This window comes from Eulemur rufifrons, chromosome 7, assembly GCF_041146395.1.
Source record: "Eulemur rufifrons isolate Redbay chromosome 7, OSU_ERuf_1, whole genome shotgun sequence".
In the NCBI taxonomy this organism is placed as follows: Eukaryota; Metazoa; Chordata; class Mammalia; order Primates; family Lemuridae; genus Eulemur; species Eulemur rufifrons.
In genome coordinates this window covers 240,155,081-240,227,169 of record NC_090989.1, presented here as the reverse complement: position 1 = coordinate 240,227,169, position 72,089 = coordinate 240,155,081, and the positions used below count along the sequence as shown (strand labels likewise).

At 45.0% G+C, this 72,089-nt stretch overlaps 1 protein-coding gene across 1 annotated transcript; it reads right to left on the bottom strand.

Annotated features, from left to right (window-relative positions):
• Nucleotides 1–31,180: 31,180 nt before the first annotated feature.
• On the bottom strand, nt 31,181–65,753 carry ACER2 (alkaline ceramidase 2). The gene is made up of 6 exons (XM_069474237.1): nt 65,646–65,753; nt 56,030–56,144; nt 55,152–55,293; nt 45,322–45,459; nt 35,575–35,712; nt 31,181–31,386 (listed from the first exon to the last, which is right to left on the bottom strand). Exons 1-6 carry the CDS (start codon nt 65,751–65,753, stop codon nt 31,200–31,202), a joined length of 828 nt encoding a protein of 275 aa, XP_069330338.1. The 3' UTR covers nt 31,181–31,199.
• Nucleotides 65,754–72,089: the final 6,336 nt, after the last annotated feature.

Genomic DNA, 72,089 nt, shown 5'->3' with positions numbered 1-72,089 from the left:
CTGAGTTAAGGAAATCTAATTAATCCACAGACTCGGTTATTCAGATTTAAAGAGGCCTGGCGTCCTGAATGTTGGCAGCCAGGAATGGCGGCTGTGAGGTGCCCTGGGCCACCATCTAATGGACTGAATGAGGACAGTGAAGGCAAACAGAATCATTTCCACAGCTCATACTTTATTCCCTTGACAGACTTTAGAGACACCCTATCCTGCCTCTTCTAATCACTGTTGTTCTCAGTGTTAAGAGAACATATGAAACGGCTACATCATTAAGTTTGACCCATAGTGATGAACTTAGCAGGGATAACAGAGATCTAGCATTACACAGGGCTGGGCAGAACAGTCTTCCAAGATGGCAGTCCGGAGCGGCAAGCCTTCTGAAGACAGAGAAGAAAGATAACAGGGCATGTCATCCAGCTAGCGTGGTTGGCATCTGTCACTTGGCCATTCAGCACCCACTTGGATAAAAATCCCAGCCCAAGGGGCTGTTAATAGATCCCAGACCAGGTGAAAGATCCCAATTAAGGGACCAATTGAATAAACCTTTGTCTCTTCTTAACAGCAAACAGGATCCACTATGCCATTCCATTCCAAGCCTTGTCATATGCCTTTTGAGTTACCTAAGATTCTAGACCCTTTTCAATAGAATAAGCAAATCAGCCACAGCTGAGGTGGAGAAAAGCCTTATCAGTGGGTTCTGAAAAACCAGGGCCTCACTCAAAACCCTGAGCCAGCAGTAGGGTGTGAAGAAACAGAGCATGTTGCTGCAAAGTGTGAGGACTAAGACGAGCCCCAAAGCCACCAAGAGAGTCAGGAGAAACACTGAAAGGTGGGTATTAGGGCCCATGCAACGCAGAGCAACATAAAAGGATATGAGACTTAACAGCAGAGGGAGGAAGAAAAATAAAAGGCAGCCCAAAACAAGAACAGGGTTTTCTTTCAAGAACAATGAGTCACAAACCCAGTCTGTGCTCTGCATGGTCCTTGCAGAGGACATGCACGTCTTTGAAAGACAGAGCCTGCCATATGCTTGATTGGTATCCGCCAAGGAGCCCAGCACATTTCTGGGCACATAGTAGACTCTTATTAGGCAGCTTGAAGTCATTGTGCTGTATGGTGACTTTTCTAAGCCATTGCTTATCACACTGTCATGTGCATATAAATCGCCTGCATGATTTGTTAAAAATGTGTTAAATTTTGAATCACCATTTCAGTAGATCTGGAATGAGACCTGAGATTCTGCATTTCTAACAAGTTCCCAAGGGAGGCCAATGTGTTGGTCCATGGACCACACTTTGAGTAATGAGCCTTTATTTTTCTCTGTTGGTCACAAGCTACTCGGTTGGTTAAGAATCACACTCGGGAAGTCAAGGACACCAGTTTGATCTCTGTCAGTGGGGTCACTCTGTTCTATGGCTACAAACTGAACCCACAACTTCCGCCAGTTATCAGGGGTCTTTGCCACACACACACACACACACACACACACTCGCACATGCGCGGTCAGGGCAAATACAATGGGAAGAGATCACCATGCCCATCTGAAGGCTGGTGTGTTATACCTGAGCTGCGGCAGGACAGCCCAGCCCTGAACAATAGCCGTGTTCCTCAGTAGCCCTGACTCTGTCCTCTCTCCCTCCCCAGTGTCTTGGGAACCCTATCCTCTGGATGTTGATTTTAGAATTTCTTTCAGACAAATTTACTCAGAAGCAGGATTGCAAACAAGTCTCGTCTCTCATGCTGACTGGAGAGCCAAAGTGGCTGCCTACAGAGCCGTCTTGAAAAGGACTCAAACCAGGTTTTGGCTCTGCTAGAATAACTGTCCTAATGGATTTGTGATGCTTACGGTGGGGAAAGTGGTCGAAAGCTAGCATGGGGCAGACTCCAAGCAGGTGTGAAGATCCTACAGGGAAGCCTGTCTTGCCTCCTCTCAGATGCCAGGATAGGGGAGGCTGGTGGGCAAGCGCAGGGAATTCGCACAGCACACCTCAGCCGCGCTCAGCATGACGTTCCTCCGCGGGGGGAGGGGGCACTCACTGACGTGCTGCTGCGTCCTGCACACTGGCTTGGGCTACAGGGTCAGGCCCCAGGCTCCTGACTCCAGGCCACTGCACTTCTGTTGCAAAAGAGCCCTAAAAAAAACAATGAACACATTAATGTGACTGGTCAATGATTAGCCTTTACGTTCATCACTATTCAGTGTACCACGGGATGAAACACTATTCTTACTTGAGCTATAAAAATGGGAAAGGCTTTGGTTTGCTACAGAACAAAGGAATTAAAGGTCTTTAAATACTACTATTCGTAATGACTGGCTGGTGCAGTGGCTCACGCCTGTAATCCTAGCACTCTAGGAGGCCGAGGAGGGAGGATCGCTTGAGCTCAGGAGTTTAAGACCAGCCTGAGAAAGAGCAAGACCCCACCTCTACTAAAAATAGAAAAATTAGCAGGGCATTGTAGCACACACCTGTAGTCCCAGCTACTCAGGAGGCTGAGGCAGGAGGATCACTTGAGCCCAGGAGTTTGAAGTTGCAGTGAGCTACGATGATGCCACTGCACTCTACCTGGGGCTGCAGAGTGAGACTCTGTCTCATAAATAAATAAATAAATAAAATGAGGACATTTCAGAACTGCACCTTTTTTTACAACAGCAATATCTGTGCTATTAAGGAACAGAGGAGAGATTGGGTACCTCCTGTTCTGAAGTGTGAGGCACATGCCTATACTTCTCTAAAAGACTTTCTCTTCCTCATTGTCCCTTTTGTATACTATTTGAATTTTTCTCATGTGCACATGCTATTTTCATAATTGGAAAATAACATCCTACCTCTGCCACTTAACAACTGTGGTAGATTGCAAAAGTGGACCCAATCCTCACCCCTCCCTGTCTGCACACCCCTTTGCAATATGCCTTTGTAGTTCTTTCCATCAAGCGGTGGAGTCTATTTCACCATCCCTTGCATCTGGGCAGGCTTTGTGACTTGCTCTGGCCAATAGATTGTGTGGAAGTGATGCGGTACCAGTTCCAAGTCTAGGAGTCAAAGGGCTTTGCACCTGTCTGCCCTTCCTCTTGGAACCCTGCCAAGCTGCCATGTGGACAAGCCGTGGCCAGCCTGGGGGAGGATGAGAGACCATGTGGCCAGTTGTGCCCTCCTCCCCACAATCCAGCTGACAGAAAGACAATGTTTAGAATTGTGAGCTAAATAAATGGTGGCGGTTTTAAGCCACTAATTTGGGGATTGTTTGTAACATAGCAAAATCTCACTGGTATTCCAGTTCCATCTTGAGAAGAATCCGTTTCCTCTTTTGAAAGATGGGGATAACTACCCAATGATATAAGGTTTTTTGCAAAAGTTTAAATGAGATAATATGTAACACACTCAAATAGTAGTTCCTCTCCCCTTCCCCAATGCCAATGATAGAATATGAATCTTAAAGGACAGATGGTCTCACAAAAGCACAGGGAAGGCATCACCCTCTTCCTGAATGGAAAGTTGATGACTTCACCCAGTGGCACAGGCCTGGGGCTGGAAGAGCAAAATCATGGGTGGGTGGAATTGTGGGTATGTACTTGGAACACTGAGTAAGGTCTTCTGAGCTGGCCCCTGCAGAAAGGAATCTGTAGGCCCAGTGAGAGGACATGCAAATCTACACACTGAGGACCACTTCCAGATAGACCCAGACATGGAGAGAAAGCACTGAAACCTTCCTAGCAGGACCACTCTAGAGGTCAGCTGAAGGCAAGGAAGGGGTCAGAAGATCCCTAATGGAGATTCTCACTTCAGCAGAATGTGCCACAGCTCTGGTGGCTACCATAGCCCCTCACCCATCAGGCTGTGTGGGACAGAGACGCTGGGGGGGTCTCTCCCCTCTGGAGGTAGCAGAACAGTCTTCAGGGACTATCCATGGTCATAAACTCATATGACTCCCTCAGGACTGCCAACCTCATGGGATTTTATGCAGTGGCCACAGGAGATCCAGCCTCCAGCTTCTCAGGCTATTCTGAGGAGTGGCTTTAAGCTGCTCTGCTCCCATGGATGGTTCAAAGAGGAAGAATTCTCTTGCTTTGAGGGACCCTGGGGAACAGCTCCATGGGGTCCTAAAACAACAGAGCCAGTTAAGCAAGACAAAGGAAAAGAAGTCTTGAAGAAAGAAGCCTTGAGAGCTAATCGTTCGCCCACTGCAGGGTGCTCAGGGGTCCTGAGACTGAGAGGACACCAGCCAGCTTGCTCATCAGAGAGGATGGTTGAGGCTGCCAGTCACTGCCCGGCACCTGCCTTAGTCTGTGTTCTGTGGCTCTAACAAAATACCACAGACTGGGTAATTTATAAGGAAAACAATGTTTTATTGTAGTTCTGGAGTCCATGAAGTGCAAGGCTGAGGGGCGGCATCTGGCGAGGGCCTTCTTGCTGCATCATAACATGGCGAGAGGCCAAAAGCATGTCAGCTCAGGTCTCTCTTTTTCTTCTTAAAAAGCCACCAGTCCCATCATGGGGGCCCCACCCTGATGACCTTATCTCATCCTAATTACCTCCCAAAGACCCCACCTCCAAATGTCAACAACATGAATTTGGGGATTAAGTTTCTGACACATGAAATTTGGGGGACGCATTCAAACCACAGCAGCAGCCCTCTGTTCTTCAGGTTCTGCATCAGGCACTCCATCCTGTGAGGGAGGCCACTGGAAAAGCAGGGGAGACATGTGGGAAGGGCAAGCCAAGCAAAGGGAACAGTGTGAGGAAGGGCACAGAGATCCGAGGACCTGGAATGATTCAGTAGTTTAGAGTGGCTGGCGCTTACCAGCATGTGGGCGATGGCCCTGGCAAGCAATAGGGCATGAAGGGGATGGGGAGACCAGGTTGTCCTAAAGAACCTGAATTATTTGATCTTTTTGCTTTCAATTGGAGAGGAGGAATTTGGCACAGAGAATAGCACACAATAAATGCTCCATCATTGTTGAATGGATGAATTCAAGAAGAAATAAATCTGAGCCTTCAATTTCAGCAGTCTATTAAATTTGGGGATTTTTCATATTCTCACTCAATTTTTAATTATACTAATAAAAGCAGCTATTATTCATTGAGTGCTTATTATAAGTACCATCTCACTGTCTCTCATATTTGGCTGAACACTGGAATTATCTAAGGAGATTTTTAAAATATTAGTGGCTGGCTCACACACCCATAAATTTTAATTTAATTGATGTGGGTGCTTCTGGCATTTGGACTTTTGAAAATCCTCTGACAATTCTAATGTACAAGCCAAGTCTGAGACCCATTGCCCTATGTCATTTAATCTTCACAAGATCCCCATAAGGTAGACAATAGCATTATCTCAGCTGTGGGAATCAGAAAGGAAATCTTAAAGGTATTAAATAACTTTCCCAAAGTCACACAGTTTAGTAGGTAGGAAATTCAGGATACAAAGCTGGTGTAGATTTGCCCAGAGATGTAGAAAAATAACTGGAAACCTTCATGCTCACCTTTCGTCTTTTTTCCAAAAGTTCTCAATGCTTAGAACAAAGGACTTCTTTTTAGATGAATCTTAGAACATTGAATGATCCTCTGCACTTGTGAAAGAGAGAGAGAGAGATTGAGGGGATATTTATGAGTCAAGGTGGAGTTTATCAACTTGTCAGGCTTGCTTAAAGTATTAGAGTTGAGACTTAAGCAGGTTTATCACAGAGGAAGAGGGATCGGGCTGTTCTGTGTCCCCAGAGTCGGAGGTGACAGGGGAGAGCAATGGCCCCCATGTTCCTGGACCAGGAGAGCAAAACAGGGATAAAGAGGAAGACGGTGGTGATTCAGCTGAGGAAGGGTAGAAGACTGAATGCTGACAAGCTCTTCTCATTCTCCTGCCAGTGCAAGCAGCTGGCTGTGCTTTTAATAATTCTTTGTCTTCTCCAAAAGGACAAAACACATTCTACATAAAGACGCTTCTGTTAGCAGCTGCAGTGGTGGTTTCAAAGGCAGGGTGGGTAAAATAGGAAAGACAAAATTTTCATAATTTTTTCCCTCAAATTTTTTGGGCTACTGTGGCAAGAAAAGGAAATGTATTACTAAATCAAGTGGTAGCTGGGTCTCCGTGGATGGGCACAGCATTAAACAGGGTGACCACTCACCACTGCGGATGCAGCCTCCAGGGGACAAAGGGCCTGGGGGTTCCAGTGTTGCCTAAGACCTAAGTCTACCCAACAGTTCTTCTTACAGATTAATCCTTACTCATACACCTCTTTTGGTTTTAAGGAACAGAATCCAGCTTGATCTAGAGGCAGCAAAAATTTATTAAAATGGTACAGGAGTATCTTACCTCATGTGACCCAAAAGGCAATCATGGAGCTGGACTTCAGGAAGGAACTGGAAAGTTGTCGAGACTCTTCCTGCTTTCCCGATCCCTGCTCCTGTCTTCTCTCACTCTGCAGATCCCACCTGGCCTGCACTGCTGCCGTCCAGGGGCCTGGAAACACCAACACAGCCGGTCGCCACGCAGGCCCTGGCCAGCGGCCTCAGGCCCACCTTCCCGGGTCGGGGTTGCTGATAGGCCCAACTCGGATCAGGGTAAATTCCTGGTCCACTTAGTGGGGCATGGGGGGTGTAAACAGTAAAACGGCAACTGAGGTTGCAAGCAGCAGTGTGGAAGGGGAACAGTCAAGAGAGAGGAGCCTTTTCAAGTGTTAAAAGATACTCCAAAAAGTGCTCAGAATGGGTGTCCAAGTAGTTCCTGACTGTCCCGTCTCCGTAAATGCTGCTCCATCCCTCCAGCCTCCTTGGTGTGCTCAGGTGAGGAAGGTCTCCCCATCAGCCAACACGCTTGAAATTGCTTTTCTGCAAGTCCGAGGTGAGCCACGAGCTTCCCTGCTTGGTGGCCAGAGCAGACTCGGGTGTTGGCAGTGATGCCAATCAGGCATACTTGAGGCTCTTAAAACAGAGTGTGGCTCACTGCCCCACAGCGAGCCATGACAGTCACCCGAGATGCTACCACAGCCTTCCTGGGAGGTTCCAAAAGAAGGAATTCAGAGGTCAATCTAGGTGTTGACAAAGCAGGCCTCCAAGCAGATGGCAGAATCCCCGTCATTGTTCATTACTGGCACCGGCTCAGTGGTACCTGTTTGGGACAAACAGCCGAGGACGCTTTCTCCAGCCCTGTCAGAGTGGGAGATGACAGGGGACGCTCTCCGGGCCAAAAGCAGAGAAACTATCTCAACCCACAGACCCCAAGGAAACAACATGGACACCATCCCTGAAAACATCTCCCCAAACGGTTGCCTTTTTCTTTTTAATGCCTCCCTCAGGCAGAAAGAAAGTTCTAGTTAGGTCCAAGTTTTGATGTTAGGATGCAAGGACTCCTGGAGCCTCCCAAACTCTTCCTCCTCAGAGATGCTCCACAAGCTGAAGTGCCCAGCAAGCTGAGCAGGGTCTGCAAAAGTCCCATTCCTAGTGGCCCAAATATCTGCCCTTTTCTTAGAAAACAATTGCGGCTATATATTTGTAGGAGAAAAGGTGACAATTACCTGTGGAATGGCAGGTTGTGGTCAGTGGTCAGCTCTCCTCCCATCTAAATCGGGCAACAAGGAAGAGTAAAACAATGGTTCCCAAGCTTGACATGCATCAAAACCACCCACAGGGTTGTTCAAGCCCAGATTGCGGGGTCTTATTTCTAGAGCTCTTGATTCAGGAGACTCTCAGTGGGGCTCAATAATTTTCACTTTACTGAGTTTGCAAATAATGTTGATGCTACTGGTCCAGGGACCACACTTTGAGAACCACTGGAGCAGTAAATAGTGCTAGTTGGTTTCATTTTTTAAAGCATGAAATATTGGCCATTTGCAGGTAAGCAAGGCTAGAGGGGCTTTGTGCCAAGATTTCTTCATCCTCTATTGCTATAGTTTGGATGTTTGTCCCTACAAACCTCATGTTGAAATTTGATCCCCAATGTTGGAGGAGGGGCCTAATGGGAGGTGTTTGGGTCATGGGGGGGATCCTCCTGAATGGCCTGGTGCCATCCTTGCAGTAATGAGTGAGCTCTCTGTTAGTTCCCTCAAAGCTGGTTGTTAAAAGGGCCTGGGATCTCTCCTCCATTTCTCTCGCTTCCACTCTCACCGTGTGATCTCTGCAGACACCAGCTCCCCTTGGCCCTCTGCCGTGGGTGAAAGCAGCCTGAGGCCCTCACCAGAAGCAGATGCTGGTGTCATTCTTCTTATGCAGCCTGTAGAACTGAGAGCCAAATAAACCCCTTTTCTTCATAAATTACCCAGCCTCGGCTATGGCAGCACGAAACAAACTAAGACACAGGTCTTTGGATATGTCCCCCCCTTAGATCTGCAGTCCCCAACCCCTGGACCTTGAACCGGTACCAGTCCGTGGCCAGTTAGAGACTGGGCCGCAGAGCTCCACCACCCAATCCCTGCATTCGTGGAAAAATTGTCTTTCATGAAACTTAGGAACCCGGGGGACCACACAATAGGAGGTGAGTGGCGGGTGAGCAAGCATATTTACAGCCACTGCCCATCGCTTGCATCATCACCTGAGCTCAGACTCCCTTCCCCTCGCCCCCCAGCCCATCCGTGCCCCCCGCCCACCCCACCCCCGTCCATGGAAAAACTGTCTTCCATGAAACTAGCCCTGGTGCCAAAAAGGCTGGGGACCGCTGCCTTAGATATAGGTAGCCTTTTGGTCCGGGCACGGTGGCTCACGCCTGTAATCCTAGCACTCTGGGAGGCCGAGGTGGGAGAATCGCTCGAAGTCAGGAGTTCGAGACCAGCCTGAGCAAGAGTGAGACCCTGTCTCTACTAAAAATAGAAAGAAATTATATGGACAACTAAAAATATAGAAAAATACAGAAAAAATTAGCCAGGCATGGTGGCGCATGTCTATAGTCCCAGCTACTCGGGAGGCTGAGGCAGGAGGATTGCTTGAGCCCAGGAGTTTGAGGTTGCTGACACCACGGCACTCTAGCTGGGTAACAGAGTGAGACTCTGTCTTAAAAAGAAAAAAAAAAAAAGGTAGCCCTTTGGATTTTTATCCCTTCAACCTGATTCTGAAGGCCAATTTAACCTCATTTTACCTTGATAAAAACAAAAAATAGTGGGCTTACAAATCCATAAGAAAAAGACAAATGGCCCAATAGAAAAATGTGCAAAAGATATGTGTAGGCCTCTCACAGAAGAGGAAATAGGAACGGTTAATTAACTTCTGAATAGAGATTCAATCTCATTGGTAATAAAAAAGATGTAAATTAAACCCACAATGAAATTACATTTCATATCAACCACAATGGCTAAAAGTACAAGATAAGACACTACTTCATGAAAGTGTAGAAAACAGGTACTTTCATGTGCTGCTGATGGGTGGAAATGGGCACAATATCCCTAGAAAACAATTTGACATTTCTGAGTAAGGGAGAAGATGTACGTATATTATCCCCTGGCAATCTGACTCTTAGGTAAATAACAGAGAAACTCTGGCTCAGAGCAGCACAGCTCACAGTAACAAAGTTGCAATGCCCATTGACAGAAGAATGTAGGAGATGTGATATATTTACCAAATGGATGATTAGTCGGCAGGAAAACTAGATGAACTGCAGCTGTACACGTCAACAGGACAAATCTGTGGCGGGGAAGTAAGTCACAAAAGGAACATATTACATGATTCCATTTACACTAGAAAAATCTAAGAATAGATTATTTAGAAATACACACAGGATACCTCTGAAGGAGAGAGAAGGTAGACTTGGAGAGGAGCACACGGGGTAGGGTGATCAGCTGTCCAGGTTTCCCGAGACTAAGGGATTCCTGGGACATGAGCATTTCAGTGCTAAAACTGGGACCCTTTTGAGAAACTGGGAGAAGGTAGTCACTTAATGTACGGACTGAAAGATACTAGTAATGTTTTAGTTCTTTACCGCTGGGATGTGAGAATGTGGTATTATTTTTATTTTTGTTTTGTCTTTTCAAGTGTATGTATATGTCACATAAACTTGTGTGTGTGTGATATATTTTATAATTTGTAAAAATGTTCAAAATTTTGGGAAAAAAAACATAAGAAGACATACCATGACAGGTGATAAAAGTATAAACTGGTGCAACTTTTCTGGAGGGCAATTTATTTCAAAAGCCTTAAAAATGTGCATAGCCTTTAATCCAGAAAGTTAACTTACAGGAATCAATTTTTCTTTGGAAAACATCAGAGATGTGAACAGAAATGAATATGTAAGGATATTCATTATTACAATAGTTATAATATCAAAAAAATTAGAGACAAATATTTTGCAAAAGGAAAGTTTTAAATGAAGGTGCACTTATGTGGCTCATAACTCTAGAAGCATTTGAATCACATTTTAGAAGATTATTTGATAATATGGGAAGATGTTCAAAACATGTTTTTTAAAAAAGGACTGTGAGTTCAATACAATACATTTCTAAAATTAACAAAAAAGAAAAGAACTGTGGTTGTTGCCATAATGCAATCTTCAGAGACAAGAAAAAGACTACTCTTTTGTTTAGGAAAACATTTCAGTGGCTCATTTTCATTACAAAAGGTAGAGACACCTGGCAATGGTGGAGAAGAAAACCCTGGCAGGCAAAGAAAATTTCTCTGTGTAAAAAAGCAACATGAATTTGTCTCCCAAACCAATGATGGCCAACAGACCTGGGAAAAGGAACAGAGGAAAGCTGAGAGAAGGGTCTCACCTGAGGGGAAAGATGGCCGTGAGGAATTCCCCATAGTGGAGAAAAGAGACGTCGAATACTCTCCATCATCCCCACACCTGGAGGGGAGTGCTCACACCACGATGGCCTTGCACTGCTGTCACTCTGGGGAATGAAGGAAGAAGTACCTTGTCCTCACGTGGGGGGGGGGGGGTTGGGGGGTGCAGGGAGAAGACAGGACAGCAGGAGGCCAGAGAGCTAGCAGGGACACGGGGGACAGGGCAAGACAGGATTGCAGGCAGAGAGCAGAAGACTCAATACCTCCCAGAGGTCCTCGGTAACAGAATCCATTTATCCTGGTGTCTCAGCTCACTGGGAATTTAACCATGATGCTATCTTTTCCCCAGGAACTCTCCCTACTACCCTCTACTGAATACCCCCACTTTCCTGCAGACAGGGGGGTCATGATGTCGTCTTGACCCTATTCTGCAATTTTCAATCACATTAATCATTGAAATGATCTCACGTGGGTATTTAACAACTCAATCCTATTCACGTGAAACCTTCAGCCTCCTAGCCCGAAACTCTCCCTTCCTCGCCCCACCAATCCTGTACTGGCAACAGCTCTCACACTTCCTGTGCTCCTCTGAAAAATCACGGGGACGGTAAAGAGACCAGTGGTTGCGGGGTTAGGGGGAGAGAAGGATGAACAGGTGGAGCACAGAGGATTTTAGGGCAGTGAAACTACTTTCCATGATACTACAATCTAATGGTGGATACACGTTGTCACACGGTGGTGGTGTACAGTCTGTGGTGTACAGTCTGACCAATTAAGTCAAAATCTCCTGGGGTTGAGTAAAAGCATCAGTATTCATCACTACTTTCTTTTAAAACCTCCTCCGATGTTTCTAATATGCAGCTAGCATGGAGAACTACCGGACTAGAATAAAAATAAAAGTTCCAACGGACTGAGGTCTTGCTGTGCTGAGCCTTATTCCAGGCAGTCATTCATTTGTAGTTCCCAACGTGACGAAGTGGGCACGATTCTCTCCATTTTCCAGATGTGAAAACTGGAAAACTGCGTGGAGGCCTAAGTAGTCCAAGGAGACTTCCTGAGAGCCACCGTGGGGACTGGAGACAAGCTGGGAGGGCCCCAGAGAGGGGGAGAACAGCAGGTGGGCCTCAGTGGGCCAGAGGAGCCAGAGGAGCACGGCCAGGTGATGAGGAGACCCAAAGCAGTCAAGCTGTCCCAGGGATGATGTCACCCTGAGGAGGGGGCAGCCTCCACATGCGCCCCTATGTGGCAGCCATGTGGCAGCTGGGAACAGGGGTAAAGAAGTTGTGCTATTTTTAAATACAGCTGCAATGGAAGAATTTCAGTAGGTAGAACACCATCGCCATGACCCGAGTCTGGCTCAGATGGCAGAGCTGACACCTCTCCTGTGCAGAACGGTTCTGGGAAACTTGAAGGTCAGCAAGAGCTAACGGGTATCATGGACCATTTGCAGAGAGAAACTCTTAGCCCCCTCACGACTTTCAAATCTGTCCACCGCCTCTGTCCACTGAAAAGAGGTAGAACCAATGACCAACCCCAGCAGTGAGCATCCCTAGATGGCCTTGAGATACAATTTCTCTCCAAAATAAAAAATAAACTCACAACCAGGGCTTCTTGGAGTAATGGCTGAGTCCAGGTCTGGGCAGGAAATATGTAAAAGGAGCTGGGACCGGCTTGTCTTACCACATAGCAAAGAAGCTGTTAAAAGTGACTAGGGTCGTGTCAGAAAGATTCTAGACACAACAATTTGAATGCACCTGTTACAGGTTGCATTGTGCCCCCTAAAATGTGTATGTTTAATTCTTAACTCCCAGTACTTCAGATTGTGACCTTATTTGGAAATAGGGTCATTGCAGATGGAACTAGTTAACAGAGGTCGTACTGGAATAGGGTGGAGCCCTAATGCAGCATGACTGGTGTCCTTACAAAAGGGGGAAATTTGGGAACAGGTATGCACACAGAGTGAGCACCATGTGAAGGTAAAGGCAATAACCAGGGTTCTGCTTCAACGCCCCCAGGAGTTGGCCAAAGATGGCCAAACATGGCCAAAGTTGGCCAAAGATGGCCAGCACAGCTCCAAAAGGTCAGAGGGAGGCATGGAAGAGTCTTCCTTACAGCAGTCAGAAGAAACTAACCCTGCTGACACCTTGGTCTTAGACTTCTGGCCCCAGAACTGTAAGAAGATGAGTGCACACCTGTTATTTAAGCCACCCAGTTTGTGGCACTTGTTACGGCAGCCCTGGGAAACTAATATAGCACCCGAGATTTGTGGCCCTGGATCTACACACTCTGTCTAATCCCCTCTCTTTGAGCGTGTGCAGGACTTGTGGACATGATGGGTGGCACTCCTGTCATTGTTACATTATGTGGCAGAAGGGATTCTGCAGACATAATTAAGGTCTCTCATCAGTTATCTTTGAGTTAACCAAGAGGGAAATTGTCCCAGGCAGGCCTGACCTAGTCCATGGTCCCATAAGCCCTTGAAAAGGATGGGGCCCTTCCCCAAGAGAGATATTTGAAGCAGGAGAGCATGAGAACCTCCAGAGAAAGCCACGTGGCAAGGATCTGAGGGTGGTCTCTGGGAACCAAGAGCAGTCCCCGGCTGACAGCCAGCAAGAAAACAGGACCCTCAGTCCTACAACCACAAGGAACTGAACTCTACCAGCAACCTGAATGATCCTGGCAGGGAACGCAGAGCTCCAGGGCAGAAAGCAGCCTGGCCGACAGCTGACTTCAGTCTTGTGAGGCCTGAACAGAGAAGCCAGCTTCGCCATGCCTGGACTTCTGACCTACAGAACTGGAAGGTAATAAATAGGTATTGGTTTAAACTGCTAAGCTTATGGAAATTTGTTATGCTGAAGTATAAAACTAATACATAGGCCAAGCTCGAAGCTGTGAGAATAATAATAAAGTATATTTAAATGACCTAATGCAATAGTGTGAGTGGGGTTTTTGTAATTAAAATCATTAATCATAAATGGGGGGGGGGAAGAAGTTAACAGTAGCAGAGCAGGCTAGATTTCCAAAGTGCACTAGGGGAAAGAAAGTTTCCAAATATGCTAAAAATAATTCCACGAATTGCTATCCATTGGTAAGAAGCACTCAGTTGAAAAGAGGTCTTATGTATCTGAAGAAGCATAATGAACCCACCCCCTCGCCTTTCAGACTCCAGATACACGTGTGGCTTAATAGAGACTATGGATAAGGATGAGGAGGAGGGAACTATGTTCTTCTTCCCACTCTTACCCACCCAGAAGCAATTAGTGACAGAGAACAAAAAAAGCCACATACCTTCTCGTTCTAAGACTCGAGAAACTGCAAACCGGTGAGGAAGGGAAGTGCCCTGGGACATGTTGGCACCACGGGAATAATTTGACGAAGGCAGGCAGTCCCCTGGAAGTGGGAAACCCTGGCTGACTGACCGACCGACTTCCAGGCGAAGTATTCTTCCTCTCCTTAGGTGTCTGTTATCCAGTTGGGAAGCTGGATAACAAAGCAGCACTGATTGAGCACCTACTAGATACTTTAGTACTGGCTGGGTACTGTACTAGATACCTTTACTCAGCAATTTCAGTTATCTTCATGGCTATATTAGGGTTTTCCAGAGAAATAGAACCAGTAGAATGTGTATGTGCAGAGAAAGAGATTTATTAGAAGGAATTGGTGCGCACAGTGATGGAAGCTAGCAAGTCCACACTCCGCAGGGCGGGCTGGCAGCCTGGAAACCCTGGAAGAGCCGGTGCTGCAGGTCCGGTCAAGGCCAGGAGACTGGAGACCCAGGAAAGCCCACATGCCAGTTCGCGTCCTACGGCCATTTGCAGTCGAACCAGATGCAGTCTGAGGGCTGGCTGCTGGACAATTCTCTCCTGCTCAGGGGGGGCCAGTCTTTGCCATATTTAGGCCTTCAGCAGATTGGATGAGGCCTGTCCACATTACGGAGGACAATCTACTTTACTCAGAGTTCACCAATTTAAACCTCAATCTCATCCAAAAACACCCTCTCACAAAAACATCCAGAATAATGTTTGACCAAATATCTGGAATTCCCGTGGTCCAGCCCAGTTGACACATCAAATTAACCATCACCCCCTCTGAAGGTAGATATTGCCCTGATTTTGCACATGAGGAGACCGAGGCTCCGAGGAAGGCAGGGACATACCCAAGTACGTGGCTGACAGGCTACAATCAAACCCCGGCCTTTCAGACTCCAGAAAGTTGGGTGAGATACGTATCCTTGAGTCTCACCTGCAAAGATAATCTAGTTCTCCCTGCTTGTATTAATAACCCTCAAACTAGCATTCAGTCAGCTAGCGAATATGCCCTGAGCCCCTACTATGCCCTGCTGTCAGGAAGTAAAATCTCACCTCGAGTCAAAAGTAAAAGGTTACAAAAATGTGTAGCAGGTCTTTTTTTCTTTAACCCAAATTTTATACTTATCAAAACAGCTTCATTGTTCTTTATAACAAGGAATTGTTATAAACTTGAATTCACATAACAAATTAAAACAAACAAAGTAACCCATTTTATATCTGCTTTACATACTGGGGTTCAACAGAAAAATTTAATTTGGGGGGAAAAAGCTGTATTTCAAAACAGTTTTAAAAACCACTGTTGAGAAGGAACAAGTACTGGGGCAGAGGGGAGGCTGGGGCGTTGGGTCCCTCCCCCGAGTCACATCAGAGCAGGCAGCAGAGCGGGGACCAGGACCGGGTCTGTGCACGTCTCCTGCTTCCAGGCCACTTCCCCTTCTCAGGTGACCCGGGGTGACCATGGGGAAGTTTAGGCACTCAGACTTTGGGACGAGCACCGACACCAAACAATTCCCTTGCATAAGGGGGATGCCTGCGGAGGCGGGTGTCCCGAAGGCCACTGCTGTCAGCAGTGTGTAGCAAGGAATTATTCCCGTAGGACAGTGACACGGGGAATACAGAAAAGTCACACGGCCAATGTCTCCGAGGCAGCCTGCTGTCCCATGCACAGTCCCCACACAGCAACCCTTGATCTGGTGCCTCTAGTACGGTCGTGAGTCTCAGTTTCACTCCCTCGGGAAGACGACTTCTTCCTCCACCCCTGCCCCCAGGTTTGCCCCCAAACCTGCGCCGGGTGCAGCCCGCCGCCTGCCTGTTGGCGGGCTGCGCGGCCACGGGTGACACCTAGCGGCCAAGGCGGCAGGAGCGGCGAGAGCCAGAATTCCTGGTTTTCTCGGGAAAGTAATTAATTAACTGACCTTTGGACAGAGGAAGCACCAAGGAGCCTGTGAGATTTCCCAGGAGGGAGACGCCCTGGGCGAGAGAAGAAAGAGAGGCGGATAAGGGCTCCTGGCGCCCTTATCTGATCAAGGGGCACCCGTGTTAACAAGCGCAGATAGGCTCTCAAAAAGGGCCAAGTGAAGACTTCAAGGTCACACCCGTGTCTGAAGCCCCCTTTGCCTCTCCCTCCTCTCAGCCCTCGCTCTGGCTGCTGCCCTGGCCACGTCCACTGCGCTCTGTAGCCACAGGTATGTGCTGATCTAAATTAAACTAGTTAAAACTTCATTACTCCTGGGCTGAAGCCATGCTCCCGCCTCAGGCTCCTGAGTAGCAGGGCTGACAGGCGTGAGCCAGGGCAACTCCATTCTGCAGTCGCACCGGCCAGGTTCCAGTGCTCAACAGCCGCACAGATTATACAGCATTCCCATCACATGGCAGGTTAGAAGGGAAAATGCTGGCCTACGGGCTAGGAATTTTTTGTTCAGGTGTCTTAAATGTTTTCTTTTATCAAAGTTTTCTTTGGAAAGAAGAAAAGGCGGAAAACTGGGTAGAACCATCATCTTGTTATACTCCATTAGCAGGGAAGCACAGACTGACAAAGCAGGAATGGACACTTTTTTGGCTGGAACTGGGTTTTTTCCAGATGCCGCCTTCCCCGGCCTCCCTCCCAAGAACATGAGCCACGTAGGCATTTGTGTCTGGGGCTGCGTTTGGCACTGGAGGTTAAGACAAGGCGTTCTCTTCCTTCTTGCTTTCTCTTCAAGAGAAATATCATTTTCCTCAAACTTAACACATTGACTGCCATGTGAGTTGTATTTAACTCAGGCTAGTTTTGAGCCCGGGGCCTCGTGAAGCAAAACCCTGCAGTTGGTTCTTGAAAATCTTACTTGTTGATGTTCTTATCATTACAATTAATACTGACAATTTAATTCTAAAAATGTGGATCGCATTGCATATAACTCATGCACAGAAAACAATAAAAAAATAAATTAGAAAGGATCATTTTGTTTTAATCAAACACCATGGCCCCAGGGAAAAATTTTTTTTTCTAGTGTGGCAGTCAATGTGTTAAACTTCAGACAAAGAGGATGTTTGGTGAGAATGTGTGGGATTCTCTGGTTTGGGCTGAGGGAAGGCTCTTTGGGACACACACTAGCCAGATTCTAAAGCAAAAAGAAGTCCTGAACCAGGGGCACGTTGGGCTGGCCACCAAGATTCAATCATCCCATGGGGTCTCCTGGTACTTCATTCATTCCTTCATTCAGCCACATGCCTGGGATGTTCCAGGCACTGTTCTAGGCTACAGGGAAACAGCTGTGAGCTGAACAAGGACCTTCCCTCGTGGCACTTACATGCATGGATGGGACCCACGATATAAACAATGGTGTCACATCGGTATGGTGGATCCAGGCCAGCCATATAATGACAATAACAACAGCTGCCTTGTTTTGAATTCCGTGATCTCACCCCTACTCTGTACCATCCGCTGCTCTCTCTGCTGCCAGGGGATTATCCGTCATCCTCACAGCAACCACGTCAGGTCTCAGATATCGTTATTCGCATCTTCCAAATGTTCAAACACAGGGAAGTAAAGCAAGTGGCTCAAAATCACACCACCGGTGCAGGAGGAGCCAGTGTTCCAACCCTGGTCTCATGAATGCCACGTGGCAGGGGGAAAGCAACACTTTCAAACATTCAGTGATTCTAGAATGCTAGGAAGGACCGAGCTCTGCATATAGAAGAATGAACAAGACATAGACTCTTTCCCAGTGGTAAAGAGAGATACAGTGTGATGTACCCCATGGTAGGAAAATAGAAGTTGTCATGGAAACACAGAGGAAGGGCACATAAACCAGCCTCCAGGGATATGACATGGGTGTTATCAGGGAAGACTTCCTGGAGGAGGTGATTTGTGAACGATGTCCTGAAGGACAAGCAGAAGTATGGATGTTGAAAAAGTGAGGAGGGGAGGAAGGTATGCTGGGCAAAGGGAATAGAAGCGCCCAGGCCCAGAGGGACAAGGGTATTCAGTGTGGGTGACGTTCAGTTTGGAAGAATGAGAAAAGGGAGCTTAGAGAGGGGCTCAATGATGCATTTTACAAACCTGCTCAAAGTGTTCACTTGACTCGTGGTGTTTTGGGCAATCATCCTGCACAGGAGAACATGGCCAAAAATGCTTCTTGGTGTCTACACCAGCAAGGTCACTTGTCACCAGCTTGAGAGGCCATCCACTGAAGAGCCCCATGAATATCCAGCCCACACTTTCACACACAGCCCTTTGTGGTTGACAAAGCAATTCCACATCACACCCAGACTCTGAAGCTGTTAAATGGCAGAGCCAGCCCCCTGCAAGCTCAAGTCAGGACTCCAGACTCTGTTCCACAGCGCTTGCCAAACACAGTGGTTGCTTGGCTCATAATTTTGGGAAAAACTAAAAGCAAGAGAGTTCCTGTTGGGGATGTCTTCAAAAGGGACTGAGGATGCCATCTGGACTCCAGGGGGAGGCAGGGAAAGTCTAGAATCCAAAATTTCCCCAGCTTACATTTATCCCAGTGTTCTTCCAGGTTAGGGAGGTTTCATCACCCATCTGTGGTTCTCAGGGGGGCACAGCCTGTTGGGCTTATCAGAATTCCCTGCAAGGCTGTTTCAAACTCTACAGAGCGTGTCGCTGAGACTCTGTGCCCCCACCTCGCCCCGAGGCCTTGCCCCTCCTTAAAGGATGCTGGTCTCCGGGGGCCTCTGTGACTGATGGGCACGCAGCGTCCCAGGGTGTGCTAGGTGGGGAACGCACAGAAAGCCACTGCTCAATCGTGACACAGGCACAACAGCAGTGCCTATCTCACACTGTAGTGAAGACTCAGCGAACCAGTGCTTGAAAAGGACTTCACAGGCATCTGTGCCTGATGCCTGGCACACACACAGATATTGGCTCCTTTTAAGGGAAAGATCAGGCCGGGCGCGGTGGCTCACACCTGTAATCCTAGCACTCTGGGAGGCAGAGGAGGGAGGATCGCTTGAGCTCAGGAGTTTGAGACCAGCCTGAGCAAGAGCGAGACCATCTCTACTAAAAATAGAAAAAATTAGCTGGGCGTCATTATGTGCGCCTGTAGTCCCAGCTACTCGGGAGGCTGAGGCAGGAGGATCCCTTGAGCCCAGCAGGTGAGGCTGCAGTGAGCTACGATGATGCCACTGCACTCTACTCAGGGCAACAGAGTGAGACTCTTTCTCAAAAAAAAAAAAAAAAAAAAAAAAAGGAAAATATCAACAGATTTGACTACTTAAAACTTTCAACATCTACATGTTAAATAACAATAATAACCAGAATTTAAAAACAAGAAACTGGGGAGGGGGAGAATTGCAGTAAATACTGTATTCAAAGGGCCAGCTTCCTTGCTAAAAGTTCCCACAACTCAGTAACAAAAATATTAAAACCCCACAGTTGACCATTATAGAAGAAACAGGTAGTCAACAACCTGTTCGCTGAATGTTTTTGTATGACCTCATCTTGTCCTCACATAACCCAATGAATGACACTATTATTGACCCCAATGATGAGCGGTGACCATGGCAATGGGAACGATATTTATACTTTACAGCACAGTCAGTAATGCACAATTTTGGTGCATTAAGGTTTTGATCTTCATTTCTTGATCCATGGTGTAATTCCTTCCCTAGTGGCTTAGGTGGCTAGAGGAAGCTGACATTTTCAATCGTGCAGCGCCAGCAAAATGAAATTTCACACATTCCCGTTGTTTTTGATGATGTCTACTGACCTCTGGCTAATACCACGCAATATGTAGCCCAGAACTGCAAAAAGGAAGAGTCTTGAGGTCACCCAACTGTGAATGAACGTGCTTTCCTTCACTGGGAAATCGAGCCACAGGGGACCCGGGACCACGAAGGGCTTGCCGTCTCCCTTTGCCCTTATCTAGAGAACCTGTTTCCTAGCTCAGCCTCTTAGCGTGTACACTGTTGCTCCTGGACAGAATTTGGGGAACCAGTCCCTTCTGTGGTTTTCAAACTACGCTCCTTAGAGCCCCTGGGAGTCAGCCAAAGGCAGTTTGGGGTGGAACCACAAAGCTCCTGTTTTATATTTTGGCTTCCTGGCTCCAGAGCTTTCTCCACTGTCCTGGCTGCCCCCTGCACTCTCCCCACATCCGGAGTGTGAGATTTGCTTGGCTGGTTTGGCCCCAGCTTCGAATAATCAAGATGCTCACCCGCGTACTGAGCCTCCTGACTCCCAGGCAGGTACTAAGGGTGTGAGCAGGTAGGATGTCCAGTCACTGGGCAAAGGGGACTGTTTCCTGAGGGCGAGATCTATGAATAGATCAGGGTTAGGCTACACTGCTGAGCGCTCTCTCTCTCTCTCTCTCTCTCACACACACACACACACACACACACGCACACGACATACTCCCCTGTCACCGCTTTCTCAGCAGCTGTGGTGGATCTTGGTGTTTGGGGACTGAGACCCTCAAGGGGACAGCCAAACTGAAACCTGGAGTTGAGCCACTCAGAGGCAGAGTCCGGTTTTGTAGGGCCTAAAACATACACACTTTCGCGATATGTCTTAAAAAAAAAATATATAGGACGAGGCTTTGGAGTGGCCCCCTGCAAGTGACGGGCCCTGAAGCGTTAGCGTCATCAGCCTTAGGGTAAATCCATCCTCTGGGACAGAGCTTTCCCCTCGGGGTGCGTTTCTGCAGCCTGGGGTCAGTGGGGTCAGCTTGACTGGAAACGTCCCTGGCCGGGAGCTGCAGGCACGTGACGACCCCTCCTGCCCGCTTCTGCCTGCGGGGCCAGGTCTCGCTCAGGCCGGGCAGTGCTGCCCCCTGGTGGTCGGCCAGAGGGCTCCAGACACTGTGCTCACCCAGCTCGGCGCCCCGCATCCCTGTATTTCTGCCACCAGTTTTGGACCCAAAAAGTGCATCGCTGCTCTTTGTACAGTCCCAACCAGCAGGAGTGGTTGGGACTCCCTGACATGACTGAGCCAGCACAATCGCAGTATGTCTTGCAGATTGGAGCTCCCTTTCCCATACTGTTTTGTTTTGTTTTGTTTTGGAGACAGGATCTTGCTCTGTCATCCTGGCTGGAATGCAGTGGCACGGTCATAGCTCACTGCAGCCTCGAGCTCCTGGCCTCAAGCCTCCCAAATTGCTGGGATTACAAGCACATGCCCGGCTGCCTTAAGGCTTTTATTCTCGATTTCCTTCCTGCCTGGAATGTTCTTCCTTCCTTCCTTCCTTTCCTTATTTAATTTTTTGTACAGCTGGGCAGGGGCAGCAGGGAGGTAATGAGGAGCATCTCACTATGTTGCCCAGACTGGTCTCAAACTCCTGGCCCCAAGCAGTCCTCCTGCCCTGGCATCCCAAAGTGCTGGGATTACAAGCAAGAGACACCGTGCCCAGCCCTCTTTCTGATATTTTTAACTCCTGAGAACACCTCCTGCACAACAGTACACACACACACACACACACACACACACGATTGTCTGTCCTTCTGACAGATCCAACTGGGTGCAGTCGATGACGGTGCTATCCTCTGCTGAACACCATCCTGTGCCCCACAGATCTTTTACCTGGCCTTGTCCTCCTGGCCCTTCAGGTCACAGTTTGGACATCACACTCCAATCCAGGAAGACTTCCTTGCCCCAGCAAGGTATTCCCACCACACCCTGAATGTCTCATGCTCCATGAATTGATCGATTGATAAATGGATGCTTGGATTCCATCTCCAAAGCACTGATTGACAGCTCAGGCCCTGGGCTAGTCTCTGGGAATACAAAGATGAGGTTATGGGATGGGGGTGAGGGGGTATGTGGCTGGAGGGCTTTATCCCGCCAGATGCCCTAGTGTCTGGGGAGAGAAGGGAGTTTCTGCCGCGTGAACCCCAGGCAAGCTCCCTAAAGCCCGTCTATCCTAACGCAGCCCACAAACCTCCCTCCTTAGTGCTGCCGCCCTCACTGTGTTTTGCAGGGTATTTTTCCACAGCTCGTTGTAGACAGGGGCATCCACTCCCCAGCTCAGATGAGGAGCATGATACGGTGTTACTGGAAACTCCAAAAGGGACCGTGGGAGAGAAAGCAGCAGCCCTGGTGTGCACGGGCCAGCGTGTACGTGAGTGTGTGTGTGCTCACACGGGCACCCTGAGGAGTCTATCTGTTCTGTGACACTAAATCAACTCTGGGGCCTTTGGCTGAAATTAGGGAGGGGATTTCTCATTCCTGCCAGATGCAGGAAGCCGCTATGGGATAGTAAAATGGTCAAACAGTGTCTGCCCACAAAATTCACATCTGCGCAGAACCTCAGAATGTCACCTTATTTAAAAATGACGTTTTCCAGTCATAATTCGTTAAGATGAGGTCCTCCTGGATTAGAGTGGACCCTAAATCCAATGACTGGTGTCTTTATAAAATAAAAGAGAGGGAGATTTAGACACAGGGACACAGAGAAACTCAGGAAAGAGCCATGTGACAAAGGAGGCAGAGATTAGAGTGATGCATCTACACAGCAAGGGACAAGGACTGCCAGCAGCCACAGGAAGCTGGGAGACACATATGGAACAGATTCTCCCCCAGAGCTTCTGGAAGGAACCAACCTTGCTGGCACCCGGGCTATGGACTTCTGGCCTCCTGAACTGTGAGAGAATAAATTCTGATGTTTCAAGCAACTAAGTTTTGGGGAGATTTGTTATGCAGCGATGAATAACTGAAACAGGCCTGGGGCCATGTGCAAGATCCTGTAGAACACCACCAGGTTCTGAAAGAGTCACATGAGGGGACAAGAAGGAAAAGCTCACAAGGAAGACTGGACAGCAAGGCCAGGCCAGCGCTTGACGGAGACTCTAAGTCACCAAAGATGGAGGCACCTTTCTAGGATAAGAGAGAAATGGATGGATCTGAGACACTGGAGACGTGGAATTAGAAGATTAATTTACTGTTAGATTGGATGTGGACAACTGCGGGAGGCAGGGACTTCCCAGCAACGGAATGGAAAGTGGCACCACTCCCTGAGAAGGTGGGCAGGGCGCAGGTTTAAGAGAGATATAAGCAAAGGCCAATGTGCCTGTTGGACGTCCAAATACCCAAACAGAGACGGCCGGGAAGTGATTAGACTTGTAGATCTATCACTGAGGAAAGAGAGATAGCTCGACTTTGGAGCCAGAAGAGGAAGAAGTCCGGTATGGACATAAACCCCCACCCTGGGAAGGTTCAGGAAACGGGCTGGTTCCTCGCCATGGCCACAGACAACACTGGCAGGCAGGGCTGTTTAGTGGCAGGTCATCTTGACAACTGGCTGCCATTTACTGAGCATCTACTATATGCCAACTGCTACTCTGTACAGTTGTTCCTTGGAATGGGCAGGGGATCGGTTTCAGCACCTCCCTCGGATACCAAAATCCAAAGATGCTCAAGTCTCTGATGTAAAATGGCACAGTGTTTGCATGAAACCTACATACATCCTCCTGTATACTTTAAATCCTCTCTAGATTATTTATAATACCTAATACAATGTAAATGCCATGCAAATAGTTATTATACGGCATTGTTTAGGCAATGACAAGAAAAAAAGCTTGCTACATGTTCAGTACGGGTGCAATATGTTTTTAAATATTTTCTTCTTTTTACTTAGCAGCTGCTTCCACGTGGCATTGAATATTTTCAACCCAAGGGGTGGTTGCCTTCGTGAGTGTGGACCCCATGGGTAGAGGTGGCCAACTCTCTAATTATTTGTACTAATAGAACAGTTTTGAATCTGATAATCCTAATCTGGTTCTCACCTATATGAAAACCTTTACCTCCTTTGCCATTTTGAAAAAAAATAAATCCTTTGTGGATTGTGGAAAGAGAACTAAACCTAAAAGTTAAAAGCCTTGGGTTTAAATCCTGGCTCTGCCACTTAACAGCTGTGGTCAAAATACATGTCTGAGCTGTAGTTGTATGATACCCAAAACAGAAATAATAACAGTGCGGCTCTCAATGTAGCTGTGAGGAGTAAGACAATTTATGTGAAAGATAACTTATGTGATAGGCTCCCAAATAAAGTCCACTTGTAAGAAAATAATAATATTCCGGGGGAATCTACCAATTCTTTCTTTCACTGGACTGAGATGACATATCATTCAATGTGGCTTATGGACTATCAGTTAAAGCTTAACTGATTTGGGATTCTTAAATCCCAAATTCTCCCTGGTCAAACCCCCTCCTCTCCCGCCAGCCTCCACAGTGCTGTTGACTCTTCTCTAATGCAGGAATATCTGAAGTCAGCGGCCTCCTTCGCCCCTCCGCACAGCTGTAAGCTGTCCCTCCCATCACTAGAGCCCTCTGAAGCCAGCATAACAGGCAATACCATGCAGGCACTTGCTAAGTGTTGATTTAAACTGGATTCAGTCGTAAAGAAATTTGGGTTGTAATGGCATTTGACTTATATAAATGGAGCTGCTAATCACAAAAGTTAAATTTAGCTCCTGTGAATTAAAAACATCCTCTAGCCACACACAGTGGCATGTGCCTGTAGTCCCAGCTACACAGGAGGCAGAGGTGGGAGGACGGCTTGAGCCCAGGAGTCTGAGGTTGCATGAGCTGTGATTGGGCCACTGCACTCCAGCCTGGGAGACAGAGCAAGACCCTGTCTCTAAAAACAACAACAAAAACAACAACAAACTTCCTAAAAAGAAAACAACACCACAGTAAAAATAACACAAATAAAAAACAATAGTTTAGCAAAGATTTACAGAGCATTTACAATGCATTAGGTATCATAACTAATTGGGAGACGATTTAAAGTATATGGGAGGATGTGCATAGGTAATATGTAAATACCACGCTATTTTACATACAGGACTTAAGCACCCCAGATTTTGGTATTTGGGGGACGGTCCTGGAACCAGTCAATCCTCTGAGGATACTGAGGAATGACTGTATTTATCACATTGGGCAGATTCTAAAAATTCTAAATCAAACACCTAGGTGATGAAGAATGAGTTTCTGAGAGATGAGCAGAGAGGAAAAGGAAGGCAGAGAGACGCTTGAAAAAAATCCAGCGAAACATATCGAGGCCCAGACAGAGGCTTGCAGGAGTTTTGAGCCAATTATAGTAAGTTCTGGGGACGATGTAACCGGAAAGGGCTTCGCTTGCACGACAGCAACACCCCAAACGACCATAAGATGGCAGCATTACTCCAGGAGTCTGTCAGCCCCGCCCACCCCAGTAGCTAATGGCTTTCTTTGTCCACAGGAATTCCTCTCCATTGAGTATCATCAAAGCCATTGTATGTTTTCTGTCACCTCATGCTCCTGGCCTTATCTTCAGCCACTTTCCCATCACCAGCCCTGATATAAAAACAAACTCTACTAAGTCTATTGCTATTTGTTACATTTTTAAAATAGTATTATGATCACTGCGCTCAATTGCAAAAACAGCTGAATCAAATGTTCTGCTTTAATGAGAAGTATAAAATAAATGAACAGAAACCCATGTGAGGTTGATCTTTTCCATTTCGTGAGGTAATACTCGCAGAGAAGACTTCCCAGGTAAATGAGGTGTCACCAGCCTGGAGATGGTCAGAGACAGAAGTGCCACAGGAGACAAAGACAGCTCCTGGAGCTGGGAAGGGGGGCTGCCAGCCCCCTTCAAATGCTGCAGGAAAGGAGGCTGAGCCCCACCCCAGAGAGTGGAGAACAAAAACCCAAATACTTTATTTTTAAACTTTTTATTATGGAAAAATCCAACAATACACAAGCAGACAGAATAGTATGACAAACCCCACACCGTCTCAGGACTGTCTGAAACTGTACACCAGGAAAGAGGCTGCGAGGAAGATGTAAGTTCCCAGTTTGTTACAGAAGTTGCCAGCACCTTGGGTCTGCCTCTCTCCAGCCCTTTAAAGCACAGTCCTTGAAGGTCAAGCCTTTTCACATAAAGCCCTTAAAAGAGAAGTAAGGGAGAGGCCGGGTGGCAAGCCCCGGTCTTCATGGGCACCCACTCCTGTCCAGACTCAAGAAAAGAGGATGCTCACAGGGAGGGGTGGGCCGTCCAGACTGTGGGAGACAGATGCACATACACTCACACCCAGCCCCCCAAAAGCAGAGCCCTTCACTTCCCCGGCCACTGTTCCTGACCACTGCCTCAAAAAGTTTCAATCCTAAGGAATGAGTGTCAATTTCAGCACCAGAAGGGATTTGAATCCTTGCTCAGTCTCCCATCAGACAGAGGTTCTTTACCTGGGTAAGCTGCTAGAGATGTCTGAACTCCCCCAAAATTAGATACGGGTTGAGGGGCCCTTATCCAAAATGCTTGGGACCAGAAGCAGTGCTTTAAATTTCAGATTTTTTTTCAGACTTTAGAGTATTTGTGTTATACCAGCTGAGCATGCCTAATCTGAAATCCGAAATGCTCCGATGAGTATCTCCTTTGAACGTGATATTGGCGCTCAGAAAGTTTTGGAATTTTGAGTATCTCAGATTTTGGATTTTCAGATTAGGGATATTCAACCTGTACGTGGACATTTTCCTAGAGAGAAGACCTGTCAAAGTCTCTGGGGCCACCCCTTGTCCAGCTTACCATGGCCAAAAAAAAAAGTCTAAAGAAACTCACTGTAATGATACTGATAGTGCTTACCCAGTCTTTCTTCTCTGATGGTCATATTCTTTTGAATCCTTTAATTTAAAAAATGTCACAGGAAATTTTGTAAAAAATGTATCTTGCTAAAGTAATTTATGATTTTGAAATGTCACAAGATCTTCTTTCCAGTCATTGGCTAAAATCCAGCACAAATGAACTGTCTTATATATTTGAGACTTTATATCTATTGACATAACAGAACTTTTAATAAAAATAAAGGGTGTTTAGGTATTTTATGCTGGAAATATTTAGATGTATTAACTTCGCAGCTCTCAGAAGAAACCAACAAACTACACTTAAGTATTTTAAACATATTTAATAACAACGGTACCCAAATTAACGAATGAATGAACTTAGGCAAACATGCTTTGCTCTATAGTCCATTAAATACGTTTTCACTGCTGATACTTCAGAAATCATTTTGGAAACAGACACGAACATATACATATTCATTCACAGAAAATGCCATTTACAGTTTTAATATCAAATAGTCATTATAGTCAGTTCACAAAAAGAGCATAAAGTGCAAAAGCTCCATTTCAAAAGGCCTTAAATCACTCCCAAGGCAATGGAGATAGAATTTTACCACAGCCAGTGGGCACACCACCCTTATACAGCACACCCCATATAAGGTAGAAAACAAGGTATATATCTGAAAATACAACATTTGCTCTGGTTACATATTGTGGTTATAAAATAGTCTTAAATACGGTTTATCATATAGGGAAAGATACGATTCAAACAATTAGTCCCTTAAAGTAGGGGCCATTTTTTTAAGCCTGCAGAAGAATGATGTCTATAAAATCCATTGAGAATCCCAATCCGGTCCAAGACTTTGACCAGAGGGAACAACAGCACCCAGGCAAAGCCTCGGCTATAAAAGGTTTCAAGTTCATTTGGGGGAAAAGGAAAAGGAGCTAGGAGAGGGGCCCTAGCTGGGCAAGCTTCAGGCCTCACCTGTCCCCTAGAGATGGTGCCATGTCAGCCCCGAGGCATAAAGAGCCAGGGAGGCCTCAAGTCCCAGTCCTGGAGCCTTCAGCCCGGCACCGGCTCACGGAAGCATGACGAACTGGCTAGAGGTTTTTACACACCTGAGAAATCCACTAAATGGAAGAGGTGGCAGTATTTTTACAAAACCTGTGTTTGATGATCATCAAGCTTTGTCCCCCAACAGAACATCTTTGATCTAAGATTAATGTTTTAGGCACTCTTCATTGGACAGGCACAGTGTTCCCTAAAACGCAGCCCGTTACATCTCATCCCCACACACTGGAAACGTGCTCACGGAAGGGCTGGCTTTATAATAATAAAATCATAAAGGGGAGAAAAGATTTCTTTTCCTAATACTTCACAATCAAACACAGTAAAACACAAATCACTGACTGAAATGATCACTTGGTCACATTACTGGTTTTTTATATCCTAAATCCAGTTCCCAATGGGTATTGATCGTGGGCAAATTCTAACCAGAACAAAACCGGAGAGCCATGCTGAGTAAACCTCTGCCATCGCCACCCTGACTCCTAATAGCTACCTGGGGAAAGAGGAAGGAGATTCTTGATTGCACATCAATTAATGAAATAAGCTATTTATTTTTTATAAATCTGAACACATCAAAATCTGTGAAGTCACATATTTCACAGCTATTTGCTGTGACTCATCAACCCAAGTGCAGAACCATATCAAAAAGTAGAGCTCAGTTCATTATTTCCTAGGGCCCATTCGTGTCAGGCTTGATTCCAGAGGAAGATTCAGTAGTAATTCTCAGAATCCAGTGGTGAGTATTCAAGGATATAGCTACGTCTAGTGTATTCCAAACTTGCTCCTCATGAAAAAAATACACAACTGATATTTATATTCCATATAAGCTACAGAATAAACTGACGATTCTAAACGACATCTATTTATAACCATAATGGGAAAAACGAGAGAAAGAAATAAACCAAAATACCAACAGTGGTTTTCCTTGGGCAAAAGAAATGTGGGCTCCTCTTTTCTTCTTCTTCAACTTTCTATAGTTTCCCAATTTCCTTTAGAGAGCATGTAGTGCTTTTATATAAATATGAATGATGCCATAAACCCAACTCAAAATAAGATTGGTTCCAAGTCATTGCAGAAGTAAAAATAAATAATAAAAAAATAAAAAAATACTGGTATATTTCTACTCTCTTTACTTTTAATCCCACGCTAGCAAGCTACAGTGATTTCTGTTCAAAAGCAGAGTTACGTGTTGTCCTCCTCAAACGTACCCCATTCCACATTTCTTTCTCAGCCCTCATCTCTCTACAATCAACCTCTAGAAGGGCATTCTGCTTTTCATATCAAAAGCATTTTTTTGACAGCTTAACTTAGTCACATGTCTTGTAGAAGAGAGGTGGTAAATAGCCCAGTGAGTCAGGCACTTCATCCGGGCCTAGTCAAATACATCCAGCAATAGTAGTTTATCCCTATCTCCAGGGTGTGCGGGGGGGGGGGGGGGGGGGGGGGGGGGGGGGGGGGGGTGTGTCTCCAAGGCCCCCAGGGAACGAGTCCTCCCTGATAGGAAGAAATGGTCCTTCCTTGATTGTTGGGACAATGCTCCTTTCACTGAGGAACCCTCGAGACAAATTCAGCCTGAAATCATTTCCTGCATTCTGCTCCTTATCTGTGCTTCTACACTAAGACAGCTGGGCTTCAAATACACAAAACCCCCTACTTGGGAGCATTTTTATACTGCAAAATAGATGAGACCAGATTCCATGACTGACGAGGTCAATCTAAAATGAGAACAGCCTGATTTTTCTCTTTACAAACTTCTAGACATGAAACCCAAAGGACTTCCCAGCAGTTCTGTTCCATGAACCACCCAGATCTCAGACAGGTCCATTAGAGGTCCCACAAATACTTAATTCAAAGGTCATTTTAAAAATGCTTTTTAAACTATGGTAAAGCAACATGTACACTGATTCAACACCAAATTTTCTACCTTGGACATCACCAATGTGGTAATTTGCATTTTCACCACCTGATATATTATTACGTGCTATAAATTTAACCTTAAATAAATTTGAGTTAATAGAATACAATTTACTTCACACATGAGGGCTCCATACGGATTTCTTACTACAAACAAGGTTCTGCTGCTAAATACTTTGATAATGACAGAAGTAAAATAAAGTCATTCATTCTTAAACTCTCAATTCAGTTGCTTATTGGGCTTTTTGCCTTGGATCCTGTGCAAATTCTAACCATAGTAAAGCGTTGCTGGATGTGCCAAAAACTGTTACTTCCCAACCCTTAGATACTGAGGACAATGACATGACTCCTGTCCACACAAGAAGGACATGTCTGTCCTGCCTTTGCCCAAGAATGGAATGTTACAAAGCAAGAGATGCCTGAGTTAAAATGAGTATCCCTGAGGTTGATAAGTCCCATCTTACACCATGGAGACAGTTCTGGAATCTTCCATTCGGCCCAATGAAGAGGAGATCAGTTGTAGCCAGTGTCACATGAGGGAAGAAAAATTCAGAAGGCAACAGATTTGTCCTGCTGCACCAGCGACTCAAACCAGCCAGTGAGGGTGTCGTCATGGCCAGCACTTGGGAAGAGAGAGCAGTCGAACGCTCTGAGAAGCCACAGGAAGCACCTTGTACTGGGAGGGTGCGGGCCATAATGCCCTCAGGAAATATTAGAGAACCGAGAGGTGAGAGTCTTGAAGATAATTTCCAGAATAGCATAGCATACTGGAGGCTTCCAATGAGAAAAAAGTTTCCAAGAACTTCGTGTTTGCTCCAAATGTGAAAGCAGAGCCCCCACCAAAACCGTAAGAAGCCCTTTGGTAAGTCATGGCAGGGTGGGCCTATTCTTCTCTGTGGGTTTGGGGCTACTGAGCGGACGCAGGAGAGGGGAGGCAGAAGTGATGTCAATGTTTAAAAATTGTGCTCATCTTCAAGAATGGCTTAAAGCGGAGTGTAGGTTTTGGCATAGAGGGTTTTACTCTTTAGCTTTACCCTCATCTGAAGTTAAGTCTCCATCTCTCAGCAGAGGTAGTAGTAAAAGGATTCACAAATGTATGTAAAACCTGGGTTAGTTGAGAGTTGCAAGTGAAAAACTAGCCGTTTAGCCACAAGCCTTGTGTTTCGTTTGTTTCATTTTCTTTAAAGACAATTTCCCCAAATGAAAACCTCCAGCGCCTTCCATCAGAGAGTCAGAGGGTGTTGTCATCGGAGGGTCTGGCTGTCAACAGCAGAGTCCACTCCAAGGGTGCCTGGGCACAGTTGGGGGCTGCAGCAGGGCACCTTTCTCCAGGTGGAGGGGCTCTGTGCAGGGCTGGGTTCCCCCAGGGACTGCTCTGCCACGGCCACAAAGGATGCAGCCCAAAAAGCCACTGCATATGGAAGTGAGGCTAAGAAAGGTACACCTAGTGTCCCTAAGCCCTCTACTCTCCATCTTTGGGAAAGGGAAAGATGTTTCTCCCCGTGCACAGTGGAGTCCTGGCGGTCCACAGACACACTAGTTAGAGCCCAGGGGAAGAGAATTTTTAAAAGACAGGCCATACCCCAACTCTTCGAACCCCCTTGGCTATCTTTGCTAGCAAATGAAGCCCAGTGCATGAGGGAAAATAAGCAGAGAAGCCAGCCACCACCTTGCCATCATGTGATCTTGACTGGTGATTTCTTGTTGGCACACAGGAGGGACACATAAGGGACGCCGATGAAGGCCCATTTCTCGCTGGGCCAGAACTTGATGACCGGGCCTTGCTCAGGGATCTCCGAGGCAGCATCGAAGTAGGCAAAGCACACACAGCCCAGGTAGGCGGCCAGGCAGATGAGGATGTGCCTGCGAAGGGAAACCAGCGGTGAGAACTGACACAAGCCAGGACTCGCTGCCTCGGGCTCAGCCGGCTCCTCCAGTGGGCCAAGCCCCCTCCCTGACCATGAGTACAGCCCAGGGGCTCTTCTAATGAGGAAAGGATAAAGACAACCAACAACCCTGCAACAGCAGGACCATAAATCTTGGGCAATTCAGGACCCATCTTAGAATGGGTTATAAAATATTATCGCTTGACAATAGGAATAAATGTGCAAATAAATGCTTCTACCAAGACTGAGGCCCAATGATTTAAAACAGATGTGCTAAGATGGAAATTACTGAACACAGCTGATTAGATCCTACCATCTCACTTTAACAACTGGTTGGAGATATTTTATGTCCTACATCAGGAATAACTTTATATTGATTAAACGGCTTTTGTAGTTTAGTAGGCAAATCCTTTTTTGTGTGTTAAGGTTATTAAGTATGAAATGTCCGATTTCCTTAAGTACTAAGTATGACAGTTGATATCTCTGATATTTCACTTTGACACTGCTTATTTTATTGTTATTTTGAAAGTACATCCTCAGTCTAACACTGTGGCTTGTGATTATCTTTCAAATTTTTTTTTAAGAGCAATTTTTGTGAAACCATGGATAAGTCAAAATTTCGTGTTATTTTCAAGTGTGAGTTCTGTCGTGGAACCAATGCAACACAAACAATTCAAAATATCAACAAAGTGTTTGGGAAGGATGTGGTTAATGAACACATAGTACGTCCATGGTTTGAGAAGTTTTGTTCTGGTGATTTTAATCTTGAAAATGAGCCACGTGGGGGACCTGAGACCAAGGTGGATAATGATGAGCTGAAAGCTGTAGTGGAAGCAAATCCATCTCAACCTACGCGTGAATTAGCAACAAGGTTTGACGTTCCTATTCCAACAATATTGGACCATTTGAAACAAATCAGCAAGGTAAAGAAACTAGATAGATGGGTACTGCATGAATTAAACGAGCGTCAGAAGGGAAATCATCACAAAGCTTGCCTTTCTTTGCTGTCACGACATAAAGGCAAACCATCTCTACACTGTATTGTTAAGTGTGATGAAAAATGGATTCTTTTTGACAATCGCAAGCATTCGGCACAATGGCTGGATAAAGATGAAGTGCTGAAACACAGTCCAAAACCAAATATTCATCACAAAAAGCTAATGGTATCCATTTGGTGGTCAGTGCTGGTATTATCTGCTACAGCTTCATGAAACCTGGTCAATCGATTACAGCGGATGTCTGCTGCAACAAGTGGATGGAATGACGAGGATGCTTGTGATTAAGCAGCCGAGACTGGTCAACAGAGACAGGCCAGTCCTCTGGCAAGACAATGCTCGACTGCATGTTGCACAAACAATGCTGCTCAAACTACAGAGGCTGGACTTGGAAACTGTCATCCACTGTATTCACCAGACCTTGCACCAACTGACTAACTCTTCTTCTGGGCTTTGGACCACTTCTTTCAAGGAAAAATATTCAACAAGCTGTGGAAAATGCCTTTCATGATTTCATCGCCACTCACTCTCCAGGCTTCTTTTCTGCTGGCATAAACAAGCTATCATTAGGATGGCAATGTGTGGATAGTTTAGGCACATGCTTTGATTTAATTGTACTGTTTCTTGTTTGAGATATAATAAACTACACTTTTGATTTCAAATCGGACATTTCATATTTAACCACCTAATACTCTGTATGCATTGGTAAGGTTTGATGTCAATATAGTAATAGATCTAAATAGTATAGATTTAGTATTTGGTTTTAAAAAAAAGGACCAGTTTGCATCATGTAATCATGTATAGAACGATGCTGTTTTTGTCTTTAAAAAGCAGAGGGAGAGAAAAATATATTCATATATATAAAATCTAGAAGGATATACTTCAGAGTGTTAACAATTATCTTTCTTTGGTAGAAAGAATCATGAGAACCACTCTTTCTATACTTCTATACTGTCTAGTTTGTTACAAAGTTTATATATGTGGTTTATTTTTTTTTTATTTTTTATTTATTTTTTTATTTTTTATTTTTTTTGAGACAGGGTTTCGCTCTGTTGCCCAGGCTAGAGTGCAGTGGCCTCATCACAGCTCACTCCAACCTCAAACTCCTGGGCTCAACTGATTCTCCTGTCTCAGCCTCCCAAGTAGCTGGGACTACGAGTGCATGCCACCACATCCCCCTAATTTTCCAATTTTTTACAGAGACAGGGTCTCATGATGTTGCTCAGGCTCATCTCAAACTCTTGGCTTCAAGCGATCCTCCTGCCTCAGCCTCCCAAAGTGCTGGGATAACAGGAGTGAGCCACTGCACCCAGCCTATATGTCATTTTATAACTGGGAGAAAAGATGGTTCAATTTTTAAAAACACAAAGCAGAAAATACACCAAATTCAAATTATGTTTGAGCCAAAATTATTACATAGTCTAAATTCTGAATTTTACTTAAATCACTACCATGACAAGGGGATTTGAATTGATAAAAATGACCACATTGAATGAGGCCATAGTTACACAGATGGATACATTTATCAAAACTCCAAAATGTACACTTAAAAAGTGTGTGCATTTTATTATCTGGAAAATATAACTCAACTAATATAGAAAGTATATAAATTCACTACTGTGAGTTGAGGTTGAACCCAGGAAATTTCAGGCAATGGATCCTAAGACTGAAAACCCCAGCTGATGCTATTTTATTTTGTTTTGTCTTTTGCAAACACTTCTTTTTTTTTTTTTTTTTTTGAGACAGAGTCTTACTCTGTTGCCCGGGCTAGAGTGCCATGGCATCAGCCTAGCTCACAGCAAACTCAAACTCCTGTGCTCAAGCAATCCTCCTGCCTCAGCCTCCCAAGTAGCTGGGACTACAGGCATGTGCCACCATGCCCGGCCAATTTTTTTTTATATATATATTTTTTTAGTTGTTCAGCTAATTTCTTTCTATTTTTAGTAGAGACAGGGGTCTCGCTCTTACTCAGGCTGGTCTCGAACTCCTGAGCTCAAACAATCCTCCCGGCTCGGCCTTCCAGAGTGCTAGGATTATAGGCGTGAGCCACCACATCCGGCCTCTACAAACACTTCTTGAAGTTCCCAAACTTTAAATTTAGAATAGGATGGGTCTATGGTAAATACATACAAGTTCATATGCATAAGGGAATGTAAGCAAATCCTTTCAAATTGTGTATCTTTAGGCCATTTCCAGATAGAAGTCAACCTTTTTCTGAATCTGGATCTAACAAAGTTTTTCTAATTCTACTAGAAAAACTAGAATGCTTTTCTAGCACACACTTGTAGTCCCAGCTACTTTGGAGGCTGGGGCAGGAGAATTGCTTGAACTCAGGAGTTTGAGGTTGCTGTGAGCTATGATGATGCCACTGAACTCTAGCCCAGGTGACAGATAAAAAAAAAAAAATCTACTAGAATTCCTCCCTGGATGCTCTCAATCTAGCAGGGACAGGACACAGCAGATTTCTCCTGCTCCTCCTAATTAGCTTTTGCAGTCAGAAGTCCTGGAGGACAGAAAAGGAAAGATCACCCTGAGTTAGGAGCTGAAGCAGTTCCTAGGAGGACAGCCGCTCCGATCTCCTCCTCAGCTTTCTGAGTGTAGGATTCTGCATATAGTTTCATAATCCGTTTTTTTTTTTAACTTAACAGTGTGTCCTGAGCATTCCAACGTATAGATGCTCCAATTCTCTATTATTAAACTCCAAGGTTGTTTTTATATAAACAGGTGGGTGATATTGAACAATTCAGTTTAGTTCTCTGGTTCTCTGTCTCCACCTGAAAAAAGTGAGACTTTAGGGGAGACTGTCCTCAAATGATCTGTGAGGCCCCTGCTTCCACTCAGGCCCCACCCTCCGATCTAGCTGGAGCTCAGGTTACGGATTCAGTTTTCAAGCACCTCTAGGCTTTAATAATGGAGCTGGAGGTAAGAGATTGCAGACCTGAAGCATGACAATTAGGCCTCTTGTTCTGGCTAAGGCTGCTGGCTGGAGCCAATTCAGCTTTTTACAATGCGGACTTCTGAACATCTGACAGTCTACGTGAGGACAGAGGCACGCTGCCGGGACTCCTCGCTGTCCCCTGAGCACACCTGTGCACCGTGCAGGGCGGACAGAGCCCAACAGCAAGTGCAGATGCCTGTCTCCCAGCCAGCTCCCGTCAGCAGGGGCTTACCACACACAGTGCAGGTAGGGGAAGTGGAAGGACGACAACAGCTCACAGAAGGCGCGGTCACTGATCCAGCAGAAGAGGGCAAGGGTCCACCAGAGGCCCGAGAAGAGGCCCAGCTTAAATACACGCACGTTGTCACACCTGCATGAGGATCCAGAGAGCAACCTGTCGTCAGTCCTGGTTTCCGCCCACCTCACTGGCCACCCATCCTGTCTCCTTCGCCAAGTGCTTCTCGTGTCCCCAGCCCCTAGCACCGGAGTTCCCAACAAACGTACGGTCACTCTACAGTCTCGCAATGTAGATTCTACTGTACCAGAAACGGCTCACAAAGACACCCTTCCCACCCAGGGCTCTCCCTGACTCCAGCTCACATAGCAGCTGCCTTCCAGACATGTGCACCCTCCTGTCTAATACGGACCTAAATGTAACACGTCATAACCTGTCCTTCTTCCAGTCTCTCTCTTTCCCCCACAGCCCACATCCAGTCCATCAGCTCTACCTTCAAAATATATCCCAAATCTGACCTCTTCCCACCAGCTCCACTGGGATCCACGCCACTGCCATTTCACCCACAGCCTCCTTGCACCCTTGCCCCACAGCCAGTTTTCAGCACTCTGCTCAAACGCCTCCGGCACCATCCCCTTTAACCAGAGGAAAGGTCGAAGCGCTTGCAGCAGCCATGGGCCCCACGTGCATGGGCTTCCCCTTTTCTCTTCGCCTCCTCTCCTATGCCTGCGTACTCCAAGCCACCTCGGGAAAACACCCCAGGCATGTTCCCGCAAGGCCTTAGTACTTGCTGTTCCCTCTGCCTGGAACGCTCTGCCCCCAGGAACCCACACGGATTACTGTCTCCAAGTCTGTGCTCAAATGTCACTCAGTAAGCTCTTTCCTGACCACAATTTTTAACAATTGCAACACCTGTCTCCACCTCCCAAGCAACACCCCCTATCGCCTCCTTCCCTCCTTTAATTTTCTGGGTATCAGTGAGAACCCCTCTGACATCCTCTGTGTTTTACTTGTTTTTGCGTTTACAATCCGTGTTCATCCACTGACATGTAAGCTGTTCCCTGCTGACATCCCCAGCACCGGGAACAGCACCGGACACAGAAGGTTCTCAACATTTGTTGAGTGAAGGAGTAAGTTCTTATACACACTGGGACAATATGTGTTTCTGAAACAAATCCTGACAGCGCAAAGGAAATTTCAGTTGCTGTCTTCCTTCCTTGTTACGGAATTGCACATAAAGTGGGTGATTGCCATTTCTCGATGCCCAGAGGCAGTTGGTGGCTGAGGGTCTTCCCAAACCCTTCCCTCAGGGTCTCTTTCCCTCAGTGGACCACTCCTGGTCAGTCAAGATCTCATATGGGGGGCTGGGTGCAGTGGCTCATGCCTGTAAATCCTAGCATTCTGAGAGGCTGAGGCTGGAGTATTGCTTAAAGTCAGGAGTTTGAGACCAGCCTCAGCAAGAGTGAGACCCCATTGCTAAAAAACTAGAAAAATTAGCCAGGCATGGTGTTGAGAGCCTGTAGTCCCAGCTACTCAGGAGGCTGAAGCAGGAGATCACTTGAGCCCAGGAGTTTGAGGTTGCAGTGAGCTATGGTGACACCACAGTACTCTAACCTGGGTGACAGAGTGAGACTATCTCAAAAAAAAAAAAAAAAAAAAAAATCTTGTTTGGGGCCAGAGTCCAATACTACATCTGCAATTAAGACGAAGCTTAATTCATTTGTTGAGCAATCACATGTGCGTCAAAAGCCTGACTCGCTATTACCCTTCCCAGCTGCCTGACAGAAACATCAGCAAAAACATCAATAAAGACAGGATAAGACAGCAGGTTCAGAAAGACCTGCTCAAAAAACAAAGCAAAGTATTCTGTTGTAGGAGGGCTAAATGTATCCTTTGGAAATTTTTTGAAAGAATTAATAAAGGCCCATTACATGGAGAGACTACATTCCTACTTAGGCACTAAAACAGAGATGAACGATTTCCATTTCCCTCTTCTCTTCACCTTCTCCCTTGAATGACGCACCTTCAGCCCTGTCCCCTCTCCCCTGCCTGCTCCCCCTCTCCAGGGCTAAGCTTCCACAGTTCCTCAAGAAGGTTCCCCTCACACCCCCACCGCATTCTCTCAGGGCCCCCCTGCCATTTTCCTGCATAACACTCGTCACAAGTTGAAATTATATATTTATTTGTGTCATTATTTGTACAACACCTAGTATTAAACTAGCCTAGAAGACCAAGAAGAGTAGCAACTATACCTGCTTTATTCACCAATGTATACCTAGTGCCTGGCCACAGAACAGTTGTTAAATAAATGCTTACTGTATGAACGTATAAAATTATGAAGTAAAAGAACAATTTTTTTTAATTTTTTTTAGAAACAGAGTCTTTTCTGTCACCTAGGCTGGAGTGCAGTGGTGGGATCATAGCTCACTGCATACTTGAACTGGGCTCAAGCGAGCCTCCTGCCTCAGCCTCCCGAGTGGCTGGGACTACAGGCACGTACCACCACACCAGGCTGATTTTCAAATTTTTGTAACGGTAGGATCTCACTATGTTGCTCAAGCTGGTCTCAAACTCCTGGCCTCAGGTGATCCTCCCGCCTCCGCCTCCCAAAATGCTAGGATTACAGGCGTGAGCTACCACACTTGGCAATGTTTTTTTGTAGAGATGGGGTCTCACTATGTTTCCCAGGCTGGTCTTGAACCCCTGACCTCAAGTGATCCTCCTGCCTTGGCCTTTCAAAACACTGGGATTACAGTGTGAACCATGGCGCCCGGCCAAGGACAATTTTAATTGGACTCTAGTGATTTGGGCAGAACATTTTTTAAAGATTTTTTTTTTTTTAAAGAAGTACCATGTTGACTGGGCACCAAATTCTCAGAGTCCACGCTAAGCACTGTGTGAGGCAAAATAGGCCTCTTGCCTTGAGATTGAAAAGGGTAAAATGAAAACTGGTAAGAACAAATACCAACAAATATATAGACAATTTGTCTGGTACAAGAGGATCCATGAACATCCAATGCAATCAAACCTAGGAAGATTGGCTTACGGAACATACCAGAACAGAGAGCAATATGCTGGAGATGCAGTACATGGAGAGCATCAACAGAGCGGAGTGTCGGGTGGTTAGTCACTGCCAGGCCCTGGCTGGACAGGGCTGACATCTGTGAGGCAGGAGGGACGCTCTGCAAGTTCAGGGTCTCGGCCGCCTGTTACTCTTCCTCACTCTGTTTCTAGAGGGAGCAGGTCCTGCCAGAAGCCGCCGACCAGGTTTACTTGCACTTGAGGTTTATCCAAACCTGGGCCCAATTAGGCCTTGCTTCCATTTTTTAGGGCTTTTAACAAAATATTAATAATGTGAGGTTAAGTGAAAAAAGTGGGACAAACATCCTATAATCAGCAGGACCCTATTTTAGGATAGAAAAATCTGAGCAGAATATCTTTCCTTCAAACCATCATGCACAAAAAAAAAAATAAAAATTTAAAAAATTTAAAAATAAAAAACCAGAATATCTGTCATTTCTTCTCTTCTTGACCACTGACTATATCCTCAAAGTTTTTCTTAACAATAAAATCACTCTCATAATCAGAAAAAAGTATATATATCTTAAAATATTTTAAATGCAGCCGAGTCACTTGGCAACGTGACTTACCACCACCGATTTCAGTCACTGTCGGGTCATGACCCCGAATCGGAATAAACTTTTGTTTTTTCATGGCCCGAAAGAAGGTTCAGAAAGGACAATGAACATACGAAAAGGCTAGAAATGAGCTTTAGGAATGAAGGCTAAAGAGAAACAGAAAGCTAAAAACCAGTCCTTCCTCTATTTCCTGAAAGCAAAGGGAAGCACAGTGGGAAAGAGCGCAGATGTTTAGGTGTAAGAGGTCACTGCTGGCGACAACATGGGAGATCCGGAAGGAAGTGCAGAGGGCGATGAGGGCATCCTCCTGTCTGGGCATTTTATCAAAGCAGAGAAACAACCATCTTTTCTTTTCCTTGCCAGGCCCCAGGGTGGGAACTGGGACACAGCAGTGAGCAAAGAGGCCTCATCCCCGCCCACGTGGGCTGTTGGTCGGTGTTGACCGCGCAGAGAGGACAGACACTGGACAAAACAGCAACACGATAATTTTCTAATTACGATCAGGATGGGTGCCAGAAAGGAGAAGTCCAGGGTGCTAGGAGAACATATAAACGGTCAAGCTAAAAATGAAGCAGAGTTAACCAAGCAGGAGGGTCAGAAAGAGGGATGGCATGAACCAGGGCCTGGAGCTGCCAAAAGCGAGGCCCGATGAAGATATGGAAGGTCAGAGTGGCTGAGTCAGAATGCAAGGGGAGCTTCACCGGGGAGAGGCCAGCCTGTATGGAGAGAAAGGCTTAATTGCAATGTCAACCAGTAGAAAAATGACTGAGATCAGATGGGATGTTCGAGGAAGGAAGAGGAAGCCAGGTTTCCGGCTTGAGCAAGTGGGTAAATGGTGTTCCCATTTACTGCAGCTAGAAATATCATGAAGAAAATCAGAGTTAGAAAAGGCAGATCAGGAATCTAGTTTTAAACAAGTTGAATTTGAGATGTCTGTGATACGTGGAATTAGAGAGGCCAGGTGGGCAGTTAGACACATAATGGTAGTTAGAAGGAAGGACTGGGTCGGAGACCTAAATCTGGGAGTCATCCGCATATGTATGTAATTGAAGCCACAGGAGTAGAGGAGATCTTTTTTGGAGAAGTATAGAGTGAGCAAAGCATGGTCTTCATCCATACAGGCTACTACAACAAAATACCATAGACCAGGCAGCTTACAAACAACAGAAATTTATTTCTCACAGTTCTGGCTGCTGGGAAGTCCAAGATCAAGGCACCAGCAGATTCGGTGTTTGATAAGGGCCCATTCCTCATAGACGACACCTTCTAGCTGTGTCCTCATGTGGTGGAAAGGGCAAGGCAGTTCTCTGGGGCCTCTTTCATAAGGACACTCACCCCATTTATGAGGGTTCTGCCTCCATGACTTAATCACCTCCCAAAAGGCCTCACCTCCTACTATCATCACCCTGGTGCCTAGTATTTCAACATGTGAACTTGAGGAGACACAAACATTCAGACCATAGCAAGCAGAGAGCTGAGGATGCACCTTAAGGGATCCCTACACGCAAAGCTGTGTATTAACAGAAAAGAAGGAGTCTACGTGAGACACTGGAAAGGAGCCGCCACAGGGTTAGCAGAAAGCCAGGAGGATGGGGTATCACAGGAGCCACTGGAAAGAACATTCCGAGGATGGGGAGCAGGGAGCTAATTGTGCAAACGGCAGCAAGAACAACCCACAAGGTACAGCAGGGCTGAAAACTGACCACTGGATCTGTAGCCCACCAGGCGGAGCTTGGGCACTGAAGTGGGAGCAAAGGCCAGACTGCAGTGGGCTGAAGAGCAAATGAGCGGTAAGGGATGGAGACAGCTGGTTAGGAAGTTTGGCTGTGACGTGCGAGGGAGACAAAGGGTGGTGGCTCGAGACAGATGTGCTCTGAGTCCAGGTCGGGTGTTAGAGAAGACGAGAGAGACTCAAGCGTGTTTACGGGCTGACAGGAAGGACCCTTTAGAGGGAACGGATGACACAATGGACAATGTACAGGAGTGAAACAGGCACAGGAGAGTGGAGGGAATAATCAACAGGCAGAAAGACCGACCCTCGACCGAAGGAAGGATATTTCCTATGAAGCTGCAAATTGCTAATGTGATGGTAAAGACCAGTTAGCTGTAGTGTCGGCTAGATTTTCTGGGGCGGAAGATTTTAAACATGGAACAGAAATTATTTCCTTTGTAATTACTTACACAGATTAGAGTGTTGAAGGAAAATATGTTTCTCTGTTTAAAGATCACAACTGAGAAGCTGAGTTTGTTTAAACTATATAATAATCTGCCCTAACCACTTGTCTCCTCCATTTGCTCTTGTTTAGTTCTTACGAACTTAAAATATTATCCCTTTTCTTAAGCTATTTTTTTAACAAAATTACAGGCTAAAACATAGTATTAGACTCGAGTTAAAATGAAATTAGATTGCCGTGAACTCTCAAAACAACACAGCTAAATCCAGAACATTTTATTCACTTCAGCCCTAATATGAGCCAGCAGTGCTGGACCGAATGCTACAAAGGGAATCCATTGCAGATGTCTTCATCAGCAATTTAGCTGTGTGTTTGCCAAAGGGCTTCACGATCTGCTAACATCCAGGGTTGGAGCCCAGGGAGCCAGTCCCTCCAGGTCCTGGACTGCAGAGAAAAGTCAGTTCAACTAACATCTTCACCCAAGTTAGGGAGAATTCCTTGATAATAAAGGTAAGATCCCTAAAAGAGGAGATAAAATAAATAGAAAGACCTATATACTTCTCTTTAGGTTGACTTTACTATTCTCATTGAAACATAGTGGCAAGAAAAAGGAAAGGCAACAAGTATTTGTTGAGTATCTACCATGTGGCAGATGCTAGACTAAATATATCTTTTTAGGCCAGGCTCACATCTGTAATCCCAGTACTTTGGGAGGCCATGGTGGGAAGGTCACTTGAGGCCAGGAGTTCAAGACCAGCCTAAGCAACATAGCAAGACCCTGTCTTTACAAAAAACAAACAAAAAAAATTAGCCAGGCATGGTGGTCTTCACCTGTAGTCCCTGCTACATGGGAGGCTGAGGCAGGAGGATCGCTTAAGCCCAAGAGTTTGAGGCTGCTGTGAGCTATGATCATATCACTGCACTTCAGCTGGGTGACAGAATAAGACCCTGTCTCTAAAAAAAAAAAGATAAAAGATAAATATGTCTTGTTGAATCTTCAGTGCAGGACTGTGAAATCTAAGCATTATCATCTTCCATTTACAAATAGGGACAATAAGACCAAAGTAATTGAAATAAATGCCCAGAGTTTCCAAGTTAGTAAGAGGCAGAATCGAGACTCAAACCCAGGCCTCTCTAGACCCAACGCCCATGCTCCTTCTGTACTCTCCACTGACAGACGGATTCTCAAAGAATCCTATGGCTCTGTGATGGGAAAAGTTAGTGGTACCCAGCAAACAACTGGGGAAGACACACAGAGACTTCTGAATTTTCACAGGTAACGGCACCACGGAAAATTCACAGATCAACAAAGTATAATTTCTGCCTTTGAAGAACACAACACCAGGGAGGAAGAAGAGAAGGAGATAAGTATCTACATTGAAAGGAGAATATTCTACATACAATATAAAAGCACAGAGCAATCACATGTGGCCGAGGGGTAAGAAGGAATTGGGAGCTGTCACCAGGGCGGGCACTGCAGGAGGGGTAGGACTTTGCAAGGCAGCGGTGGCTAAGGGCTTTCCAGGGGGAGAGGAAAGTGGGAGCAAAGACCTAACGACAAGGAAACAAGGAGCCTGTCCAGATTGGTTGGTCACAGGGCATGCAGAAGGAGCCAGAGGAAGAAAAGGCTCTACGTGAAGCTTAGACAACGGTGAGCTGCTGAAGGTTTTTGTACACGGACGAGGGAGGGACGTGGCAAAGACTCCTTTGAAAGAAGAGGACTGGAGGAAGAGACCAGTTAGAAAACAAATGTAACCTGCAGAGGTGTGAGGGTGGGGCAGAAGAAATGAGAGGAGGTGACAGATGAGACACTGCAGAGGGACATTTCTATGAAATTCAGAAATCATTTGAGGTGTCAGGAGATGACGGACCCAGTGATGACTGTACGATTTCAAGTCAAATGGACTTGGGAAACAGTGATGCCATTAAAACGATCTGGGAATTTTAAAGCAGGGTTTGGGAAGGGACTTTGAGGGATACGGTGGGCAGAGTGGGTAGGAAGCCACACCAGCGATTGTGAATATTACTGTTTGGGGAACAGCAAGTCCGACGGGGGAAGCCCAGCAGGGAGTTGGGAACGTGAGACTGGACGTCAGCAAAGAGACTAGGACGGATGCAGAGAATCATGCAGAGCAATGACAGTGGAACACAAGGGGCTGAGTGAGACCCTCAAAACAAAAAAAAGAGTCAAAGACGATCTTGGAGACTGCTTACCGTAAGGAAGCAAAGGAGTAGAGTAGAAACAGTCAGGTAGAAGGGGAGCCTGGATCACACAGGGTCACAGAAGCCAAGAGAAGAAAATTTAGAGGAGGAGGAGGCTGGCAGTCCAAGGATGGTGAGAACTGAAGAGAGGCTACTGGATTCATAAATTCAAAGGCAGCCTAAATTAGTGCCGCCTAAGGAAATAATAGGAGTGCAAAAAGTCATTCTCCTTTTCCTCCCCCAATAACTTCCCTACATCCTCACTCTGCCCCTACTCTCGCTCCAGCCCCACGCAACCAGGTTTTTGAGCTTTTTAAATTTCCAGATGCCCAGGCCTCTGTCCTAGACCACCAAAATCAAAATCTTTGCATAGGCAGAACTAGCACCTGTACTTGCAAATGCACTCCCGGGGTGATTCTGAGGAGTCTCCTGTCAAGACCCATGGTAGCTGGCACTTAGTAGAAGTCAGCAAACATTTGTTGCGTGAGCGAGTAAACAAGTGAGGAGATAAATTTGAGGTTGCTAAGAACACTTCTGGCTCTAACAAGTAATACTAGTGGTGAAGTAGAAAGTTAATTTTTTTTTAATTAAGGATATTAGAGGGTAGAGACTGAACCTTTTGTTATTTATATAATTATTTGCTTTTCTATTCAAAAGGACTCACTGCCATAGTTATTCTTCTAGGACCAACTTCAGTCTATTTCTGAAAAGAGTCTCTTCCACCCTCAGTCCTTGAAGGCTGCTCTAAGAAGCCAACTAGATCAGATGTGACAACATCCTTTGGCTGCAAGACAACAAATTCAAACACTATACCTCTTCAACTGCCTTTGACCATGCCTGTTATTGCTGGCAATAAAAGCAACCCCCGGAGACAAAGCAATTGGAAAGAATGTCTATCTCCTCTTAAAACAAAGAGAAGAGAAAGCTGACTTAGCACTTTACACAGAGCAACTACCACACAAAACTTCAGTTACAAGACTTCAGTTAAGACACTCGGTGTCCATACTAATGAGAAAATCACGAATTAAAATGCATTTTTAAAGTAGCTGCAAAGAAAACGAAGTGTTTTCAAAGAGTACTAAAATAAGGGCAGTGATGAGATATATTTTAGTTGAGCTAGAAGACAGTCATGTACCAACAAGTGCTAAAGTAAAATGTTTCTGGATATCAATCTGAACTTTGAGAACACAACTTCCCAAAGGAAAATGCTAATGCAAATGGCAAAGGCTTTACCTGGTAGATCGTACACGCAACCCTAAGCCTCAGAGAAACTATCACGGTCAATGGCAGTCCACATGAAGTTAATGTTTCCTTGTCTATAGAAATTCATTTTCCCTGTCCCTTTCCTCTTTTTCCTTCTGTGTGCGAATGCAATAACCTCGTTGGGACTTTACTTTTCTCCACATTCTTCTCACATGGATAAATCTATCCCCCTTTCTACAGAATTAAGTCTAGGCATCTTGGGCTAGGTGCTGCGATGTTCCTGCTAAGCTAGCTTTTGATCATTGGGATGCACTGCAACTACTAAACAGCTGTTCCCCTCTTTCTGAAAATGAGATCACTAACATTTTGAACTAAACCATCAAACCTGCTTCCAATCCAACAGTCAGCAACTGACTCTTCATGAAAATAAAATTCCGCTTCCACTTGAAGGCAGCCAAGGTGCCCAGAGCTGGTGTGTTCCCAACACAGGGACGGCCTAAGGGGTAGGCAGGAATAATGGCACCCACCTTTTCAGCTCTGCAATGAGCAGCACGGTGCAAGGAACTCCCAGGGTCATCAGAGAGATGTTATTGATGGCGGGCTTGACAAACGCCAGGCATGTTGTAACTGCAGACAGGACGCAGACCACGGCCTTGAACCTGCCCCTGAATCGGTGAAAGCAAAACCAAATCCACTAGCAAAGGAGTTCTTGTTTGTTGGTTTGCTTAATGTTGGCAAGGTACAGGCACTGCTAGAGGTGCAAGGTGAGAAGAAATTCTGCACTAAGTACCAAGGGTCTAAAAACCACTTTTGCTCGCTGGCTCTTCAGGAATTCCACTTCTAGGAATTTATCCTTAGGAAATAACCAGAGATTTTTCAAAATATTTAACCATGAGAATGGTAGAATTAGAATCAACCTAAGTCTCTGAGGGTGAGATATGGATAATTGTTTTCTTGGTGTGATTTTCTCAGATGTTCTACAGCAGGGTTTGACAAACTTTTTCTGTAAAGGATCAGATAATAACTATTTTAGGTTTTGCAGGTCTTCAGGTCTCTGCCACAGCTACTCAACTCTGCCATTAAGGTGACTAAGTAAATGACTGGACATGGCTGTGTGCCAATAAAACGTGATCTGCAAAAACAGGACCCATTTGGCCCACAGGATGTAATTTGCCAATCCTTGTTCTATAAGGTGAACATGTACCACTTTCATAAGAAAAAGGGACTATTGATAAACCATAAAGTTTCCTAGTTCAAAAAATGTGCTATGTGTCTGGCACACAAAATTAAAAGTTTTAAGAAAAAATTCTAGTAGTATCAATATTTATTGATAATCCAGAAGTCTAGTATGGATTAGAATTTGGGTTGACAAGTTTTTGACATGACAGATCTTAGAAAAATAACTGATACTATCCTCACCCTCTTCAGTGGAGGCCATTGCGGTAGGAAGAGCCAGAAGTGGCGACGTGAGACTGCACATGCTCCTTCTTCTCTCCCCGGGACCCTATTTCCTCATCTATAAAACAAAAAGCTGGACTAGATGGTTTCTAAGGCCTCGTGCATGACTTGAATTTAGGGGCACATGATTTTCCTGTTTCTGTTATTTCTCATTAGCACAATTTGCTTTGGTCAAGAGCCCTGGAACAGGTCACAGCTGGGAAACTCATTTGAATAAAATTCCTATGAAATCAAAGAGTGTTGAACGTTCAAAATACAAATTTATCTCTTAAACAGGAAAGCCATTTATCATCAAGGCACAGGAAATCATTGATCAAGCTGCCAACTCTCTGACTGGAATGAACAGGAGTTGTAGCCCTGAACTTCTTACCAGAGGAAAAAATATATTTGGGAAAACATCCAGGCAGCAAATCCTCTGGAGAATCGTGTTTTTCTCCTGGCCTTGGCTGGTGTGCACCAGCTACTGGATGAAAGGCTGCCTGCCCCAGCCGGAGGACAACAGCCGCAGCCCATCATGCGCAGGGCCCGTGGGGACGCACAATAACCCTCTCACCGGGTTTGAGGTTCTGCAACTATGCCAAGAGATTTGGTCTTTTTCAACTGGAAGAACACATAATCAGATACTTCCAAAGTGCATCACCTCTCTTGTACCCAAAGGTTTAGGATTCAGATACCGGTTAGAGAGTGATTAAAAGCACAAGTGTTCCAGTGAGACCAATGTGTGTTCAAATCCTGCCTCCACCACTTAGCAGCTGTGGGACCTTTGGCAAGTGACTTAACTCTTTGAGCCTTTCCCATGTAAAAATTAAGGCACCTGCCTCACGGTGCTCTTGTAAGCATTCAAGTACTTAACAGAGCCCGGCACGCGTCGTGTGCTAATAAAACCTGTTACTACCATTATCCTTACCATCATTTTGAGAATAATATTAATACAATTTTAAATACTATTTTTGTTGATAATATCACACTCTGGGAAAAAATCTGACTGAGCTGCTGTTGCAATCACCAAAGGCTCCATATAGTCTTGCCAAATAGCTTAAAGGCAGCAAGCTTGACGAAACATGCTTTCTTTAGGGAGACCATCCGCAGACACCTCCCCACGTCGCGTCCAGAGGGTGTGGAGGAGTGTGCTGGCCAACGAGGGCGTCCTGTGAACACACGATTCTGCAACCAGCATAAATAGAGGTCACGTGGCCAGCAGAAAGCCAGCCAGCCCGGCAGACCCCAGAGTCACCAGAGGCCCTTGGTACAAGACAGCTAGAAATAGCCAGGAGCAAGGGGCCCCGACTGGGTGTTCGTTAAACTGTGTTGACAGACAACCCTGACTGCAGCCTTAGGTCCTGTTTTCAACCTTCCAGCCCATTGTGGTCTCACACTGAAACAGGTCAGGGAACCCTTAGTAGCTCCCCTTCTTCCTGTGTTCTCCAAACCAAAACCTAGAAACCCCATACTGTCATAATATTTTTATAATAAAGCTGTTACTGTTGTTATCATTAGTTACCCTTTTAAGCAGTGGTTGTCAGCCCTATCAGACCCGTGCCCATTTTTGTATCAGATATTTGGTAATGTCCCTTTTACTCTTCTGAAATGAAATGGAATTTATGGATGACAAAGCCTTCCATCACTGTGACCACCAAAAACGTACCCACAAACCTCCCAGATGTCCCGTAAGAGCTAGAAATGTCCCTGGTTACAATCCACTGCTTTAAACTACCCTTTAGACAGTCTGGACAACATAGCGAGACCCCCCCCAGCTCTAAAAAATAAAAAAATAAAACATTAGCTGGGCATGGTGGTGTGCGCCTGTAGTTCCGACTACTTGTAAGGTTGAGGCAGGCGGGGGTGGGCGAGGGGGATGTCTTGAGCCCAGGAGTTCGAGATCAGCCTGGGTGATATAAAAAATTTTTTTAAAAAGAAGCTACCCTTTAGGGACAAAGCATCTGATCCTAGAAGAGACCTCAGAGAGCTCATCAACCCTGTCATTTTGTAAGTAAGGCACGAATGCCCAGGAAGTTTAAGATTCCAGCCCCAAGTCATCCGGCAAGCATGCTACAGGGCAGGCAGGTCCCAGCCGGCTCCCTTGCTATTCAGGATTCAAAAACTGAATTGGATCATAACGTGAGGGCTGTCCCTAGACTTTGTAGAGGCACAGTCATAAAAAGCACAGCAGTATAAATTCTTTAAGAAGTAGATAGAATTAGCCTATAATAGTTCTTTTTTCTTATTTCTTTCTTAAAACAAAAATATCTAGAAATTATTAATAACCATCAACAGCTGAATGTATGTCCTGAAGATTCTTGGGACATTCTAGGCAAGATGAAAGAAAGCCCTTCTTCTTAAACCTACCAAATATATCCTAGTGACATAATCAATATTAATAATTTCCCTGTTGTTCTAGAAATCCTTATCTTCCAAACACTTGCCCATCTTAGCCATCCATAATAACTGCTAGCACTTATTGAGTCCTTATTCTGCATGAGGCACTGTATTATACACTTCATGTAATTTTCCCATTTATTTCTGACCCCATCAGGTAGATACTTATCATCTCTACTTTACAGATAAGCAAAATGAGGTCCCAGAGCTTTTTTATATTTTAAAAAAGTGTGTTATTATTTGAAGCCATGTCTGCCTGATCCAAACTCAGCCACCACACTCTACCGTCTCTTCACCAGAAATCTCACACTGGAACGAATTTTAATATGTGTTTAGAAATATTCTTACAAACTCTAGATGACTGGGGAAAAAAAATGGAGATAAATGTTAACCATCTGGTAAGTTCAGGCAGCTAAACCAGACAATCCTTAAACTACAGAAATCCTGGTTTTGACAAGAATTCTTTGGTCTGGGCTGCCACTTCCACTGCAGAACTGCCACCTGTCCCACGTCATGGGCAGTAAAACCCACACAAAGGGGTTTGGCCTTCTTGCCCTCTTCTTGTCACTGGAAAATTGAAGGTGTACAAATAGAACTGAAATCCTTGTTTACTTTTCTCTTAACATGCACCTTTTCTTTCTTTGCTCATTAAAATTTTCAATGCCCATTCTCTCCTTCAGTTTTCATGCGTATCTCAGAAATGCTAGGCAGAAATCTCCTCCAGTGCCATCGGTAGTAAGGACAGCTAACTCTGACGGAGCCTCACCATGACACTGTGCTCAGTGCTCTGCAGGATAATCTCAAAGACCCCGAGGTGAGTACTATTATTTACCTAATTTGACAGGTGAGGAAATAGAGTCAAGTGACAAGCAGTGAAGCTAAGATCCAAAGCCAGGCAGTTTCCCAAGCCTGGGATATGTACGTATATGGTCCTTTGTGCCTCCAAAGGACTCTCCCCACACTGAGGACAGAGCCGCCACATCTTCACGTGTTCCCCAGAGAAAGGCTGCAGGGCGCTGGCGATGGAAAGTCCCAAATGGTCACAGACACCTCTGCCTCACGGTATGTTTTCATTATCAAAGTTGTAAGCTTTAATTACCAACGTCATCCCCCCATTTTCTTCTCTCCTGCTCGTAACATTATTTTCCCTACCTCTAAGAAACAATAAAAGAAGAGAAAAAGAAAGGTTTTCTGTAAAGAACACATTAAAAACTGCCACTTGGAATTTCAACGCAGGCCTCCAGAATGGCACACACAAATCAACAAAACCGTCATTCCCATTTCTTCAATTTCTCACTCAGATTTCAGGACCTGAAAGAGCAGATCTAAGAGAAAAGTGGTTCCTCAGCTCTCAACTTACACACCGGGCTCAGGGAAAAGACAGAAGGAACTGGTGGGCACCTTGCAAACTGCAGGAAAAGCCAAAAGGTCAATGGTTTGTTTTTCAGGCAGAGTCAAAAAGCCCCTGCCTGCAAAACCACCTCATGTCCCTGCCTCTTGCCCTCCACATCTATCTACCCCTGCCCTCAAGCCCTCGCTCACCTCCCAAGACTTCCCCTGAAGCTGAACGAGGAAACGAAACAATAAGACTAGAAACTGGACACAGCCTAAACTAATCTGGCCACATTTTAAAGCACACTTTCTCGAAGGCGTCAGCAAGATGGAGAACCACACTTTATCTAAGACCACGATCTTCTACTTGTAAACAAAGCTCTCTTTCTCTCTCTCACCCTCTTCCCCTCTCGCTCTCTCTCATTTTTTGATAAGTAACCTTCTTGAGGGTATGTCTATCTGCTCGACCACACTGGAAGATAATACTATTTAATTCAAATCCTGCTTCCTTGGATAAAGACTACACAGCTAATCCATTTAAAGTATGTTTTCTCCCTACCTCATTTAAAAATAAATTTTTAGTATTCAAAATTAACATGTGTGCCTTGTGTAAAAAGGAAATTCAACCAGTTCCGATTAAAGGTAAAAGTGGAAGCTCCTCTCCACTCCAGTGTCCAAGAATAGCCAATGGCAGAAGTTTGGTGTTTTCACCTGCCAGGCATTTTTGTGCCCACATAAAAACATATACTTAGAGTTTAGTTCATTCCTTCTAAAATTAGGATATCAGACACACAAAATTCTATAATGTGCTTTTTGCAGCCAACATTTTTCACAGATACTTTTCCACTTCAGTCCGCAGAGAGCAGCCTTAGTCTTTAACAGCTGCGCAGCTCCTGTTCCTTTTCAGAGTACCAGGAAGATTGTAATGAATTCTTTCACTTTCCTGGCATAACTCTTCCCTGGGCACACACAGCTTGCTTCACTGAATCCATATTTTTAGACTATTATCCATATATCTATATCTATATCTATATATATATATATTTTTTTTTTTTGATGAAACAGTGTCCTACAGAGCAGCAGTCCCCAACCTTTTTGGCACTAGGGACCAGCTTCATGGAAGACAATTTTTCCATGGATGAGGGAGGGGTGGGGAGGATGGTTTCTGGATGATTAAAATGCATTACACTTATTGTGCACTTTATTTCTATTATTATTACATTGTAATCCACAATGAAATAATTACACAACTCACCATAATGCAGAATCAGTGGGAGCCCTGAGATTGTTTTCCTACAACTAGACGGTCCCATCTGGGGGTGATGGGAGACAGTGACACCCGAAGTGTGCTGCTTATGTCCAGTCTACTCCATCATCTCATTTTGGTTGCTGTCACTGCAGAAAACCCTGATTCACAAAGATAGGATGCTGGAAATGGAAGCAGGCTTTTCAGCGCTTTTGTGGCAATCTCAGGATATTCCGCCTTGATTTTAATCCAGAACGTATGGAGATTTGAACTTGTCTCAAACATACTTTTATGGCCACCATCATCTGCAATCTCAAGCAGTCGATCCTCTTCTAAGGATAGACAAAGTCGATTCACCTGGCTTAGTCACAAATGGGTCGCAGATCCATTCCTTTTCAGTTCGGGGGTCTTTTGTGCTTGGGAAGTAATGCTCCAATTCTTTTGAAAGCTGAGATAGGTGATCATGCACCAGCTAGGAGAAAGAAGGCCCTGGTTCAGTCTCTTTTAAAATCTCTGCTAATGTTGGAAACATGTCAAAAATCCCAATGTTCACTCCTTATCCCCATAATTCCAGTTTGGCTTTGAATGCAGCCACTTTATCTGCCAACTTGAACGATTTATCTGTCGTGCTCCCTGAAGTGATGGATTGAGTTTGTTGAGCAGGCTCTATATGTTGCACAAGTAAGCGAGTTTTGCAACCCATTCTGTGTCACTGAAATGTGCTGCCAGTGGTGACTGCTTTTCTAAAGGAAATCCCTGGAGCAGCTCTTGTAACTCAAAAACTCTAGCCAGTGATCTACCTTTAGAAAGCCATCTCACTTCTGTGTATAAGAGAAGACATGTGGCCGGGCGCGGTGGCTGACGCCTATAATCCTAGCACTCTGAGAGGCTGAGGCAGGTGGATCGTTTGAGCTCAGGAGTTCAAGACCAGCCTGAGCAAGAGCAAGACCCCGTCTCTACTAAAAAATAGAAAGAAATTATATGGACAACTAAAATATATATATATAGAAAAAATTAGCTGGGCATGGTGGCGCATGCCTGTAGTCCCAGCTACTCAGGAGGCTGAGGCAGGAGGATCGCTTGAGCCCAGGAGTTTGAGGTTGCTGTGAGCTAGGCTGATGCCACAGCACTCTAGCCTGGGCAACAGAGTGAGAGTCTGTCTCAAAAAAAAAAAAAAAGAGAGAGAAGACGTGTGTGTTCGGCATCCATCTCCCCATAAAGCTGTGTGAACAGATGTGAGTTAAGGGCATGTACTTTAACATGGTTGATAATTTTAATCACATCCTGCAAAATGTTGTTCAGTTCAAGTGACATTTTTCCGCTAGGCAGCATTTCTCTATGGATGACACAGTGCATAGACGCACATTCAGAAGAGATTTCCTCGACCCGAGTAGTGAAACCAGAAAGCCGTCCAGTTATGGCAGCAGCCCAGTCCGCGCATCCACTGACACAAAATGACCATTCAGTTTTCCTGATATGCAATCATTCAAAGACCTGAATAGTTCTGCAGCTGTGGTGTTGGTTGGCAACAAAAGTGCACATAACATACCCTCGTGCACATCCTCCTGAAAAATGTATCGCACAAAAACATTGTTGCCTTGTTGTCAATATCGGTAGACTCATCAACCTGGACTGCATATCATGGTGACTCAATAATCCTAACAATCATGCCTAAATATCTCCGCTGTTTCATCAATTCGTCTAGTTATGGTGCTAGCCAAAAGAAGAACACATGCCATTTTTTGAACTGCAGCCTCTCCTTAAAGTTCACTGCAAATGTCCTTAGCAGCAGGCAGGATCAACTCTTGATGAAAGTAAAGGGCTTCTTAGGTTTAGCAATGCCGTTAGCCACAAGAATGATGCTCTCAGTGCAGACATGTTTGATGAAGTGGTGGCCTTCAATAATTGCTTCTGCTCTTCATGTTCACATTTCTTTCTTTTGAAAAACTGCAAAGGCTTGTCTTTTAATGCAGGGTGCTTGGTCTCCATGTGGCAAAGCAGTTTTGAAGGTTTCATGGCTTCATGGGACAGCCAGTTTCCACATATTATACAAAGTGGGCTTAGAGAATGTCAATACCCATTGCAATGAACCTGTAATTTAAGTAGGACTCTTGGTATTGTCTTTTAAATGCAGTTTTCATTTTGTTGGCAGTCCCAGAGTCTTCTGCCATCTCATCGTTGGGTCTTTCCCCTTTTTCAAAGAAGCTCTCCAGCAATGTTTGTTATTTACTCATTTTTGCTAGGGTTAGCTTGTGGGCTTACCAAAATTGTGATTGAGACAAGTGTGCCGTGCAGGAAAAAGGCACGGATGGAAGTGGTAAATAAAATAATGGGCAGGCCACGCACAGACTAAAATAAGTGTCGGATTTTGACTTAAAGGCTGCCACCAGATGCAGCTTTACAATTGAAGTGAGATGCTCACTTGCCACTATGAAGCCTGCCACCAGTACAGCTTAATTGTCACTTGCCACTCACTGACAGGATTTTGATATGAGTCTGCAAGCAATTCATTTATCATGGTCTCTGTGCAGTCAAACCTCTCTGCTAATGATAATCTGTATTTGCAGCCCCTCCCCAGGGCTAGCATCACCGCCTCAGCTCCACCTCAGATCATCAGGCATTAAAGTCTCATAAGGAGCGTGCAACCTAGACCCCTCACGTGCACAGTTTACGGTAGGGTTCACAGTCCTACAAGAATCTAATGCTGCTGCTGATCTGACAGGAGGCGGAGCTCAGGCAGTGATGTGAGCAATGGGGAGCAGCTGTAAATACAGAGGAAGCTTCACTGGCTCACCCACCACTCACCCACCCGCCACTCACCTCCTGCTGTGCAGCTTAGTTCCTAATAGGCCACGGACTGGTACCAGTCCACGCCCAGGGATTGGTAACCACAGCTGTAGAGAAATATATGGGTAACGTGTTCTGGAAACGTTTCATCTTTATTATGCTGACTCTCCTCTGTGCCTTCAGATACTAACAAATCTCACATAGCTCCTCAGAAAGGCTTTTTCTGATCAAACTCTGAATCAGCACCTCAAGTCACCATATATACCCTTACCAGCTTCATTTTTCATCACAACACTTAGCACACCTTACTATTATATTATTTATTTGCTTGTTTGTTTGTTGAATTGTAATCTCCTCAACTTCAGTGTAAGCTCATTAGAGGTAGCGACTGCTGTTTTGTTTACTACTACCTGGAAAAATACATAGTAAAAAGTAAGTGCTCCTATCCTGACTTCCAACAGCACAGATTTGTTTTGTCCATGTTTAACATCCTCTAAATTGAATCATATAGGGACAACAACAACAAAAATAAGTGTTTAAAAATATTTATTGGATGAATAACCACAAACCCTAAAACAATGGATATTAAAATATATCTGCTCCTGAAATTCTGGGTTTCCAGCTTGGAGATATATACAGTATATGAGAGAGAGAGAGAGAGAGAGTTGCATGCATAGCTCTCATCAGAAGCAAAAAAAAAAAAAAAAAAAAAATGCAATGCAAATTTGAAAACTACAGCATCCGTAGGCCCAAGAACCAACTCATCAGTGTGGATTTCACTTCAGATGTATAAAACTAGTGGAGTTAGACTGGTCTTAAGGAAATGTGCTAGCAGAAAATCAAACATCTTTGAATAACCATCCAGTACTTTTGCCCCCACTGAAGGTCTTTCCACTCTGCTCACATCAAACAAGGGAGATATTCGACTTTTTGTCCCTAATATTATATAAATTCTTCCCCAAGCATTATTAAAATTTCCTCTTTTATCTGTCAGTTTATTTACCCTGTCATATCATAAAAACAACCAGTGGATATTAAAGTATATGATAAGCTCATCACAAGGCTGAGGTCAACCACGTGTTATGGCTCTTAATATATGCATCATTATATTGGATACTGCACCCAGTTGTAAATGCAAAATATTTAGCACAACCTTACCTGTCATTCCGAAAAATCTTTGGTAGATACCTTCTGGGGAACCACATGGCCAGAGCACACATCAGAACCCAAAGGATTGCAAGTTCATCAAGCATCTGACCCAGGAAACTAAGGGTTGCATGGAAGTAGACGGATCCAATTCCTAGAATCAATTACAACCAATAAAAAAGGTCACCACAGAAGAAGAGACTCACAAATTCAATACACTGCTTAAGGATAGCCCTTTCACCAACTGCTATCACAACCACCAGATCACTCTATCTCTCTGAAAAAAGAAACTGAAGGAAGAAACTCACACCACCCAGCCATGCAGCCCTCAAGTCTAGAAAGAGGACTTCAACTGGAGCCCAAATATCAGCACATGAGAACTTTAACAACTCCACAATTACACACACTGTCTTCACCCACTGAGTCTTCATGGGAACAGGCAGTACATAAAACTCAACATTCTCTCATCGCTAAGAATTCCCAACTTGCCGGTAGGAGGAAATGGAAATTATACAAGTATTTCACAGAACAATGAGAGAGCAAACATCTACATTTTTTTTCTTTAATTTTAGTCCATTAGAAACCACAGTCTCACCAGAGTTCAATTGCTTCACATGACTTTCTTCAGATGTTCTCATAAAATTGCACTGGCACAACCCCAATAGCTATTACACAAATGAAGTCTCAAAGACAAGAAAGTGATAGTTATAGCCAACCTTGTTATCAAGCCCACATTCAAAGAGTCCTTTTGGCGTCAAGCAAGTGGGAAAAAATTTGCTAAGACGTCAGAGTGACTTGAGTTTACAAAACATGATGTTCAGAGGGGACAGGAAGTATGTAGAATCCCATTTCCTCCCGTTCAGTCCACGTTCCCAAGCGAATCCACTTACCCACTACAACTAATAGAGTCCATATTAAGTAGATGCCACTGTTGAAGCATGCTGCATACTGACGAAACAAGCACATGCAGATGGGCGGTAAAATGAAAAACAAGACGTTGCTGATCTGGGGGGAAGAATGTAAAAAAAAAAAAAAAAAGATGAATATTAAGTAAAAAGGCAAAAAGTAAAGCAGCTTGCTCCAAGTGTGTCCTTTGAAAACTGGGATAAACATAGCCACGCATCTTGTTTAAGGTCCTGCACTTTTTTTTTTTTCCTTACTGTGGATATACAACCAAGAAAACTTAAAACTTCTTTAACGACCATATGACCATTTAAGGGATTCCTTGCCGTCTCTTTGATTGTAGGAGCAGCTATAAAAACACTACAATCTATGAAGGGTGCCCAGGATCATCTCTTGAGTCAAAGAACCAGTAACTCCTATTGTTTGTAAGATTAATTATGAAGCATTCTAATTTACTTGCATTTACTTTTTTTAAAATGTTTTTTTAAGAGACAGGGTCTTGCTATGTTGCCCAGGCTGGCCACAAACTCCTGGGCTCAAGGGATCCTCCCTCCTCAGCCTTCCGAGTGGCTAGACTACATGCACATGCCACCGCGTCTGACTGCACTTACATTTTTAAAGATAAGGCCTGTACTAAACAATGGTAAAACAGTTTAATGAAGGGGTAAGAAGAATTAGACATGTTACAGCTCCCAATAACCCTCCATCAGCTAGGCCAGCCTTTTCCCCTGCGCCTGCATGGAGAGGGGACTCTCTGCAGTTTGCCTCTTAGTTGTCCTTTGTTAGCTTTCTCACCCTAATCCAAACCTGTTTTTAGGTAAAGATCATATTTGAAAGTTTCTTCCCAGCGTTAAAATGATATGATTTTATCATGCAGACTTTAGTGTGCACTTAAGCCTCTCTATTGTCTCCAGGGGCATTCAGCTTTTTTAAAAATTTTATTAATATATCATATTGATTGCAATATATTCAAAATATTGTCATTGGAACATGTAGTCACTATTAAAATATCATAGATGAGATATTTTACATTCTTTTGTCCATACCAAGGCTTTGAAGTTCAGTGTAAATTTCACACCTACAGCAAGCCTCAGTTTGGGCCAGCCACACTTCCTGTGCTCGGTGGCCCCATGTGGCCAGTGACTGCCATACTGGACAACGTAATTCTAATCTACAACCTCACCCCTAATTCCCTAATTTTTTTAATTTATTTTTTGCTTGCTTGGTTTTGTTTTGTTTTGTTTTTTTAGGGACTCATAGCCAGCTTTTTTTCCCTGAATTTTAAAAATTGAGGTAAAACTCAACATAGCATAAAACTAACCATTTTAAAGTTTACAGTCAGTGGCATTTAGTACATTCATAGTGTGTAATCATCACCTCTATCTAGTTCCAAAATGTTTTCGTCACCTCAGAAAGAAACCCCATTCCCGTGAAGCAGTCACTCCCCATTTCCCCCTCCCCGGGACCCTGCAACCACTAATCTGCTTTTTGTCTCTATGAATTTACCTATTCTAGATATCTCACATAAGTGGAATCAAATAATATATAACCTTTTGTGTCTGGCTTCTTTTACTTAGCATATGTTTTTAAGGTTCATCCATACCGTAGCACGTATCAGTACTTTATTCGTTTTTATGGCTGAATACTCCATGGTGAGGACGTACTACATTTTGTTTATCCATTCATCCATTAATGGCTCCTGGGTGCTATGGTCTGAATGCACGCCTGTCTCCCAATTCATATATGATGAAACTTAATCAGCAATGTGATAGTACAGTCATGTACAACATTTCAGTCAATAATGGACCATATATATTAATACAATGGTGGACTTATAAGATTATAATGGAGCTTTTATAGTGTATTTTTACTGTACCTTTTCTATGTTTAGATACATAAATACTTACCATTGTGTTAAATTGCCTACAGCATGCAGTACAGTAACATGCTGTACAGGTTTGTAGCCTAGGAGCAATAGGCTATACCTTATAGCCTAGGTGTGCAGTAGGTTATACCATCCAAGTTAGTGTAAGTACACTGCATGATGTTCACAGAACAACAAAATCACCTGACCATGCATTTCTCAGAATGTATCCCCATTGCATGACTGTATTAAGATGTGGGGCCTTTAAGAGGAGATTAGGTCATGAAAGCAGAGCTCTCATAAATCGGATCAGTGTTCTTACAAAGATGTGCGAGAGAGTTGTTCACCCTTTCCACCATGTGAGGGTGCATCAAGAGGCACCATCTTTGAAGCAGGGAGTCCTACTAGACCCCAAACCTGGCAGTACCTTTATCTTGGACTTCCCAGCTTCTAGAACTGTAAGAAATAGATTCCTTTTGTTATAAATTACCTAGTTTAAGGTTTTTGTTATAGCAGCAGGAATGCACCAAGTCACTGAGTGATATGGTAATTCCATGTTTAACTTACTGAGGAACCACCCAACTGTTTTCCACAGCAATTTTTTTTTTTTTACCTTCCCATCAGCAACGCACAGGGTTCTAATTTCTCCAGTCTTGCCAACACTTGTTATATTCTGTTTTTTGTTTTTAAAAGGCGAAAGATTTATACGATCTGAAGAGAAACCAGAGCATATGTTTTTTGTTTTTAAATTAAGGCTATCCTAGAAGGCATGAAGTGGTAGGGACATTAGGCTTCTTAAGTCTCATGTGTAATTGTGGCGTGAGGGGCTCCTCGTACAGCCTGTGCACGCAGAAGAAGCGAGTTGAATGTGCAGACAACAGTGAAGTCTAAATGAGCAAGTCTAAGTGAGCAACAACAATGGGGAGGGGTCCTGGCCTAAAACAAAGCAAAACAAAACAAACACATTCAGAGATAGGAAGATGGGGTAGATGAAGTGTGGAAACCCAAGGGGGCAGGGCTTTAGGAAGAAAAGAGTGGTCAATACAGAAAGGTCACTTAGAGGAGGCCTCAAAGGAACCATGAGGGTGGGCACCTGATCTGGACTGAGGGGCAGGGCCGAAGGGCTTTCCCAGCCCTAAGAAATCACACTGGTGCACGAGGAAATAAAATGCTTGGGCAAGCCCCAGAGCTCGAGGTGGAGTACAAGTAAGGACCGGCAACCTCAGGGGCCAATGCTTGCCTCTGTCACCACCTGGGGAGCAGAGGGCCCAGGAGTAACAGCTTTTAGAAAGGGAAGAAAGACAGGGTGGGAGAGACAGAAAGCAAATCAAGGGGAGAGAACAAGGTCCTTTGTCAGGGTCAGGATGGGAGCAGGGCTGCTGCCTTTGGTTAAAATCCTGGACTGAAATACCTAAGTGGGGCCGCATCATTCTAGAGAAAGGGAACCTTTTCTAGTCGGTCCACTCTTGATGCGGATCTTTCTCTTTCCCACCTAGGAGCCCTGTGGCTACTGGTGACCTTGGGTGAGAGTACAGATAAATTGTCTGAGATGTCCCAGGTGGTAAGCGGTCTCCAGCCTTAGAAATGTGGCCAATTTTCATTTACCAAGAAGCAGGTAAGAGGAATCAGGACAAGGGTCTAGGTACTATATAAGCAGTAGGCTTTTGTTCAGTATTATGATCGAAGCCTTCAACTTTCAATAGAATCATTTAAAGAATCAGAGATTCTTATGAGGATGTTTTTAAAAAGGATCTTTTAAGAAAGATCTTAAAACCATCCCTTGTTATACACAGGAATACAGTTGAGGGCCCAGAAAGGCTCCAAGGCTGGCTGAGGTCCGAGAGGCCTGCACCACACACAGGGCCTCTGGGGCCAGCATTCAGCCACCAGCACCGCCTTGGGCTCCTTCCACTGCCCCCAGCTGATGTTCACCTCCAACCCAGCCAACCACCTTCTCACCACCTTGGCTTAACTCCTAGATTAGCATCTAAAAATTCTGAATTGCATCACACGCTGTGCATCACACACTGTGCACATATGACCTGTTTCATGGCTTTACAATTTAACAGAGGCTTTTCCTCTTGTCAAACATAGAAGTAAAAGGAAGAAAAGAAGATGACAGGGGGAGCAAGGAGGTGAAGAGGGAGAAGAAAAATGGAATTGTTATATGATAGGCAATTTAAACCCTGGCCTTTCTCCCTTCACATACATGAATATGTTCTCCTTGTAAAAACTACATTACAGAGGTAAAGTCTCCTTTCTATCCTCCTCCCCAGAGATAGCCACTGTTCTAGATTCATAGTCTCCGAGTCATTGCCTTTGGATTGACATGAATACGTGCATATACGTGTCACACACTGTAACGTATTGCTCTGCAGATTCCTTTTCTCCTTCAACAAATACGCCTTGCAAACCTCTTCATCTGAGATAATACAGATTCAGCTCACTTGCTCTAAGTGCTGCAGTGGCAGCCATTTAGCCATTTTCCAGTAGAAGAAGCACCAATTTCCAGTCCCACCTACAATGCTGAGAAATATTAATACAACACATTTTGATTTTTACCCCAGTATATCGTCAGTGCCTCAAGTCCTGACAGCCTCTCTTGCTTTAGCTAAATGCAGCTACCTACTGCCAAGCTGCCCCCAGTGGCTTTCCCAAGTTACATTGCCACCAGCAACGTATGCATTAATTACTTTTAACTGTGTTTATCTGCTATTCACAAAGGCATGAAGTCATTTATTACACCTGATGTAAAATTATGATACTTCAAACATTATTTTTAAATGCACATATTAGAAGCATCATTTAGAAACACTATTTTGACACCTGCTCCCAAATAACACTGAAATTACATTATTCCTTCTGCATAGCCCATTTACAAAAGTCTGCTGGCCTCTACCGTCTCTTGTAATGACATCAATATATGGAAAGGAAAAGACCAAATTAGAGGGAGACTCTCCCCAAGATAAAAAGAGGAAGGAACACCAATAAAAAATACAGAAAAGCAAATGAGTCGTGGTTAAACGAGGACTCAATGGCTCCATCTCTACCGAGAAATGAACTTCCCCTCAACATTGTGTGGGTCACTGAAACTGTAGAATAGTTCAGCCAAGAGGTGTTTTTTAAAGCCTATTCTTAGATTATCCTTTGGGGAATTGGTTAGTTTAATGCCTACAGACAGATTTTTTTTAAATGAAAAGGAAACCACAATTTCAAAATGCATTAATTATTTCCTTAAAAAGTTCCCTATTCTATGACTTCCTACATAACATTTGCTACAAAATAATCTCAGGAACATACTGCACTTTCATCCTGATGCATCTGAATGTGCACTTTCCCGACAGAGGAGAAACAAACAAAACAACAGGCTGTGCATTTTCTGGACGGTAGGTCACAAATAGCTAGGGACCTTTACCCTGGCTGAGCAGACTGTGCATCTTAATTGTGTGCCGATTCCTAACTATCCATTCCATTGTCCCATTCCTGCCTCTGGGATGAACAGCTGTCCTAGTTTGCCTGGGACTGAGGGAGGTTCTTGGGGCATGGGACTATCAGTTTTTAAATCAGAAAAGTCTCGGGCAGAAACGTAGAAGTTCGGTCACCCTACTGAGAAGACTTCTTGCGAAAACCACGACCCTACCCTCACAATACACCAGTCCTGAGCAGAATGCTAATAATGCCCTCAGCGGCTTGTCCACACCTCAGTCATGGTCCTCACCGTACAGATCTTGTCTCTGTAATAGGCACATAATAGTTGCCCAGTAAATGCTCAGATAGAATAGATTACATAGGTAGGCAGGTAGATAGATTCTGCTCTACAGCCTACAGATAGTGGGAATTAGGATTTTGCATTTAAAGAGAGCTCTACTTTCTTTATATTGATGATTGAGAACAGAGGGGAAGTGACAGATCATGGGCTGATTTTATGCGTATGTTTAACATTTTGCTTCAAGACTTTTCAGCACCAGTTGATTTCCTTTTGTCCCTGAGTCACTGCCCAGCAACAGGGTCCTTAAAGGCCAAGCCCAGTGGTTAAAAGGCAGACCAACTTTTCTCCAAAGTGGCTTAGGTCTATGTGACTCGGGCCTTAAAACTTAAAACATAAAAAGAACTCAATTCAATAGAATTTGTATAGAGAAGAAAGAGTACAAAACATACACAAGTAAAAGGCTGTGAAAGGAAATGACGTGTTCTTGGAAGAACTATTTGGCTTGGCTGAAGCAAAGGATGATAAGATTTGAGGCGATAAAGATTTGCAGAGCCCAAGAGCAAAATGCCTTGTACACCCAAACATTGTCAGGGGGAGTTAAATCAGTGTACTCGCTTTAGGGGGCCATTTCACAGTAATTATCAGCATTTAAAGCAAATTTTCTCCTTGACACAGCAATTCCCTGTCTAGGATTAGTACTTGCAATAGTATATCCAGATGCATGAATGAGGATATTCACCAACCACTGTTCAAAACCCAAAACAAAAACAATAAAACAAATAGAAACTTTCCTAAATGTCCATCAATAAGGAATTGATTGATTAAATAAATTATGGTCAATCCATTAAATCGAGTACTGTATAGATATTGTGAAGAGGAAGCTGGCCCTATATGAGTCGATGTGGGACTGTCTCTAAGACGCATTAAGTGAAAAATTCAAGGTGCATAAGAGTTTGTACAGTATGATCTCAACTAGGTTGAAAAAAAACTTCAAGTGTGAATACACTATACATAGATATTATATATGCACATGCAAAAACGTGTGCTTTTCATATATCTAGAAAATATCTGGAGAGATACAGAAGAAAGAGTATTTTTCTTTATAATTCCCATACTCTAAATATTTTACCATGATTATGTTATTACTTTTATAGTAACAATAAGAAAAACTGCTTTAAACACACTTTTTTTCATATCAAACATCATGAGTTTTATCCTATAGACAAAATCGTCCCAATATAGGAGTTTTAAATTGAAAGAATGACTGAATAATAAATACCTATACTATGCCAAATAAATAAAAGTTATAGTGGCACATATATCTTCAAGAGAACTCTCCTGGTAGAGCCAATTGGACCAAGTTCTGACTCCAACTCTGCCATTCTCTTGACCTCAGCAAGTTATATAAACTAGGCCCCAAATTTCTTCCTTTATCAAATGAATATAATAAATAGCATCTACCATGAATATAGGATACTCAGCAGAGCTTCAACACATAGCAAACAATTAATGATGGCCAGTAGTAATTGAAGTTGTATCCTCACTAGTATAGTGGTCAAAAATAAGAAAACAAAAGTAATTGAAGTTGTAATCGTGATGTGCTATTCCAGGACCCATTAAGAAGGTACTAGGCTAGGTGCAGTGGCTCACACCTGTAATCCCAGTACTTTGGGAGGCCAAGACAGGAGGATCATTGGAGCCCAGGAGTTCAAAGTTGTAGTGAGCTATGACCATGCCACTGCACTTTAGCCTGGGAGACAGAGCAAGACCTTGTCTTTAAAAAAAGAAAGAAAGAAAGAAAAAAAAAAGGTTCTAAATCCCTCTCCCGATCTTCTCCTAATTTAACACTGTCAATTCCTTTAGCTTTTTCTCAAAATTGGAAACGATTATTAGTTTCTTATGAAATGGATAATTGTCCCACATAGGTCTGAGACTTGCTAAACAAACAAAACAAATGGATAATTGGACCTGCTGCCTTGTGATGAAGATTTTAAAAGATGTTTGTCACCAAGTAACATTGTTTTACTCCACACAGGTGCACAGGAGTAAGATAAGCTCGGGTATTTTTTCTGTGATAAGTATCGAAAGATAAGTAGGACTGTGGGAACGGAGGGGAGGAAATGGTTTTTACTAAATTATTTGGATCTACACTCAACAATTTAGGTGGCCAACTACTTGTCTGAGACCTTAAGCTCTCTGCTTCACCAGAGCAAATTTTGTAGGTTTACGAGTATTCCAAGGAATAACATTTGGCAGATGGACCAGCTGGGCTAATCAGGCACAGGCACTGCAGTTGAGGATCAACAGTTCACTTCTCAAAAAAAAAAAAAAAAAAGACTTTGGCACTCACTACATACAGTAACAGCTCCAATGGGACTAGATTAAAAGTAAAGACAAAATAAACACTCCTCGTCATCCAGCTCAGAGCAGCTATACATTAGCCTTTGTGGCCCAAATATCCAGGCCTGACTCTCTTTGAAGGTCTCAGTCTCCACAGGTAATAATCACGCTAGGTGTGTGAGACCCTGTCACCAAACCGTCATTTCTTCCTGAACTCTGGTGAAATCCTTAGTATTTCACTGTATTCTCCGTTTACGAATGGAGAAATTGAGTTACCGCTGTTGTTTCTCCTTGTTGGAAGTACCCAGCACGCTCCAGCCCACCCCCTGTCCATACCTGATAACATGCTCCGTGAGTTTATGCAATAGGTAAGTTGTGGCCGCTGCCACCAACTGCATCTTTCACAGTATCTACCAACAGCAGAGGGCCAGGTGTTCTTGAGGAACTAACCTGGTCATAAGAAAGAAGGAAGAGGGTTTGTGTGGAGGGAAGCCATGGACTTCAGCTCTGAGGGGAGGGAGAGTCCAGACCTCTGTATTGTGGCCCCAGCCATGCCACCCCAGCCATGCCAGAAATGTGGGCATGACAGCTCCCTCCTCAAGTGCCCAGGGTGCTCATCAGATGAATAAAAGGACAGGGACTAGATCACCTGAGATCCCTCCAAGCAATAAGCACTGACTCCTGCCAAGGACATTCTCTCTAGCAAATCCAAGGGGGAAAAAATCCTAAATAACAACCTCAAATTCACAATGACTCAAACCAGAAGTTCCTGTTTTCTGTGTTTGGGCAGTGAAGAGCTGAGCCACAGAAATGATCATGCAAAGTCTTATACTCCGTACCAAAATCCCAAGCCATGGACATTGAAAAGATGAGGCATTTCCTCTCCCACCTGCAACCTTTCTCTCCTACAAAGACTAAAACACACAGGATTCTGCAGTGGGGAAGTTTCTGCTTGCCTGTATCTAGGGACCTAGGCAAGTTCAAAAACCCGTACATTATCACTCCCAAACTTCCCTTTCGCCCCTCAGACTTACGACCTGGAGAGAGAGCATAGGCTTGGGGGAGTGAGATTTGGGGCTGGCGAGATTGAACACTAAAGGCAAGAAAAAAAAACTAGTAGTAATTAACTTGATTCTGGCTAAAAAGAACTCGACCATTATTGGCATATTCTTGGGGGTGGGGCAAGTCAGCATGGTGGGAGTGGGCCCCGCCCCAGAGACCTGCCGGGGTTGGGGTGGGGAGGCTTCCCTCTTCCCGGTACTCCAAGAGCAGGTAGGTATTCAGGGCAAAAACGCACAATGCGACCCAAGTGCGTCACGCCACAAGAGATCCTAGGGGAGGTAGAGGGTTGTCCCGGCGGGTTCACGGTCCCCACCTGACCCAAACCAGAAGAATGGGCTGACATGGACCCCTGGTTCCGGGACGGGTGGGGACCAAACAAGACAATAGGGCCAACAGAACAAAATGACAGGAGGAGGAGGATGAGCCCAGCTGTCGGGAATAGGGACAGGAGAGGAAGACAGAGGGAGAACTGGAAGGAGCGTGCAGATGAGGGGTGTGGACTGACTGTCCCTGGAGAGAATGCCCCAGATACACGCAGAGACCCAGGTCCAGCTTCCAGACGCTGAGGCGCACGGGGACAGCCCCCTCCCGCCGGCCCGCCTGCCTTCCCTGCTCCCGCGACCCGCACCGTGTTGTAGAACTCGGCGATGGCAGGCACGATGGTGTAGTTGTCCTCGCACCAGTCCACCTCCGAGCTGCCAGCCCGCAGCTGGTCCCACCAGTGCGGGGCGCCCATGGCCGCTCTGGGGCATTGGAGCAGCTGCTCCTGCAGCCGAGAAGAGCCCAGAGCTGCGGCGGAGGCAAAGCGCGGTGGCGACGGCTTTATGAAGTACCGAGCAGCCGCCGGATGTGGCGCCTCCCCAGCCGGCCTCCCGCGCTCCGCCCCGCCTGGGGGACGTGACTCGCTCGCAGACCCCTCCCCGGCTCCGCCCCCTGGGGCGGCCACGCCCCTCCCCCCGTGGATGGAGGGGTCTGAGGTGGGGCGCCGGGAGACCGGGACTCGGCTCCGGAGCTTCAAGACTCCCCTGCACCCGGCAGGTGGCTAGGGCCTTGACGGTCCTGCCCACGTCTGCCCACACCCACCTGCTGGCTCAGATTCGCAGGCGTCCCTGGATTGTGCAAAGAGAGCCAGAACCCTCTCTGGCAAAAATTTAAAATAAGGAGAAACCCAGGAGGATCCAGACCCCGTTGACCCACAGGGAGTTTGCACCGATTTGGCTGTGCCGCGCGTGGGACGCCCGTGCTCAAACCCAAGAAATGCCCATGGTCCCTCCAAAGCCGGGAAGGGTTTGCCTGACCGGACTCGCTGCAGTCGCTGGACTGCAGGGGCAGCCTCGGGGACCCTCCCACAAAGCCTGGGCCACCCACTCCGGGGTAGAGCACTTATGCAATTTCCAGTATGTTGTCCTCCTTCCCCTAGACTCCAGCGTTACAGTTTAATCTAGTCTTCGATGTGGCGGCTTAGGCATAGTCAAACTTCAGCCATTTCAACCCTCAAGAGGATGCAGTGTGGCAGGTATGACATTTTCAGGACATCGAAGGTATGAGAGATGATGACACATCTATGTGCGAGGCGCTGTTTGAAGAGCTGCTATTTAGTGTGTCCAGTGGAGATCCTGGAAATCCTGTGAGGTGGGTTCTATTAGCAACCGCATTCCAGCCAGTGGCAGAGCTAGCAAGCAAATTCAGGCAGGATGACCTCGGATCTGCTCATAAATACTTTGCTTCTGTAACTATCCTGTAGTTTCTAAATGAAAGCCAATCGGGTCCCCAAGATCCCTGGAGAAAACCAACTTTCTTTCTCTCTCTCTCTTTTTCCCTCTCCCCGCCTCCCCCCCCCCCCCCCCAGTTCTTCCGGGGGAGGTTCTAGGATTACAGGTCAGGACAGGGGCAGAAGAGGCCCTGGGCAGCAATCCATGCTATTAATAACTGTCATTAGGATCTCCTTGCTCGGGCCTGCATAGTACCCTAAAGGCCAGCCGCTCCACAGGGGCTGCCCTCTCTCCGGGCCTGACTGCCCAATGGGACGCTAGCTGGTGCTGCAATGTCCTATGCATAGTGTCTGTCTTCCACAGTTACCCACACAGTCATTTGCAAGCCTCCAGAGATTTCCAGCACTGGCAGAAACTGTAAGTCCCCACCTCCTCTCCTGGTCATCTGGAAATCCAGCTATGTCCCCCAGGGGCCAACTCTCTCTGCTCCTCTCATTTTTGTCCCAACTTCTATCCCTTCTTCCTCCTTCACAGCCAGTTCCACTGCCTCCTGGGACCCAGCTAGGAGACCGTCTCCTAGGGTCAGAATTGCTAAGACTTGCAGCATACCCAGTGTGACCTGGCCACCTAGGAGTAGGGAGAAGGGGTGGATATTTCTTTCCCACAGCCACAAAAGAAAAATACACCAGTTAATTTCTCATTGTTTCACAGTGCTACACCAACTGTTCAACAATAGAATTTTCCATGTAGTCAAGATTTTACTCCTTCCAACAGTTTAGGTGAAAATATATCCATATTCATCAACTCTAATGGTTTTTGAAAAAACATTATTTTGTATGTCAGTGATTCTCAAAGTGTGGTCCTCCCTTTCAGGCCCAAACTCTTTTCCTTTTAACACTGTAACATTATCTGCGTTTTTCACTGTCATTCTCTCACCAGTGTACACTGGAGTTTTCCAGAGGCTACATGATGTGTGATGTCAGTATCTCTCTTGACAGCTAATGGAATGGGCACATAGGTGTTCTTCAGTATTAAAAGTCTCCTTTTATTCTCTGTATGTCCAGGTAGGAAAAAATAAATAAAATCTCAGTTTAAATTTCTAATATGGTAAATATTGATATTACCACATAAACAAAAGTTCTGTAGGGTCCTCACTAAATTTTAAGAGTGTAAAAGAGGTCCTCAGACCAAAAAGGTTGAGAGCTGCTGTTAAAAAGAAAGTTGTTCCAATGAAACTATTTGTAATGCTTTTTTATCATTTAGAATTTAAAATAGTGAATGAGCACATTTAGACTTAAACATAATACATTGTTATTATACATAGCTCTTGTGCATACATTAGAAAGAAAATATAAGCCAAAATAAATTAAGGAATTCCTGTAATTTTTTCATATTCTGAATCTCTGTTCTTCTGAATCATTTTTCAACTCATAGTCATTGATGTCTGCATTGTTCCACACAGAAGAGTCCTGTGTGTTCTTAATCACCACAGGCTGAGAACACAGCATTTCTTAAGAGCATTCCACTACTGTTTCCTGCAAGCTACTGACACCTGCTTTACCAATTCTGATGCTGGGCCTTTCTTGGCTTACCTGCAGGTATGAATGGAAGGTTCCACGACAACAGGCAGCATATTTCTTTTCCAGATGGTCCTTATGTAATTTGTCGAGAGAAACATGGAGATTACATTTGCCGAGTCATCCCACCAGGAATAACCCCTGAGTTTTTACACATTCAGGCAGGGACACCTCATCACAACCGTGACCTGGCCAACTGAGATCATAAAAAGCCACCCATGATAAAATGTAACAGGATTTCAGAGATGTTACAATGCAAAACAATATGAGTTTTAGCACCAATGAAATATGAAATTCCCTGAACATAATTCATCCTTCTCTCCAAGTCTTGTTAAGGGAATGATGAGGGTTTTTCATACTCCACAGGAACTCACTGTCCGTGACAATTCTGGTTCAACATCAAAGTTAAGTTCTTTGGTTCTTTCTGCTCTAGCCACCCTGTCTCTGTGCAGTCATCCGTGTGTGGCAGTAGAGGATGCAAGGTATATTCCTCCAAGACACCAGTGTTGATTTTCTTGTGACTATGTTAAAAATTTTCTGTTTTCATCAACTCTCCCCATTGTTAAGATTTTTTTTCAATAAATATAACCTTAGTAATTTAATATCAGGGCCTATCAGCAGGTGATTAATTTTGAAATTGAGTTATATTACTAGTATGATGCGTTGGCAACTACTCCTAATGATTTAATATGAAATTCTGATATCTACTGTAAACAGAGAGTGTGTTGGGGGTGCGGGTGCGGGGACAGCAGGGAACAGAGCACTGCTGCATTCTGATGGTGGAGTTGCTCATGGAGCTTTTGGTCTACATATGAGTCAGCAATACAGATTCACAAGGGAGCAGCCCTTGCAGGGAAGTCAGAGTGCCAGCATCTTCTATCTTCACATAGTGTATACAATGTTTATTTGGTCTAAGTAAATATCTGATAGTAAATATCCAGTTTGACTGGTTCCACAAGTGGAAATTATCAAGTCACAAAGTCTTCATCAGGGAAAAAAATACAGTCACCTGTGTAAATGAAGCAAGAAGTGCCTGACCAAGGATGAAATTTTCTGTATTTTCCTGTTTGGCTGGAGTTTTTCATTGTGGTCTTGCTTGAGGCCCATTGTTTAGGCCAGTGATTCTTTTTTGTTGTTGTTGTTTGTTTTGTTTTGTTCTGTTTTTTTTTTTTTTTTTTTGAGACAGTCTTGCTCTGTTGCTCAGGCTAGAGTGCCATGGTGTCAGCCTAGCTCACAGCAACCTCAAACTCCCGGGTTGGGGCTTAAGCGATCCTTCTTGCCTTAGCCTCCTGAGTAGCTGGGACTATAGGTTCGTGCCACCAGGCCCAGCTAATTTTTCTATTTTTAGTAGAGACAGGGTCTCACTCTTGCTCAGGCTGGTCTCCAACTCCTGAGCTCAAGCAATCCTCCTACCACACCTGGCCCTAGGCCAGTGATTCTTTTTTTTTTTTTTCCACAGAAATATTATTTTTTTTTTATTATTTTGTAGAGACAGTGTCTCACTATGTTGCCTAGGCTGGTATGGAACTCCTGGCCTCAAGCAATCCTCCTGCCTCAGCCCTCTCAAGTGCTGGGATTACAGGCATGAGCCACCTCATCCGGCTGAAATATTTTCTACAGAAGATACATGACAAAACAAGTACAAAACTAAGGAAACAAATAAATGAACAAGGAAGGTTCTGTGATGCAAATAAACCATAGGTAAAGTAATAGAGGAGGGGTGAGTGGAAAACCCAATTTAGGTGGGGTTGTCAGGAAGACTTCTCTGAGGAGATGGTATTTCAGCTGAGTCCAAAGGATAAGATGGAGCTGGGAGGTAGAGCATTTAAGGTGGTTTCAAAGGCTCTCTGGCTGGAGGGTTAGAGATAAATCAATACTTGTTCCATAAACCTTTTAGTAAAGCGCTGAGGAGCACTGAACAAGGGAAAGCCTGTCCCCAAGGAGATACAGAAAAGGTGACAAATTTGCCTAGGGTGGCCTTCCACTTTGCAGACCAACAGTAGTGGGAGTACAGACATTTTGTCTTGCATCTTAGCCAGAACCTTGTGGTAATTGCTGCATTTGGCCTAAAACCAAGGACTCAAATTCACCTAAAACAACTTTTCCCCCTACAGACCAAGGTGGAGATCCAGAGGCTCACAGCCTCAGGCTGCACAGCAAAGAAAATCTAGGTGACGAGGGCTAACAGTGGCCCATACTGGGGCCTTGCACAGAAAAGAGGGAGAAGGCCCAGAGTGAATTTGGAGATCGGTTCATGAGAAGACATAAGGGATTCCACTAACATGGGCAAGAAACACAAAGCCCATGTGTTTTTATAGACCTCCAAGTAGTCGGTAAGGCTGGGGTCAGCACTGGTATCCTTGCCTGCAAAATGGGAGCAATAAAAATTCCTTGTCCCTCACTATTCTCAACAGCAAGAAACCTTAAAGGTAGACAAGAAAAGAGAAATCTGTTAAGTTCAGTGAAAGTCCTTGTTAGTCACCAAGGACTGCAGGATCTCTGCAGGGCACACTCAGATGTACAGAACCAGGCTTCATACGGACGAAGCACGTCATTTAACAACAAACAGCAGGGGCAGAATGTCTAAGGAAGAGGGTTCTCCACTTGCTTGGGCCTGCGGGGGTCTAGGATGGACTTCAGCAGCACCGAGGTCACAGGTGCGTCTCCCTGGGGAGCAGTCACCACTAAAAGAGCCGCGCCGCCGTTTACAGAAGAGTCACTGTCCTGAGGTCTCGTCCCCGGCCACGTTCTTAATGGTGAGAAAACAACAGGTTCAGGTCTAACACCCCTTTCTTGCATGCGTGGGAGGGCAGAAAAATCCCTGGACTGACCTAACTAACGGTAGCGTAAGCAGACCAGCCCTGGGTAGACAGTAGCCACACAGGTCTTCCCATGGCTACTCATACTTTACTCCCAGTGATTCCTAAGTCCAGACCAGCAATGGCAGCATCACCTGGAACTTTTTAGAAATGCATATTGTCCAGTCCCCAAGCCAGACCTATTGAATCAGAAACTGTGGGTGGAGCCCGACAATCTGTGGCTCGACAAGCCCTGAGGTGATTCTGACTCATGCTCAGGTTGGAGAACCACTGTGTTAGCCAATGTGTGGCAGGGCAAAAATTCACTGTGGCCTGTTCACTTTGCTTCCTCAAAAAACAAATCCAACCCACGACTGCTGCTGCCACCACCAAGGAAAGGAAGACAAGAGAAGCCCAATGGAGGAGGTCATCCTTTCCTCAGGGAAACCCGGGGCTCCGAGTCTGCCTCCCACCCCTTCAGCTCGGAGGGAAACAAGAGAAGCCAGCAAGTCTGTGTTTGTTTTTTTACAATCTGAGACAGTCTCAGGCTCAGAGTTGTAAAAGGAAGCTGCAGGAAGTAGGCCCCTACCAGAAGGCGCTCCTGTGAGCCATGCCAAGTCCCCTCTTGTTTACTGACAGTTCACCACTGTGTCCACTTCTTGCTGTTACGGGGTTGGGGGGGTCCTCTATTTAGAAGTGCCCCTCCCTCTTTTCTAATCTGCACTGGAAAACCACATTAGGACTGGGTGTGTAGGAAAAGTAAGTAGATTCTAACTGCCTATGTTTGAAGGGCACAGAATTTGTTAACGTGTGCTTTGCTGCTTCTGGATGGATAAGGCATTACTCTGTTAACTAACTGTAGCTTGCAAAGATGTAACCAGCAATATTTGAGCATCTGCTTTGTGCAAAGCTCCTCATATTAAGTGCTATAAAATACAAAGACCAATAAAATAGTTTGTGGCCTCGTGGAGCTTAGTCTAATAGA

Excerpts from the sequence above, each read along its gene's own strand:
- ACER2 (XM_069474237.1), bottom strand. The coding sequence starts at position 65,753 with ATGGGCGCCCCGCACTGGTGGGACCAGCTGCGGGCTGGCAGCTCGGAG. Across the intron at positions 56,145-65,645 it reads TCGCCGAGTTCTACAACACG|ATCAGCAACGTCTTGTTTTT; the intron begins GTGCGGGTCGCG and ends TCTTCCCCCCAG. Across the intron at positions 31,387-35,574 it reads CCCTACCTGCACTGTGTGTG|GCACATCCTCATCTGCCTGG; the intron begins GTAAGCCCCTGC and ends TTCCCTTCGCAG.